General features: G+C 42.0%; 3 protein-coding genes across 3 annotated transcripts in view; 2 read left to right on the top strand and 1 right to left on the bottom strand.

The window, feature by feature from the left end:
* The window catches only part of gjc4b (gap junction protein gamma 4b), a 7740-nt gene extending 2369 nt beyond the window's left edge, over positions 1–5371 (top strand). The window contains exons 2-3 of the mRNA XM_079732014.1: positions 2074–3269; positions 3872–5371. Of these exons, the coding sequence (XP_079588140.1) occupies positions 2111–3269; positions 3872–3885 (1173 nt within the window). The 5' untranslated portion in view covers positions 2074–2110 and the 3' untranslated portion in view covers positions 3886–5371. The remainder of the gene's footprint in view (positions 1–2073; positions 3270–3871) is intronic.
* A 14504-nt stretch (positions 5372–19875) lies between these two features.
* Positions 19876–58864, top strand: pth2ra (parathyroid hormone 2 receptor a; the record flags this gene model as incomplete). Its single annotated transcript, XM_079733831.1, has 12 exons — positions 19876–19989; positions 22085–22195; positions 22683–22804; positions 23574–23671; positions 29544–29727; positions 31767–31920; positions 33858–33918; positions 39726–39792; positions 41372–41466; positions 55446–55584; positions 58169–58210; positions 58436–58864. Exons 1-12 carry the CDS (start codon positions 19920–19922, stop codon positions 58862–58864), a joined length of 1572 nt encoding a protein of 523 aa, XP_079589957.1. The 5' UTR covers positions 19876–19919.
* An 8072-nt stretch (positions 58865–66936) lies between these two features.
* LOC307073870 (polycystin-1-like protein 2) overlaps positions 66937–72089 on the bottom strand; it is a gene marked incomplete at both ends in the record, with an annotated part of 42696 nt that continues 37543 nt past the window's right edge. The window contains 4 exons of the mRNA XM_079733829.1: positions 66937–67024; positions 70026–70168; positions 71714–71845; positions 72046–72089. The exon at positions 72046–72089 is cut by the window's right edge and continues 58 nt beyond it. Of these exons, the coding sequence (XP_079589955.1) occupies positions 66937–67024; positions 70026–70168; positions 71714–71845; positions 72046–72089 (407 nt within the window). The remainder of the gene's footprint in view (positions 67025–70025; positions 70169–71713; positions 71846–72045) is intronic.

The following is a 72089-nucleotide window of genomic DNA, read 5'->3' as shown; positions in this document are numbered from 1 at the left end:
ACGCTGTCTTAAAGTCGTCTACGATGGGACAGGCAACTCTCTGCAATCAGACATTGGTGTTCAGTGTTGTGACAGATTCCGGAGCACTGATACAAAAGGCCCTCATTTCAGCTTCCGCTGGGCTTGTGTAGGCCTAGCACATGGCTGACAAAGTTCAACCCTACTTAGTGAATTAGGCCGTGAATGCATGGGAATCTGTCTTTTTCTTTTTTACCTGCTCCTTCACCAACCCACACCATTATGCACAAAAACGCAGTCTCCTTCGTGCATTTTAATGAAGCTGTGCATTTTACCACGAGGGTGCCTCATGTTTTTGGTCCAAAGCCATTCTGGCCCCCTTCTCTCCTGCATTCCCTATCCCCATTAATCACATTCTGCACAGCTTAGCCTCCATGTGGGTGCTGAGTATCCACCTCGGTAATTAGGAAAGTGATTTTCAATGTGGCGGCAATCACATCGCTGTGAGTGCATTAAAGCTAATTGCTGCGGTTCTCTGATGGGTTTGTTGGATGTGGTTTCTATAGGCGGCATAGAAATGCTCTGTTTTGTCCCCCGGTTGCCTTCAAGAGGGCCCCCCGTCGATTCCTGTAGTATGCTTATTCTCTACCTGGGTGAATCACATCACATTTTATAGCAGGCCTGTGTAGCCTATAGGCCCCTTTGGCCTATAGTGTACCCCCTATATAGGGTAAGGGGTTGGGGGGCTCTAACTTTATAGATGCCAATAAAAGCGTAATAGTAGAGCTATTGGGCGAAAAATTCTCTTATTTTATGTATTATTCTTGAGTTATGTGTAGATATGTTTCAGTCTGGTGTCCAGGAGGCCTAGATGTGATTGAAGGGTGAGGAGTTTGGAAGAGGATTTTCCATGCTAACTGACCAAATTTTGGGGTGCCCCCCTTCAAAAGATAACCGTACCGCAATCTGAAGAGATTTTTGCAATGAGACCTGTCTATTTTCAACTTAAATCATTTGACTCTAGAAAGCAACATTATGGGTTTGGCCTGAAGGCTGCCAAGCCACGGAACAGCCCACTCTTGTTGCCTTTTTTTCACTTTTTTAAATTAAAAAGTCTTTGGAATCAGCCATCAGACTTTTATTATGGAATTGTCTGTGATTTGAGGAAACGTGAGAGTGTGAAGTTTATGCTCGGACCCGTGTATCTGTGCACAAGGTGTCGCACACTGCTTAAACCCTACGCCGTCCACACGTTGGGCTCATTTACAATGAGTTAAAATATACACTTTTCCCACCATTTGTGGGAAAAGATGACATTTAAAAGTAAGGTGTTGGCATATGTTGCAGAATCCTTTTTTTCCCCTCAGGGGTTAGACGCAACATCTGGTTCTTGCAGGAACACTGGTTTATTTACTTCAACACCACATTCACGATGACAGTGCATTACTTAACAGCGTGAAGTAATGCACTGTCTGCTTGTGCGTGTTGAAGCAGGATCTGGTTGAATGTTGTCTGACGAAAATTCTTGTGCGCCTGCCAGCTTGTACTATTCCTGAAGTATACTACACTCAACATGATTGACGCCTGTTTAACTGAAACGTCCCGCTATGGAGAATGAGCCACCTAGTGGACAAGAGTGCACATTACAACAAGGGAGGTTTGAAGATGCCCGTTTTCCTCATGAACACACATTTGATGAAGTGTTTTATCAAATTTCTAGTGTCATTCTGGATACGGAAATGTGTGTATCAATGATAAAGCTGATTATTTTTGGGGTTTAAGCCTTTTTGCAGGATAAACATTGCTGTGTCTGCAGTGGCATATATATTTCCTCTTTTTACTTTTGTTTTCACAGTCCACTTTTAAATGACTTTATTGATTTTCATGTCAACACCTGATATAAAGAAATGAATGAATATTCAGCCCTTTATATTGTATTGGCAGGTTGTGGCATGAATAAACTTGCCCTGCCTTATTTGATGGGTTTCCGGGAACGCGTATCTAAAACACATTGACAGTCGTTGAAGGTGCGGCCCCTCTCTCCATTATCTATGCTTGAATAATTTTTGTTCCATTTGTCACTCATGTCTCTCTCTCCCTCCCGATTGGCCGCAGCTCCTGAGAGGCCCCTCCCCCGCGGCCCGGCGGCACCATGAGCTGGAGCTTCCTGACGCGTCTGCTAGACGAGATCTCCAACCACTCGACGTTCGTGGGCAAGATCTGGCTCACGCTGCTCATCGTGTTCCGCATCGTGCTGACGGCGGTGGGCGGCGAGTCCATCTACTACGACGAGCAGAGCAAGTTTGTGTGCAACACGCAGCAGCCCGGCTGCGAGAACGTCTGCTACGATGCCTTCGCGCCCCTCTCCCACATTCGCTTCTGGGTGTTCCAGGTGATCTTGATCACCACGCCCACCATCCTGTACCTGGGCTTCGCCATGCACAAGATCGCCCGCATGGACGACTCGGAGTACCAGCCGCGACCCCGCAAGCGCATGCCGGTGGTGAGCCGCGGCGCCAACCGCGACTACGAGGAGGCGGAGGACAACGGCGAGGAGGACCCCATGATCCTGGAGGAGATCGAGCTGGAGAAGGACGCCGGCGACAAGGTGCCGGAGAAGCCGTGCCGCAAGCACGACGGGCGCCGGCGCATCAAGCGCGATGGGCTCATGAAGGTGTACGTCTTCCAGCTGATGGCGCGCGCCACCTTCGAGGCGGCCTTCCTGTTCGGCCAGTACGTCCTGTACGGCCTGGAGGTGGCGCCGTCTTACGTGTGCACGCGCTCGCCCTGCCCGCACACGGTGGACTGCTTCGTGTCGCGGCCCACCGAGAAGACCATCTTCCTGCTGATCATGTACGGCGTCAGCGCTCTGTGCCTGCTCTTCACGGCGCTGGAGATCCTGCACCTGGGCGTCAGCGGCGTGCGCGACTGCATGTGCGGCACCCGTCCGCCGCCGGCCACCCCGCGGCACGCGGCCCTCGCCGCCGAGAGGGCCGCGTCGATGTGTCGCCAGCCCTCGGCCCCGCCCCCCGGCTACCACTCGATGCTGAAGAAGGACCCCGTGGGCAAGATCGTGTTCCGAGACAACCTGGCGGACTCGGGCCGCGAGTCGTTCGGCGACGAGGCGTCGTCCCGGGAGCTGGAGCGCCTGCGGCGTCACCTGAAGCTGGCCCAGCAGCACCTGGACCTGGCCTACCAGCACGAGGAGTGCAGCCCGCCGCGGAGCAGCAGCCCCGAGTCCAACGGCACGGCGGTGGAGCAGAACCGCCTCAACTTCGCCCAGGAGAAGGAGGGCAGCGCCTGCGAGAAAGGTGAGCGAACCTTAGGATTTGTTTTGTAGTTATAGGATGCTGCTTTTTCTTGTTGGTTATTGGTCTCGTTGGTTGCTTCTAAGGTCATTAAGTTAAGAAGAATAATGACGTCTTGACTCATGACCACCTGAGTCAAGTTAGTGTAAAAGCACTCGCACATAGATCGGCATTGAAAAGGGATAAAAAGAGAACTTGCTACTTTCTTCTCACAGCCGCCGGTGCTCTGAAGCACATTTCATTGTGCTGCTCTCATACATGTATGATTGTGCAGGCCAGTCATACATCTTTGAATCCCGCCAGGACTCTTTTCACTGTTCAGCTCACCTGCTGTGCCCTAGGTATAAGAACCATAAACGCCCAAATCGAAATAACAAATCGAATTATTTTTTTTTTATGATTCCTCATGTATCACTATACTGCACTCATGGCTACCTCCTCCATGCTTTAGTCTGTTCTTTCTCTACGGTGCAACATGGCCATTGCACACACTGAAATGAATAATAATTACTACAAATAAATATTACTACATAGAAAGAATGGATTGCACCACGATTTGCCTTTCTAATGTTTAAATTATGGTTCTCTCACTCTCTCTTCTCCAGGTTTGCGGGCTTAGATCTCCCATCTCCTCCTGGGCCTGTTGCTCCAGGATACGCACCAGGGAATACGATGGAAACACAAGGGAAAACTGTCTGGAGAAGTTGTGCTTAGGAATCGGGACGCACTCGCAAGGTGACATGGAAAGTCTTGTGCTGTCCCACGACCCCCCATATACCCCCCCTCGTATCCACGGGCGTCCCCGGGTAGGAGGTGGAGACCCCACCCCAACCAGCGATGCTCCCCAACGCACAGACACGGCACCTGGACCCTCCGACGCCCAAGGGAAGACTCGGGGCGCACCATCAACATCTCAGGCTTGCCTTATTCCCACACTGACGTTTACACCTCCCCTCTTTCCTTTTTTTCCTTCTCAAAATGAAGCCAGTTTGACTGAAAGGCATCGATAATGGGGCTGCCAGGTGAGGTGGAGCTGGTGAAATAATAAAACTGGAAGTCTTGTTGACGAGATACCAGCTTGAACCGGTACTGGAAGTTGTTAGTTTTTCTTTTTGTTTTTTAGACCTAAACAAAAGAGAAATCCATGCAAAGCTTTCCTTTTTTGTTGTTGTTTCTCTAGTGCTTTGTAGTTTGGCCTATACGTATTTACTAGTAGTGACTGATGAAAGACATACTTTTATTTTATACCATCTTTTAATGTTTTCGTACGGTACTTTAATTTTGGCACTACACCAGTGTTTTGAAGTTTATCTTGTAAACTGGAAGGTGATTGTGGTGCCTTTGTCCAAAGTAACAAAAAATACCTGGGTAATGCTTGAAATGTGTGTAAAAAAAGAAAGTGTCAGTGTTTTGTACTGTTTGAAAAAAACGAGCCTTCTTTGATACTTTTTGAAGCTATTTTTCTATGTTTTTGTATTCTGACATCTTTCCTGAAGCAACCGTAGCGGATTGTGCCATTGCTTTGGGAACGCCGCTCTTCTTCGGTTCGAAGTCTTAAATGTTTTCCAGAAGCGATCAAAGCTGTTTCCGAAAAGCGTAACATAATGGTTCAGTACAAATATCTCGCCTTGAGGTGACTAAATTGTTTTTTCTTGAGTTCTTTCTACTCTACGTTAGGCCAGTGTTGATGGACTAAAGTTTGTAGTTCATGATAGCATTACATTTCAACAGAAGTCTTTGCCGGTTGGCCGCATTAAAGACCTGTACACCGCAAGACATCCATGTTCTTTTAAGTTATTTAGATTTAAGGGATGGGGCAGAGCAAGGCCCCATGTCAGACGGTTGAGTGACGTGTCCGTTGAGTGTATTCTCCGAACACGGAAGCTGTGGGTTTTGGTTAGAAAGATAAAACTTCCGTTCAGTTCCATGAGAGGCCAAATGCCGCCAAATGCCTTTGTTGGCGACCAAAGCTGCCACCGTTTTTTGTATTCTGAATCAAACGTCATCTCCAGTTATTTTTCAAACTTGCTTTTTTGGTACCCTTTTTTATACCCGTTTGTATTGATAGTATTTTACTGGTTAGTTTTTAAAATAAACTTTTTACACCAAAACTTCTTGCCTCTAGTGTCTTCAATGTTTCTTTTTTGCTCTACATGTTGTGATAGAGCTTGCAGTACATCAACTTAAAGGGGTCATCTTTTCAGCGGTTCTGGTGCTGTGAAAACCTGCACCTGCATTTCTGTCGACTGCATTTAAAATATACTTTTTTAATATGTATTGATTTTCTAGAGTCTCGAGGGCCAGCTATCTAATGAACCACTAGATTGTTATGGTTTACCGTCTATTTTGGGAGACCTCTGTATGCTACAATTGACGTGCACCCTGCAGTCTCTTGGCGTCCCTGGCTTCAGGTGAAATTAGAGGGGCAGCTGGTCCATGGTCAGATCTCCTGTCTCCCACAAGATATCCCCCATCCTGGGCAGACCGGACCCCCAATGGCTGTTCTGCATTAAAGCTCCACTACAGCCAGCTCTTTGCAGTTTTGGAGCCAGACCTATGTCCAGGCCAATGTGTAGATACTAGCCAGAGCAAACCAGCCATACATGTAGATACTAGCCATACCTGCAGCATACTAGCGATATGTGTAGATACTAGCCATACTGCACAAGTAGATACTAGCCATATGTGTAGATACTAGATATAACTGCAGAATACCAGCCATACATATAGATTCTAGCAATATCTGCAGCATACTAGCCCTATGTGCACATCACTCAACTGCTATCCCTAATAATAAAAGCATAAAATGAACTCCCTCTTTAGATTTTGTGATGTTTACATTTTTTGTTTGAAGGCCAAAGTGTTCAAAACATCTTAATTATAGATGTTTTGAATCCCATGTTTTCACTTCAAACAATAGTTTTATGATTCTGAATAGAATAACCATTATGAAAACAATAGCATTTGGAGCCAGCATTGTCCAGACTTAAGTCCCAGATGGACTTACTGACAACAATGAGAACTTTATCCTAAACCGGATGGAGACCATCTGTAAACTCCCTGTTAAACAAGCTGCTGTGAGGAGAGAGAAACCTCACCAAATATTCAATGAAATGCGAAGGAATGTTTAAGAAGATGTTTGAGGCTTTGTAAACACAAACATGGCTTGCTTGAGTTTCAAGTAAACAATTTATCTCATTTTCTGATGTATTTTTGTTTACCCACAAAAATCTAATCTCTGCATAATTCTCCAGATTTTCTCCAGTATTCATTTTATAAATTGTCCTTATTTGGAGCACTGAGCCTTTTACTCTGAACAAACCTTATCAAAACAAGCTTTGTTCCAACTGCTCTTTAAGTGTTTATTCTTTAACAACCTTTTGTCCAGCACATCTTTTAGGAACTAAAAAACAAGCATACTACGATAGAAAGCAGCGGATTGCCAATTTAAACCTGAACTATGTCTGTCTTTTCTACTGCAGCTGTTAATTCCAAAATGTATCTTTAAATCATTTTGTTGTGGTGCACTTGTTGCCTGTCGACTGAAAGGATACTTATAACTCTAGCTACAACTCGAGCCACTTTAAGTGTTTTGATATGAGTCGAAAGGCTGTTTCTTATCAAGTATGCAAATGTATCTCTCCTCTCCTCTCTTTGTCTAACGCAGTAGGAAACCAGCAAAAATAACTTGTGTGTTGTTGAAAGCTGTAGTGCCTGCCTGGGAGTATTGTAAAGATTACTGCCTCTTCAAGCTTTGAAGCACAAGCCACAGCCACTCACATGACTCATAAACCGTTTAACCAACTGAAACGTTTCATTGTTATTATTTAAATTGATTGTGAATATCTTTTATTGTTATAAATAATGAATAACGTTTGTAAATTGTTGTATTATAAATGTACGGCCAATTCGGAGAGCGTTTGAATCTGTGTGCGTTTGTCGCCCCCTAGCGGTCGTACTCTACGGTACAATTTATGGACATCGTGGACATCAGGCGTGAGAAGATTCACACGAGAACCATGTCGTTTATGGATGGATGTAGGTAGGAAGGTTTAGGTTTTGGTGAGTTTGTCCTGTATTGACACAATGCTATCCGTTATTTTTCCTCGAGGCTTGGAACGATGTTTAATTCGGATTTAACTTTAAAACTTTTCTTTGTTTGCCCGTAATGGCTGGTTCAGACTACACGATTCTCAGACATCCCTCCACGATTAAACATGTCACACTTTACGATCACAGAGCCAGGAAATCGGGCCTTGTCTCGTCTTAAGACTGGCCACACTACAAGATTCGAGGGTGCGATGCTCTCTACTTTGTATCATTCACGTTTGCAAGATATTTAGAAAATCTAAGGTTTAGAACTAACATAAATGCTTTTTAAAATTTTGTCATAAAGGTTCCAGTAGTTTTTATATCTGCACAATGCAGCAATTCCTCACAGCAGTTGCGTTGCGCGTGACATGAACGATACAAAGTAGACGCAGCAACAACGTAGCCTAGCAACAGACCTCTGCACAGAAACGGAAATGAAGAATAGATTTTGGACTCGTTCTTGGAGAGCTCGGGATGTCGGTGCTACATACCGAACTGGAGGTAATGTTTTATGAACATAAGAAGTTGAACACTGCGCGTGAGCTCCAGCTGTTCGCGGGGTTCCCTCATGTCAACAATGGATACGTCACGCGATTCCCCCAAAAATTCTGACATGCCAAACTTTTCGTCGTGGGGTTTTCGAACGTCGCAGACGAAAACATCGCAGATCGCAAGCATGTCACATTACAAGACCTCGTCTCGTCGCCGACCTTTCAAAATCGTGTACGATTCGCAAATGTGTCTGCGACGAAAAAATGGGGGCAAAATCGGGCTGAAATCGTGTAGTCTGAACCAGCCATAAGCAAATACTTCTTGAAATTGGTCGGAAGTTCTCAACGTCAGATCAGTCCAACCAGATACCAGTTTAACAGTTTGGGGGAACGTGAAGTTTTACTTTTTACTGTAGATTTTACATTGATGCTCTCGCCAGCCCAATTATTTCCATCTCTGTGGGCTGAAGCCAGCTTTGTGCGAGTTCAGTCCGGCGCATTAGATAAAATGGTAACCATTCGCAGTCGACCCTAGCACCCACCCACCCACGCCGCCACCACCCAATTCCTACAGTCGTGTATTGACTTGAATCTGTGAGTAACGGCGTTTAAGTGCTCGGCTCTGGTTCATTTGAGGAAAGCGTTCAAAAAAGGGTTAGCTGGTGTACTCCAGAGAAGCCCTCCACTGTTGTGGTCTACTGTATGTTTCCAATGGCTTTATTTTCCCACCTAGGAAGTAAAAGAGCCGTCCCCATTTTTTACCTTAGTTTTATAACTATTTGCGATGGATTAGTCTAAAAATGCAAGAGTTGATTTCCGTTAATAAGTAGAAAAGGAAGGAGGAATATATCGACTAATTTGTATATTCAGACAAGTCAGAAATTTGAACGACCGAACACACGCTTGAATGACCAAGTATTCCTCATTAGACAGTTTAACAGCATGGCACTTTTTAACTGGACCCTAAATAAAAAAAAAAAGTAATGTATTGTAGAAAAGGGAAAATACAAGATCATGAAAGTGATAACGGATGAGATATAATCAGAAGAAAGCGGAGAGGCTGTCAGATCGCTATGGGTGCTGTCCGTGGTGCTGAAGTATAGTGCACCGTTTTTGTACGTTGGTAGAACTCTCTCCAAATATAGCTGCGAAAGTAGGCCAATTAGGTTTGCAAACTAAATAAAAAATAATAGTTATGTAATATGATTTTAACACAATTGAAATGAACTGATTTCTGATCTTATCTGAGTCTTCTTGCTTTGTAGCTGCACTCCAATTATGCAGCAACTTTCACGGCTCGCGCAGGGAGGAGAACTGAAATGTGAGATCAGAATCAGCGAAAGGACGCTTTACTTCATGAAAACACGCCGACAGACGATTGTATTAACAAACAAGGAACCGACCAACGGGCATGAAAGGAACAAACCACTATTAACACAGGTGACCCACTAACGAGTCATATACAAAGAAACAGGTGAGAGGGAGTGGGGAAGGATGCTAGCAGTGGCAGCTGGATACAGCCAATGAGGTTGTACTCAAAGGTCACCGTCATTTGTGTGTGTGTGTGTGTGTGTGTGTGTGTGTGTGTGTGTGTGTGTGTGTGTGTGTGTGTCAAAGTGTTTTCCTAAAACCTGAAGGGTAGCCATCAACCTTGCCTTTTTCCTACGAGAGTACTGCTTAGGCGTGTTGTGAGATAATAGCAGCCTGCAACATCAACCCTGTGAAAAAACGAAAAAAATATATTTTCTGAATTGAACTGTCGGTAACCTTTCCTGGATCTAAGAAGTGAATGGAGCAGCATGAAGAGCACTCTATGAGCGGGATGGTCCCTTCTCATCAATAGACAATTACCTCTCCTCCAACCCAGAGGCTATGTCCTTTATGCACATGTGCACACATACACCTATGTGTGAGCATCATTCGTTATTTGTTTTGCTCATACAGTGCTTGAATTATCGAAGTTGTTTGTAACTTTGCTTTGATAGAACTCTCCAAATCTGAGAATAAAACTGCCAAAGCAGAAAGCCAAGACTTAGCCAGTGCACTTCTGAATGGTAGAGCAGGTCCCCGTATTCAGCATCACTTCAGAAAGTTTGAAATTCTCTGTGGTCGAGTCCTCGTGTTCGAATTTTGTTGACCATTTTCATCACATCTCAAGCTGGTCTTAGCACAGAGTGCTTCTTGGTGGATGATGCAGTCCATTCTAACAGCCTCACCTCCACTCTCCCTCACCTTGGGGCACACCATAGAGGCCATTCCTTTGCGCTTTACTGTCATAGCTGGAGCCCCATCCGTCGTAAATCCATACAGTATGTCCCATTCAAGTCCCATCTTGCCTCTTTCAGCCCAGTAGCTCCACCTAGTATTAAAACTAAGAAATGCAATACCGCAAAGCTAAGTTTCATGTGTCGACCATATTCCAGTATTTTTAGAATTCGCTGCAGGCCAATTAAAGAAGGATCACGGGCCGCAATTGCTCCGTGGGCCGTAGTTTCGACACCCCTGAATTAAAGGCTTCTGTGAAGACACAGAATGACATAACTTTATATTCACCTGCAGCCTGAAATCTGTCTGTTTCCATATAGCTCCATATGTCAGCGATATGTAACTTAATAACTAAATAACTTAACTAAATAACAATAATTGAGTGTCTAAGGAACAAAGGTCCTATTTCCTCTCCAGCCCTGAGCTTTAAGCTGTGAGCCCTCTCAGTTCTCAGCTCTGAGCCCTGAGCTCTCCTCTCTGAGCCCTCAGCTCTCAGCTCTGAGCCCTCAGCTCTCAGCTCTGAGCCCTCAGCTCTGAGCCCTCAGCTCTCAGCTCTGAGCCCTCAGCTCTGAGCCCTCAGCTCTGAGCTCTAAGCTCTCAGCTCTGAGCTCTAAGTGATTATGAGTTCTGAGCCATGGTCTTTGAGCTCTGAGTGATCATGAGTTTTGAGCCATAGTCTCCCAGCCCTGAGCTCTGAGCCCTAAGCTTCCTTTTCCAGTATGGATTTGTTGCACAATTGTTGCAACAAACTCCGACTGCATTCCCTCCTTCCCTGAAGGAGAAGCTAATATCTGAATGAAAACACAAAAAATACACCCGTAAAGACTATGTGAAGGACTATTTGCATCGCCACTAAGATAGTCATCCTTAACGACGTACCTCGCTTTCAAGCCACTGCTATTAGGGTTCATTATCTGTCATACATTACCCAGGTTCAAGCCAAGCGAGAGTAATCAAGATGTTATTTGATGCTAAAAGAATGGGGCCAGAAATTTGAGAGCATTACATGCTGACAGACTCACTCAGACAATCACCTGTTGAGACAGAGATTATAGACGTCACTTGGAACATTACATAAACTGTTGCCGAGGCAGTCAACAACAGCAACAGTTAGATGTTGTTTCCCATCAATACATAAGAACTAATATTATCCTTCTGATAATGGAGAGTCATTTTGTACTCATTATGTGCAAATGCACACATTCATTCTATTCCAACTTTTGTTTTGACATTGACTTGCCATTATATGCAAGGGCATCAGTATACACATCAGTACCATGCAACCCATCTTTTAAGTGAATTTCATAAATTTACAACAACATTGATATACACTATTATAATAATATATATATTTTATATATATCAAATCAAACTATGTGCGCTTGTGTGTATGTGTGTCCGTGTGTGTGTGTGTGCGTGTGTGCGTGCGTGTGTGTGTGTGTTTGCGCTTCAACAGGATCTCCTTGAAAGTTTAGTTATGATCATTTTCATTGCTCATTGGCTCCAAGGTCATAGAGGTAATTTAAATAAAACTAGTCCATAAAATATTCCTCTTAAAATAATCTGTTATCCTATCCCAGTATAAGCAAACTACCTTGCTGGAGGGAGAAAAAAAAGGTTAATCTGGTGTTGAGCTTTCTCTGTGACCGTTTACATTTAATTCATTATTACATGTGGGCCTAGAGGAACCGGGGACCGAAAAGTGCACGGCCCAGTTAGTTTCTCCTCATAGTAAAACGAGGGCGTGACGTTTCCTCTGCGTGACGTAGGGCGCCCTCGTAATCGAGAACCCTATAAAGTGGGTTTTTGAGTTGAGACCGTACACCAACAGCAGCACAAGAGCAGGGAATTGGCCATTATCAGGCAATGTGCGGGCGTTTCGGCATGACGACCATCCACAGTCGCTACGGGTCCTCCCCGGGAGACTGGCAACGGGATCTCTTCGCCCAGACGGATTACTCTTGTCGTCATTTTGCGAAACCTTTTTTATACTGACCTTTACTTTTAAGGAGTATCCCAATTCTTGCGTGTGTTTCTTTTTGGACATTGAAATCGTTTTTCTTTCGGTTTTAGTGAGTTGTTTCTGATGTGAGTGGTCTAAGAAGGTGCGTCGATCCATGACTGCGTTTTTTATATGTGAAGTTTGGGATTTGTATCGTTCGGAGATGAAGAACATTGTAGGAGTGAGGAACTCACTCATGTCGATTCTCGCCAGATTATTCTTGTTTTGGACTTTGGTTGAGGCGCAGGTAGGGATTTTAACCGATCAATGTCCACTTTTGGTGTTCAGAAAACTTGGGCTTTGACTCATCTCCACAAAGCAACAAATGCACGCATTGTAAAAGCATTGTATCCGTACTCATTCCTATTGTTTACATTGCATGGTTATTACATATATCTATCATTATTATTAGGCAATCTCCTTTAACAGCAGCTCTAGGGGGCAGCCCTGCATCGAGTAACACAGTCAGGGGATATGAACACGTTAAACCTATTAGAAGTATCCTACGAAGTTCAAACATGTCCATTATTTTCTTGAACCCAATTTAACTTATACAAAATTCATCTCGCTCCAACATACCATTGACAATCGTTGCATACAAATAATGGAATAACAGTTGCATGGAATCACACAATTTTTGTCTAAATGGAAAGCCTATAGCCTAAGTTCTGATAATATGATAAATTCTGAAAATGCCTGCAGGTTACAATCTGTTAATGTAAGAAATTATGATTTAGAGAATTATGCAATCAGCCACGTGCTTTTCACAAATAAGTTATTCAAGGGAACGAATCAATGCAATTAAATAAACACGGTACAAATGATGTTTGATTTTGATTAATGATTAGAAATCCATAACCATGTTCCTGTTCCCATTCATCTTGTGGAATTCATTCCCTTCAGATGTACATTATAACAATAAATAATATATGTATTAGTCATTTGCTATTAAGAGCTCTCTGCATATCTCACACACCAATATGAGTACGATTTGGAAGTCAATGTTCTATGAATAGGGTTAGGGTTAGTCTACTCTATTTTTTATATTTGCATCTATTTGCCTCTGGCACAAATATGTTTGAATGCCTAAGTAAAAATAAATATGTAAGGGATTGTTGAAGAGGTGAGGTCATTCTACTTGAGGCATAAAGAAGAATGCCCAATTTAGCAAAAAAAAAAATGTGTTTGTTGTTACACAACTGCTGAGCGAATAGTCCCTGTCTCTCAAAGTCAGAGCACAGTTGCTGAAAGTGATGCAAGGGTGGCGACATGGTAACGTGCTCGCAGTGACTGGTGCATTATGGCTGCAGGAGACTTCCCGGAAATAACAAATCAGCACAATGACAAAAGTGGTTGTCCGCATCATCCACTTATCCCTACTAAAACACAAAGCACAGAAATAAAATACCCAGAATTCATGGCTGTGACATTTTTCTTTATATACAGAGAACAAACTCTGTATAAGTTTGTTCTCTGTATACTCTATGTATACCTCCCATCTGTTTACCTCCCATCCATTTCCAACTAAACATCAATCATTCCTGTCTATTTTTGTGCATAACAGCTATTCCCGTGACATTCCGCGTCCTGGCCAGAAGCCGTTGTGCAGTAGCTGATTCCCCACATGAAAGTGACACTGAATGGACCCATTAAATCCGTCATGTTTGCGTGTTTCATGCGTCTGTGTGTGTATGTGTTTGTGTTTGTCAGTGATATGGAAATAGGCTTGTGGCATGGATGACGTTGAATGGAGCTATGCGTGGTCACAGACATAAGAACAACAGCAACAAATTATAGAAATAGATGGAATGAATTCCATCTGAACATCAATTGTCTGACTTGTCTAGTAGGATGACTCATACTCCTAGAACCATATTGACCTTGCCCCTTCTAAACACACGTCTCACAAGTTCTTCATAACGGCAGTCAACACATAAGACATTCCCTCTGTGTGTGTGCGTGCGTGTGTGTGAGACAATGGATAAACTCACTTGTGTGTAGAGAGAGTGGATTGCAGTCAACGCTGGAAGTGGTGCTGTTATAGGGGGATATGAGATGAGATATCAGGTTCCAACACTGTTTTGTCTTGTGAGTCATTCGCTGGTGGGCTGGGGAGTCGATCGGCACTGAACTGAGTTAGAAAACACTGTGAGCATTTACACCCATACCGGCTACTTAGAGCTATTCTGCATTCTGTTCAGCTTTCGAAAGTTGCTTGTGCAGCACTTTTGAAGCGATCAAATTCAGATTCTATGCTTTGATTCTACTGTGCCTCACTCGTAACCCACTTGTAGAAAAGCATCTTCAGAATGTCTGAATGAGTATACATATATTTGCATAATTGCCTGTTGTACAGTAGTGTGCATGCAAACACCCACACTCACACACACACACACACACACACACACACACACACACACACCATCCAAAAAGGCTTGTGTATGGGAAGATAATTCGGAGAGGACCCCTCCAGCTAAGTCAATGTCTACACATGCCACTCCACCCACAGAAGCCGCGCGGGAGGCTCACATAAAGAATAAGAGCACATGCCGAACATTAGAATCTATAGAATCAAAACCATATCACTTCCTTTACCATCTGTTTTATAGGGAGAATTAAATATGTTGCTGAACGGACATAAACTTGCGTTGACTATTGGATTTTATTCGGAAGGCAAAACCCCTTTTTTTTTAAACAGATACTTAATCTTATATGTTTACCCATATAATAATGTTTTGTATTGTTGCTCATCTTAAAGAATGAGTACAAACAAGTAAAGTAAAAACAAGCCTCATTCAGCTTAATTATAGAATAATATGATTACTTTGATTGATTAATTTACATTAAAATGAGAACTGATCTTATCAAAGTCAAATTAAATAATTACAATAACACTTTAGCTCTTTGTATTCACTTTAAAGCGTCTGCTGATAACCACAAAGCACACAAACAGGAATTCACATTGGGACCCAGGAAGCTGTGTACAAATTGTGTACACAGCTGTGTACAAATGACAAATATCAGGTAGAGGTGACACTGATCCCTCCAACATAACAAACAATTGTCCCCATTGTGCCCTCGTTCCATCTTTCCTTAGTAAACACTGTATAGCACACTATTTAGGTAACAAATAAGGCAGGGTATTGGAACCCAATTATGTACTGACACTCTATCAGTGTGGCATGTCGTGGTTGCATAAAAAAAGCATTGCAAGTGTAACAGGTCTCCCCTTGAAAGCTAATTAGCAAAGAACCCATTTGTGTCGACAATCTCCTAGGTGATTCCTATGACAATGAAAACGCTATGCATCATGGGATCTAGTGTGGAAATAAGTGGATTTCTTTCTTCAGCATTATCGGAATAAAGTAGTGCAATATAGGACTAAAGGTTTCCAGATACATTCACATTTATAGCACACAACAAACGTTGAAAAATCTCTGAAATGTCCTGTAGATGAAAGGGCATCCAAAAAAAACCTTTAAAAATAATTAGTTGTCAGTGCATGTTGTGTTACCAGGCCCCTTGCGGGAAGGTGCCGTCACGCTCCAGGCAATTCTTAAGAGATGCTAATTTCCCAATTAGCATCTGGGGGGCCTGAGGACTCAGCAATGAAGCAATATATCAACCCTCAAGGATACTGCTTACTGAGGCCGCGTCCTCACAGACCTGAAACGTGCGAAAACGATCCGGTTTCGTTTTATGAGGTTCAGGAATATGTCCGTAAAGACGGAGTCATTGCGAAACTGCATCGAGCTGTAGAAACGCTGTAGTAAATATTCAAGGCGCTGGTTCTCCACAAAAAAAAGTGGAGCGCATACAGCCTGCTCGCTGCATACAAACATTCAGTCACGAAGAGAGCCATCCTTTTAAATTGAGATTTCCTTTTTAATGTACAGTTAGTAATTACATTCGTCAAGGGGCTTTATTTAAAGCTAAAAAAATAAATCAAATAAAATAATAAATAAAAAATTCAATGCAACTCTGAGGTCCCCCAGCTGGTGGGGGGCTAATGACGTCATAATTTGCGTTTCAGGCGTACACACAAATCCTAACACACACACACACACACACACACACACACACACACACACACACACACACACACACACACACACACACACACTGACTATATAAGTTGACTATGAACAATTATTGAAGTTTAACATTTTGTTCAGCAAATTTGACAACTGACAGATGCAATATGGTAGCCAGTGAAAACTGCAACATTCTGACGGGTACATTTATGGGCAGATTAAGGCCCCGTTTACACGAGGACGCTTGCGGGTAAAAACGACAAAATATTTTATTGGAAGTGCCTTTCGTTTAGACGGTGACGGCGTTTTTGGGGCTTAAAAACGCAAAAATCTGAAACCACCCTCCAGAGCGGAAATCTTAAATACGCTCCGCCGTAGCGTTTCCGTCTACACTGCCAAGACGCAAAACTCTGCTCAGATCTGCTCAGCTCGTGTACGTGTTTACGTCACGTACAGCGCCAGTACAGGGAAATAAACAAACATGTTGGGTTGTTTCCATGCGTCGGACCGTCAAGCTGCTCTGGCAGCTCTAATAAACTTACAGTAGTCTTTCCACGAAATGTACAGGACATGTACAGATATTATTACTGAACAGAGAAGGATCTGTAATTATGTTTTGGTTTTCGCGGCGCAGATAAGAGAAGGAAGATTCTACACATGCACTCAGACATGGCGGTGTTGTGTGATAGTGTATCACAGCACCATCTAGCCGCCTGACATGCATACCCAATCGAATTCCACACACTTTTGCGTCACCGTATGCGCGCAGATTTCCTCCCGAAAACGCTTGTCTAAACGCGGAATAAAACGCGTTTAGACAAACGCCACTTTTGCGTCTTTTGTTCAAACCGTCATAACGTAGCCTTAGAATCATTTGTTGCAAAATGTTGCAAATTTGAATCTCTATGCATAGCGCATCACGTCGATATTGCTGCTTAGTGCTGCTCTAGTTTGCGCAGACTCAGGAGACCCGCAGTGGTCCAACCCGGTCCACTTGACATCGGGTAGCTGCATGACAGTGTTTATTTGGCTACAGGCTTTTCTAATATCTCATTTTGGCTGCTGGTGTATGTGGTGCACTTTCCTATCCTTAACACAAACATTAACCTACTCAGTAGGCCTGCCCCGACGTGTTTCAGACATGACGATTGGTCTTTCCTTTACTTCTCAAACTACGCTTACCCCCGAACCACCGTTGTAAAAGGACTCATAGCCCATTCATAGCCCTATCATTATTGGTATGGTATAAAATTCAACACACTTACACCTCCTAATTAATGGTTTAATAATAGCTTTCTGCCCTTTAAAATGAATTACAATAGTTGACGAGTGTGATGTGAAGGATAAAAAGAGGAAAACTAAAGTGCAATCAAATGAAGCCATGTTTGCCAGCTGCTGTGATAAGTGGCCCATCTGATTTAATTTGGGTATTAATGGATAGAAAATATAAAATTAGCTAAATGTGCTCTAAGGGAGATTTTCTTCTTGTATCAGGCTTTATTTTGGGAGATGCATAGGCTACAGGAATAAATTACCATTATATTTTGTACACATCATCCGTCCAGTTAATGATTCATTGAGAAATCGATGAGTTGTTTTAATGAATTACTTTTGAATGTTGGCCACAGCAACGCCAAACTTGGTTTAACTTGTTTGGATGGCTGCAGCAACACACCTGTGAATTAGACTTTGATTGGCGCTTGATTGATTGGGAACTTTACATTAAACTTTTGTACTGGCAAGCTTGTCATCGCTTGATGATCAGCTCCTCTGGCCAAAATAAATTCAAATCTTGAATAAACAAAATGAGCAGACAGAAAAACTGTCGTTCTAGATTGTAGATTTCGGTTTGGTTGTTGTCTATTTAGCACGTGGGTGATATGCCAGTGATCTATACTCCGTCCATATAGCCTAGAGACATGAGTCATAGCGTGTGTGCGCGCAGGCACGCACACTCAAAACTTTATATAACGCCACTGTGTTTGAGTGGATGTGTGGAGCTCCGTCTGGCCAGCCGTTGATTTGGATGTCCGCGTCAGAGAGGGTGAATCTTCTCTCACATTGACGGAGCTCCACACACACGCCTTCGCAATACTTCTTACGCCTGATTTCCACCGGGGACGTAGGCGCCGCGGAACGGCTGCGAACTCTGCCCTGCTTCCATTTCCACCGGGAGCGTAACGGCAGCGTAGCGCTGCCTTGCGAGCCAGCTGTATTCACGCGAGATCACGAGATCACGCGATAATCCTAAACCTAATGTACTCACCTTCCACTCCCAAAACTACTGCAATTAAATGCCAGGCTTTGTCCTTTCTGACATTGTCCTTATAAAAAGGATGATTTATTTCATAAATTATTTTATGTTGCTCCACTTCGACAATCAGTCTCTCGTCGTCCATGTTGTCGACCCTCTGAGACCCTTTGATTGATTGACTGCTGACCTGGTGCCATCGGTCATGACGTAATGTTGATGTGAAGTTGTGATAGGCTACATGAGCTGAGTATTGTGTTTTATTTTGAAAATTGACCGGATGCTCTATGGCTTTTACTTTTTCAATCCCTGCCCGCCTCGATCTGCTCTGTTGAAATTGACGCGGTTCAGCAACGTCTCGCGTCAAAAATAGAAGTGCTGCGGAATGAGACGTTCCGCAGCGCGCCCGGTGAAAATGGTTTCATTAATTAGAGTGGCAGCGATCAGCAGCAGTGACCGCGGCACAGCCGTTCCGCGGCGCTTACGTCCCCGGTGGAAATGAGGCTTTAGTATCCTGCCAAGGTGTGTGGCGTTATACAGAAGTGTGAATATGCAGAAGTGCGTATTCAACGTTAGTCCTCCTTCCTACAAGAAGGGGTGGAAGGAACAAAAATGTCAGATGGGGCAGCTAAAGCTTCACTGTCTGCAGAGGGCAGACATTAACAAGGAATGACAGGGAGAGAGGGATTTTGTTGTATTTCTTTATTGGTACATTAATATTATTAAATGAGACGTGTCCAAATTAAATAAAACTCTGTTGGCGGTAACAAGTTACTGGTACTTTATTATTCCTCTCCCCAGGGAAGGCTGACGCTACCATTGCGAGTTTGTAGTGGTCTTTCAGGGACAATGTACCATTTTGCTGAAGGGGGGGATTGGTGACTACTTAAAATATGCAGAATAACATTTTGAAATCTGAACTTGTTTATTATGGAAACATTGTTGCCATGAGTTTGAGTTGAAACTTGAAGCGTTAAGTATTTAAGGATTTCTGTAATTGTATTTTTCTCGCAGTAGTCGTACTTACAGAAAATGTTGAGTGTAATTTTTGGATTGCCTGATTTGATGTCAAAAGTATACTTCAAGATGTTTTTAACAATACAACACTCTTGCTATTGTGTTAAAATATTTGCAGTGGGTGCCATATATCTTTTTTGTTGGTGCTCCTTACATAACAGTGGGTGCTCCTAACATTTGGCATTCAGGAGCTGCCAAGTATAAAACCGAATACTGAGCCTGCATTCGACATTGTTATGATTCAACTGCCAGTATAATATTCAAATATCAATTAATACTAGACTCAGTGTCTCGTCTTTATTATTGGACGTGCACGTCAGGGTTCTCCAGGCCACCTATAATCTCTTGAGCAGCCACCACACAACAGAGAAACTGGTCAGCCGTCTTGAGAGGGCTCTTCAACTGCTGGAGCTGCAGGAGAAGAAACGTCTTCAACAGATGACTCCTTCTCTCCCCTCTGCCTAGGTGGAGTCTGACGGCGGCCTGTCGGCACAGGAGCAGATGTACATCCTGTACGATGTGAAGCTGCAGTGCCACCTGAATCTCTCCAACCGGGAGCCCACAAACACAGGTACACCCGCTGGACCCCACAAACCAGGCCAGGGCAACATGCACACAGGCAGGCAGGCACACACATGCAGGCAGGCTCGCACGCAAGCACACACGCCCACATGCACTTAAACACACAGTATATCTTGTAAGCAGAATAGGAAATTGTCAAGCTTATGTTTGCACTGATGTCGTTCTATTACTAACAAATTACTAGAGACAAGACCCTCATTTAAATTCAAATCATCTTCTCATGAAAATCCTTATCGACAAAGAAATGACAATGAAAACCAACTTACAAGCACATATTGCAAGTAAGCTTTCCGATGAAAAACTGCAGCTAATTTCTAAAAGGGTTGACAGCAAAGTGTCCAAGGAGAAAATATATGCTGAAAATTGCTATTTCTACGAAAAATGCATGGTCAACTATTTATTTATTATTCCAATGGAAATAGTTATTTGGTGTTGGGGAGGAGAGACTTGATGTATCCTGAACCAGACCATGTCTGCTACACTCCCACATTCTTTGTCTCTCTCCGTCTGTCTTATCGTGTCCCCCGATTGTCTCTCTCCTTCTCATTATCTCCTTCTTTTGAATCCCATGCATATCTCTCTCGCTTTTCCTCTTTTTATATATTTCTCATTTTCTTTATCTTTTTGAATAACCCTCTTTCCATTTCCTTTTTTACAAGTCCCTCTACTCTGCGACCCACTCTCATTAGGTCATGCACTCTCTAAAGTTTGGTTATTTTATGTATCCTTGGATCCACATAACTTGGATTTCTGAGCATGTGCTGCCACCCAAACCCTACAATTATGTTTCTGATGTGCTCTGCAATCTATACAAAATATATTTACTTTTCGAAAAATAAATCTGCATATGCTGGGATTGTTGAAAAATTGATATACAAATTACACCATGTCTGTGCCTTAATTCATATGATAATGTGTAAGGGACATCTGTTTTTTGTATGGAAGATAAGAGCTACTTTTTTTCTCAGCACGATTTCACCATCTGCCACTGTGCATTCATCCCATCCATTCATCACCAATACACTCCATGCATTTCTGACATCAACATGTTGAGCGCTGAAACATGTGTTGTTGATTCATGTATATACATCCGCTGCAATGACCACCTCTATTGCAGCACTGTTTGTTTCAATAAAAAATTCTTTCTTTTGAGAGTCATTGCCCTAGTACATTGATGATCCATATTATTTCATTCACTGAATGCATTTGTTTAAAGTGAGCCAATAAGATGAATAGAGTCGTTCCATAAGGGAGATAGACAGGGGCAGTTATAAAACACAACCATACATATATACCTATCTTGTCTGCGTTTGTAAAGGTTTCAAATGAGCACTGTAGGCCGGCATCTGTAGTGCTACACTTAACGCTACATTAAAATCCTCTTCTGAAAGCTTCACACACTCACGCAAATTTGTTTGCATTGTTAGAATATCTCAATACAGAGAAGGAAACAAGGTGCAACTTGATTTTAATGTAGTAGGACTGCTGAATCCTTGATTAGGTATAGCCTCACTCAGAGAATAAGGGAACTGGAAGGTTGCAGGTTCAATCCCTCTGCTGTTAGGTTGTCCTCGAGGTACATTAAACAAGGTACATTAAACTACATTAAACTCAATTCAGCCAACAGCAATTGTTTTAATGATGTTAGCATTATTTGCTATTATGCAAAGCATAATGATAGAGTAAAATTAAATATTAATATGAGGAGTAATGGAATGGTACAAAATGCCAATAGGTAAAGGATGTGAATTCAGTTTTTCGAGTGGAAAGCATTTGTGTAGCTGTGTCAAGGAATCCTCAGCACTTTAGTGAGGGACAGTATGAAGAATGAACGGCAAGCTATCAGCTGTTGCTTCTCCTTTAAGTCTCAAAGGCTTTGTCTAAAAGAGATAAAAAAACTGGTGAAAGTTATTTTTTTATGCGTCAACAATTATACATTTTTCCAGTCAATACAGAAACGTAAGGCAGCCATTTTCTATCTATCCACTTTGGATCGTTTTACACTGGAGGAAAACATTGGCTTGGACTGGTGTTTACAAAGGACCAAACAGTGGGGGTAAAGACGGTTGTGTTGCTTGTTTCAGATGATTGGTGTCCTCCAGGCTGGGATGGTCTCATCTGTTGGCCCCAGGGCTCTCCAGGGTTAATCACCAGGGTCCCATGCCCCTCCTACATCTATGACTTCAACCATAAAGGTAGGTAGCCTGCTCAGGGTGGGACACAGAGGAAATGCATGGGTCAAGAGATATTGTTCCTGTTCCCTTGGAAAAAGAAAGGATTCCATCAGTCTCTCCCAAACTTGGGTTTGTTAGGGTAAATTATTTCATGAGAAATTATATTGTTGGCAGATAGGGAGATGATAGGGAGATGCATATATATTGAAGAATTCGGGTTGGCAATCGATTTTCCAGGCGTAAAAATAGTCCAAGTAAAGCTGAGAACAACGGATTCAAAACGTTCCCCCATAATTATTTTCAAAAAATGGTGAAACAATAGTTATATTATGTATAGTATTATAATATATATTATATTTATATCATCCAGCTCAATTTACACTGTTCCATACTTTGAAGAGTAGGGAAGAGTTCTCAAAGGAGGCATGCCTGTGAGGGGTCACAGGTATGCCTGCTGTTGAGAGGCCTGAGAGCTAATGGCACCAGCGGCTGTGTTTTATGGGTGCAGGCAGTGCGTACAGAAAGTGTGACGTCAACGGCTCCTGGGTGTTTGTGGAGAGCTTGAACAGAACGTGGGCCAACTACACGGAATGCCTGCACTTCCTGCAGCCGCGCAATGAGAAGGGCAAGGTGAGGGTCCCACGCACACACATCTTTAAAAAAACAGTTTTATGTGTCAACGCTAGAAATATATTGTTGCCCAGTGAAAGCTGAGGTTTTTGTGTGTTTATCCTTTGTGGACAACAGGACAAAAAAAGTGTCATATTTTTCGTATTTCTCTGGCGTTCTCTAGTGTTCAGTTATCTTGTTGTGTTCGGCACTAAGGATGTGATGGAGACAACATTAGGATAAGAATTACTCATGCTGTTTATGCGGAAATTGCTTTAAAAAAACCTATCAATCATACCGGTACAAAATATTGGACTTATAAACTATCTGAGAACTAGATCTTACGATCTAGCCCTATTTCCTGGTCAAATAACATCTAAAAGATATATGAAGTGACTCAACTACCAGCCAAGATGTGATGCATAGTAACACTGCTAATGAGTGAACACGCGCCTAGTCCTTTCAGTATGTCAGCATGACATTAATGGGGATACATTTAGAAACTACCTAGCTTTTTTTTTAGATGCCCTTGTATATATCAAGGTTACATCAATGAGCATGTCCTCGAGTCTAGGAACATCTGTACTCACGGTGTTGGTATAGATGGGTTAGAAAAATATGTGTGTGTGTGTGTGTGTCTATTAATATCTCCTTATCTTCCCAGTAGTATAGATGAGGAGAAGATATTTCTGTGTGTGGGATTTCTATAGGGTCTGGGCACAATATCAGGGGCCTGGAAACCCTTGTGTCCTCTTCTGACTCATAATGCTCAGAACTGTGTGACCCCCAGGAGAACTTCTTCAGGCGGCTGTATGTGATGTACACCGTGGGATACGCCGTCTCCTTCAGCTCCCTGCTGGTCGCCATCTTCATTATCGCATACTTCAGGTCAAGCAACATGCACTGTGTCTTTGCACCAACACATATGTTGTTGTGTTTGTTAGTGTTTCTACAATGCAGAATAAGAAGTTACTGAGGCCGTGGTTAAAAAAAAGTTGGAATTGTATTCTAAACCATATAACCTTTTATGACCATGCCAGTCCAGGGGATTGAACCAATCTGTCTCTTTACATTAGTTGTGAGAGCGTGTGCTTATGCTCCCTGCTCTTCGGCAGAATAGGTGCGACAAAGTCATTCAAATAAATTCTTTAGGTGGAGACAGGGGAGACGGTTCCGACGGTTTGATTACCAAGACCGTCACCCGTGACCATGAACCACAAACAACAAATGTGATTTTTATTTGTTACACCATCTCCTCTCAACTCATCATTTTTCAAATTACACCTGCAGGGAATTCAGATAAAGGATATAAAGGGGTAGTGTGTAGGATTTATTGGCAGCTTTGAGGTTACATATTGTAACCAGCTGAATTAATACATTTAATAGGATCATACACCAATTAAAACGTAATTGTGAATACTATATTACATTTCTGCTAAGCCCGTTCTGCTAGATGCCAGTCAATTTTACACGCTGTAAATTATTTAATTAGTCTGGCGGCATCCACTTGAATAACCTTTTAAACAGTCACATTAAATGAAGCAAAGGCACAAATGGTGCATGTTGGATAAACAACTAACCGTGCTTATAGGACATTGACATTTAATATTTTTTTCCTTTATACAACTCATTTAGAAGTTGTTTGCAATTTGCGTTGGAAGAGGTTGGCTTTGGGAGCAGTGCTGGCCAGGGACAATGACATATTTATATAGCGCATTGCCAGGTACAAAAACATCACAGTAAAAAACATTTAAAAGCAAGCACATAAAATGTGTTTTGGGGGATTTATTAGACCAGTTGAGAGGCCTGGATTGATGTGATCTCTGACAAGGGAAAGCGAGCAGGCAGTGTGTCACATCTCGCCCCCTTCGTTGATTGTTATCACTCCAAGCGTTTCAGCATTTTCCAAGCAATATCCACAGTTCCTGACTACTGATTCCTGCCTGTTGGCTCCCAACTGCGCCTTTGCCTTCTCCCTGCCGGATTGTTTGCCTGATCTACGTCTTATAACCCGTGTACCAACCCATTTGGCCTTTGCCTTCTCCCTGCCGGATTGTTTGCCTGATCTACGTCTTATAACCTGTGTACCAAGTTGGTACACAGGTTATAAGACGTAGATCAGGCAAACAATCCGGCAGGGAGAAGGCAAAGGCCAAATGGGTTGGTACTACCAACCCATTTGGCCTTTGCCTTCTCCCTGCTGGATTGTTTGCCTGATCTACGTCTAATAACCAGTCCCTCCAGAAAAATGCGGCGTTTTTTTGTGATTGTTAAAATCCTTGATTATGCGGCACGTTTTCTTAAAAAATGCGATGAAATATGCGGCATATTTATGCAATTTTATGCGATGAAATTGCGGGAACTTGCAAAAATTGCGGGAACTTGCGAAAAAAATGAGGGAACTTCCGAAAAATGAAGCTTTTCGATGACGTTCACGTCGCGTAATTACGTCACTTCATTACGTTCCCATGGCAACAGGGGGAAATGGCTGCTCTTGTGTGAAGTAAACGCAACATTTTTCAACATTCTGCTAAGATATATGTGACTTTTTTGCAACGAAAATGCGGGGATTATGAAATCATGCAAGCCCCACATATTTTGCCCGGAAATCGGCAATTTATGCGGTGAAAGTGCGGCATATTTGAAAAAAATGCGGCCCCCGCATGAATATGAGGACTTTGGCTGATTATGCGTTGAATTATGCGATCGCATAATCGCGTTTTTCTGGAGGGACTGAATAACCTGTGTACCGACCCATTTGGCCTTTGCCTTCTCCCTGCCGAATTGTTTGCCTGATCTGCTGGTTTCCCGTATACCGAACAATCCTCTAGTAAAGACCATTCTCTATACACAGACTTTTGCCTCCTGAATCGTGCTTTTGAGTCCTTTATCCCCTTCTGCTCACCCAGCCGTTACACAGTGGTGTTCTGGATGTGTTGCAATGTGCTGCAATTTGTTGGATATTCAAAATGGTGGTCCTTTTTTCTCAGGCCACCCCTTTGCTAAATATAGGATCCCCCCACACACAAACCATTGGTAAAACTAATTAAATTTCAGGTTGGTATTCATAGTATAGTCAAGGGTAGAGGTAATGAATACATCGATGAGTGTCTCAGCAGCAGAGGAAGAGTCCTACTTGAAACGTTTTTCAGAAGTGGGGTGGGGGTCTTGCATCCACAGCTTGAGACGTTTTTAGAGGGTTAAGTGGGGTAGTGGCACTAAGGGCATAGGTTTGGTTATAATAAGTAGGGATACATCTTAAATCATGGAGGATGTTGAGGAGACCGGTGTCAGAGGAGTCACGCAGGTCTTGACTTTCAGGAGAGCTGTATCTTTACTGTGTAGCAATCTGCATCCAGATTGAAAGGGTTCAAGAAAGTGGTTTGATGATAGGTAGGTTTTGAGTTATTAACGTTTTAGTTCCAGTATTGTTTTTTAACAGGGAGGTTGGAGATTGGTATTAAGTTATTACCCACATGTCCCCACCTGAGGATCAATTAAGTATTATCTTACCTTATCTCATCTTAACTTACGGGGGGTATCAGGCTTGGGACCAGGTTTTTTTAACTGGGTTGATCAGCCAGTGGATGAGGAGGAGTTGATTACACTGGTGATGAATGGGGTGAGACAGGCATTGACTAGGGTGGAGCATCAGGGGTCCAGTCAATATGCCTGGGAGTATCAGAAAAGGTCAGTGGGGTAGATGGAAGACAACCAGGCTTGGATGTGTACAGAGAGTCCTCTTTTCTTACTGAGGCATTCCAGTTGTCGACCTTGTGCTTTTCATCAGAGTTCTAGGGAGCAGAGGGACTGAAAAGACATGCCTTGGTTTGTACTAAGGGGAGAATGGAGTTGTTAGTGTTGCAGTGCCACACTTTTTTGCCCAAAAATTCCCAACATTTTCTAACATTTTCAAAATGTTCTGAAGTCCCGGGGTCGATAGTCATCAGTGGTGTTTTTTGACACTTGGTAGTTGAAGTTATCTCAAAGAAGGTATGTGATGCTGTTTACATTCACAGTGCAGGTTTAAGTTTGCAATAATTTCTTATATTTATGAACATGTAAGAATAAAGGAAATAGTAATAAGTGCCCCTTTAATTCTGTTGGTTAGAATAATGCTTGTTTAGCGGGTACTTCTTACTTACATGTTGTATTAATGGAAGTTGGTATCAGAGGATGCAATATATATTCGACCACTCACAATTAATTAAATAACAATTTAATCCTGTCAAAAGGCAAATAAAAAATTCTAGTGTGTGAACTTCTGTGATGCAAACCAACGAATGATAAAGGGTGACGTGTGGTGCTCAAAAAACTGTCCTTCGAAGCTGCTTTTTGAATCAAAGAGAAATACTTGGGTTCCTCCACAGCACAATGAAATAGGCAAAGCTGGGGCGCATTCTGAGTTCTCGCTGATGATGTAGTAGAAGCCAGGTGATTCTGTCATCTCCCAGGATAATAAACGTAGGGGTGCCTCAGGTATGCATGAGCTCACCTGTATTGTTCACACTGTTACACGTCAGACTGCACCTCCTTGGTGCCAAACCAGTCTCTGTTAAAATACTCAGATGACTCCACCTTATTGACTATGTTGAAAAATACTGACGATCCCACGCTTTTTCAGAGAAATGTTGATTGGTTTGTGGAATGGTGTGACAAGAACGCCCTTATTAATTCAGGGAAGACAGAGGAAATTATCTTCGGTAAGCCTCCAACCTGCCCACTCCTCAAAGGGAAAATCCACAATGTGGAAAGTAATCAAGTCACTGCATATAAATAAAGTTAAGTGTCATGATAGATGAGAACCTCTCTTGGAACCCTCACATAGATTTTCTTGGTAAAAGGATACAGCAGCGCATTTATTTCCTCTTTAGACTAAAATCGTTTGGGGCCAGTAGCCAAATTCTGCTTCTATTTTTTACTTCTGTAATTCAGAGCATTATGCTTTACTGTAGTAGCACTGCCCGGCAACCTCACAGTGAGAAATAAAAGTAAACTGTATAATCAGATTAAAGTTTGCTCTAAAATCATTGGACGTCCTGTAGCTCAGGCCTTTCAAGAGGCCCATAACAACAGCATGCTGAGGCTGGCCACAAATATTTCCTCTGACTGCATACATGTCTTGAACAATGAATATCAGCTCTTGCCTTCAAATAGGCGTTTCAGAGTCTATCGATTCAACCAGAATAGGCTTAAAAAATTATTTTGTACATCCGTCCATCCTGTTACTGAACAAACTAAGATGACATTCAAGGGCATTTATGATTCCATAGGTATCAGTCTTCGTATTTCTTTGTATGTCTTCGTATGTCTTGTTAAATTGCCTTACCTGCCATTTGTATTTTGTGTGCTCTTTGGGCTGTGCCATGTCATGTGTCATGTGTCTGTACTTGTGTCTTTCCGGTCTTTTGCCTAATCTGTCATCTGGGTTGCTTGTGTATCGCTGTGCTGTCATGCCATGTGCCATTTGTACTTGTTTACCTGTATGTCCTAAATGTTTTGAGGGGCCTTCCCAGGGACGCAAAATGAATTTCAGTGCCCTACTGACAAATAAAGTAGTATCATATCATATCGTATCGTATCGTATCGTGATTGTGTCATTAACCATGGAACCTTGAGCAGCACTTTTGAAGTTAAGGGGGTTTGCTTTCCCTGTTCTATATTCATTCACCCATCCATCCTTCTTTTGGTCAGTCCGCCCACCGAATCATAGGTCGCTCCATGAATTCATCCATCCCTCCCTCGTTCATCGACCCACTCGTCTCTCTTTCCATCATTCCAACTCTTTCAAGCTGTAAATCATCTCAATAGGATGACGATTTCAATGCTTAAGTGTGGTCCAAATGTTAAGTAGTATTTAATTTGTTGAGTATAATCTATTTCTGTAGTATCTAGAATCCACCTTTAGTCTATCCATGTATATGACCATCCGTCTATCCTCTGGTATCCATCTATCCATCCATCCATTGCTATTACCTCTGCCAGATTTTGGCGGTGTAACGGGTGGATAAGCAACGGGAGATAAAGGACTCAAAAGCACGACTCAGGAGGCAGAAGTCTATGTAGAGAGACTGGTCTTTACTAGAGGATGGTTCTTTACATTGGTAATCAGTAGTTGGGAGTCAACAGGCTGGAATCAGAAAACCAGGAACCGTGACTATCTCTAGGAAAACGCTTGGACACTTGACACAGAGAACAAAGAGGAACTGGCACAGAGGGAGGTAAAACCGCTGACTAAATACACTAGGAGGGAAAATAAATTGCAAACAATTAAGGTGAGGGAGGAAAATCAAGGAAACAGAAGGACAGGGAGTGAAAACGGAGGGGGCGGGATGTGACAGGCGGTAGGCGTTTATTCTCTTGCAAACCCGAATGTAGACGAGGTCAGTCAAGTGTGCCACCACCTCAGCTAGAGAGAACTGTAATACAACATCTCACACGTCTTAAAGCTAGAAGGCTGTAAGTAAAACTTTATTGAGCTGTAGATGAAACGGGTGTCTCTTCTCCTTATCGCTCGCTTCCGGAGGCATTTGAATGCCCACGCCACAGCTGTGGTAAATGATAATCTACAGACTGAACTGCTATGCAAACAAGCCTGTCAACTCTGCACTTTTTATTGTAAAGCTTTTGGAAACTGCCCGCTTTTTTCTATGTCTCACTAGTCGCACACAAGCGTGTCAAGTGCTCTAAAGAGACGGATGTCACCAATCACCATGTGTGTTTTGTAACACTCTCTCGCGTACGCCACCACCGTCTGCAGGCGTCTCCACTGCACCAGGAACTACATCCATGTGCACCTCTTCATCTCCTTCATGCTGAGGGCGGTCAGCATCTTTGTGAAGGACAAGGTGGACTACGCCTGGGCCGGCCTGCAGGACTTTGACTCTCTACTCATGGACAGCATCAAGCCTGTCACCATCGCGCCGCTGGATAACTCCCAGTATGTGAGTACTGCTGTGTTTGAGCCTCTTCTCATCCCTCCATCCATGAACTCCACCTCTCAGCCGAAACGTAACCGGGTTCGAGGCCCAATGTCCTCTCCTTAGTGACACAAATCTGGGCTGATTGTAAGTCGCTTCGGATGCCAGTGCCCACTATAAAGAGGGGGTTCCCGATATGGGCCACGACAAAAAATAAAACACACTTGTGCACTCGCTCACTCGCTCAAATTGGCTCATCCGTCTTGGTCATGTATTGTCTTCTTGTTCTCCTAACATTCCTAGAGCCCTTCTTATCGGCCTATCGCATTCTGTGTTGTTCACAAAAACCAAAGTTGGCCACTCTGCAGAAAGCCTGTTGAATCCTCTCTGTAGCGTTAATATACCATACATGATTCATCGCTCGATACAGGCTTGGGATGATGCTAAACAAGCAGGTTATTAGAGGTGCTAAATGTAGGAACATGAAGTTTTAGTGAGAGAAAAAAAACGGTGGAAGAGATCAAATTTTAAAACTAAACCACCAAGAAAAGACCCCTACCTCTCTTTGCCATTTCTATGCTACGTTTCCCTGCCAATAAGAAGTGTTGCATTCAAACTAAGAATTCCCTGAACCAATTAGTGAAGAGATGCCCTGATTGTTCAGAAATTACCCAGGACCGGTCTAAAATGTAAATTGGCTCAGGCAGAGGCATGAACAGTCAAAGAGAGACAGGTCTTCGCAAAGCACATTTTGCTCACTAATAGCTAACAGATGGCTATTTCCTTCCTCATGAATTACAATTTATTCATTCAGGAGGAATGAATCCACGGTATGAGACAAAGTCTTAAAATAAAACCTCCACTACCCTAATTTACCATTTAGTATTGTATTCTTCTAGGCGCTGGTATCCTGGTGTTTCTTACTCTTTCCTACAGTTTAATCAAATGTTTTATGCGTTTATTACTTTGCGTTGCAATGGTATGCCCTAGTGGAATGGGATGTGATGATGTGTGTTTATGTCCGTGTGAGATTGTGTGATTGTGCGAACAGGAGACCAACCTAGTCTCCATCCTGGGGAATAACAAAGTGTGTTTATTTTATTTTTTCTAGTAGACCTACATTACCAAAGTAAACCAATGTTTTTATTGGTACATTTGATTTTTTTACTCTTTGAAAACCATCCAAAGGTGGAACTGTGAATATATATATATGAGAGAGAGAGAGAGAGAGAGAGAGAGAGAGGGAGAGGGTATAGTCTCTTGGTACAATCAGGCAAGCCTGTGAAGACATGGCACAAACAACAACATCTGAATCTGTTTAAACCTTTACCTGTATCTGTGTTCGGGGGCCTCAACCTGTAGAATACAAATAGACTGTGAACATGTGGGATCACTTGAAGAATGACCCTATGGTATGCATACCCTGCGCAACAATATGTACTTTGTATGGGTAGCTGCAGTATGTACCTGAGCAAAAAGAAAAGGTATGCGATTTTAATTGCACAGCCGCCATCTTTCATCCCTTCACCCAATGGCTCCCCTAACAAATGTACCTCGAGTGCTCTTTGATTTGATTTTTCGCATTATTGCCAAAACTTTTGTGTATTTCTTTAAGACCTTGCTGCACTGGGCTCCCCCAGACCAATTACGCAGGAGTGTGATGTTGAAAGATGGTTTATTGTCGAGTTTGAAGAGAATGCTACTGACAGAAGGTGATCCATGTTGAGATCTCCTGAGAGTGTGTCGACATGGCTGGTTTAACCTGCACATTGATTACTCAATGTACAACAGGTCACCTCACCCAGCCCCAGAGTCTGCACACACACACACACACGCACACCACATTTATCTATGTGTTATTTGCTTTGTATGGTATAGTACCACTCGGACTACTTTTGTAAAACAAACAACTCCTGGGGGACTTTCGAGTTTTGAATTTTAATCATTGAATCCTAGATTCTTGCAGAGAAGAAGAAGGACCGACCAACTTGTTCCTTTGCCCCCGCCTGGGTTTCAGCGCAGCAGGGGTCCTCACTGGGTTTGTGTGATGGTTTTCCTCTCAGATTGGATGTAAGATCACCGTGCTGCTCTTCATCTACTTCCTGGCCACCAACTACTACTGGATCCTGGTGGAGGGCCTGTACCTCCACAGCCTCATCTTCATGGCCTTCCTGTCCGACTCCAAGTACCTGTGGAGGCTGACGCTCATCGGATGGGGTACGAAACCCACCATGACAATGTGATTCGATACTCGATACTATGAAATAACGGATCATATGCTAACACCCGATGATAACTTTCATTCATACGCCATTCACAAGCAGACAGTCAATTATTAATAATTATTTCAAAATAGTATAATTATTTTCTTTACAAAAATTATGAATAAATACACGTAATACAATAGTGAATAACACCATTCTCTATATGATCCAAAACAACCTAAAGGTACCCATACTTGCTCCTTGTTTAGGGCATCTTGCTCTTGAATGCCCACAGGTTATGCACCTTTAAGGCTGCGAGTAAACTCTGCGACTCAACCACATAATGCATAGGAAATACTTTGTTGTGTTTCCTGGAGTTGAATTGTTCACCATGTCCCCAGTGGCAAGGTGGGCTGCTGTGTTTAGGACATGATTAACCAGATCCCACTGTTTCTGAACTGTTTTGGCCTTTGAAGCTATTGCTTCAAAGGTCTTGGATTCAACCACTCCCTTTCCCAGCGCTCATAGCACATTGCTCTGATGAAAGCCCTTCCAGGGAGTCGGAGCTAATTTAAATCAAGCAAAAAATATGAGGCTCACGGTGACAATTCTGGATTATTATTAAAGGTGACATATTATACCACCAGGTATGAATGTGATTAGCTGCTACAAGCCGTTTTAAAAATCTGCCTCTTCTGACATCACAAGTGGGCGTGTCCACCTAGATGTGTGCTGGATAGATCAGTCTATTAGCCTACCCAGTGGACTGTAGCAAAGGTTGCTATCTATCCGTCATATATTTAGGTGGACACGCCCACTTGTGATGGGAGTGTATAATTTAATATTTCAGCTTTAAAACAGGGTGAGATTACTTCAAATCCCCAGACGAAGGGCTTGCTCCTTCCAATGTTTGTTATTGTGTCTTTAACATGCATGCACAAAGGGGGGGGGCAATCTCACATGTTAGTACATGGCCCGCATGCAGAGGAGAGAGCAGCTGCTGCCCTGCTTGAAAGCTCTGCTCAAATGGGGTGGAATTAGATTTGCCCGCAACGCCGGTTTATTCGTGTGACAATACAAGTGTGTGCACATACAAGTGTAGAACGGGTCGCTGCTTCCGGAGGTAAGTCAAGTTTATGTATCTTATGCACAGGGTCAAACTTAAGTCACATCAAGTGACCATGATATGCTTGTATTGAGGCATTCTCAGTTTTGAGACATGACAGTAACAATACAATGACATGATTATGATTTATAAAGAGGCAGAGGATGTGAGTTGAAGTGAGGCTGATAATGGATCCTTTGCTATATTTTCATTGGGGGCTAAAATTGTTTTTCAGTTGTTTTTTGCTTTTGACAAACAAAACAATTAAGTTTTTTGTTATAATGCAAGCATGAAGTCAAAACATGCTGACATGATGGCTCTAAACACACACTCACACTCACACTCACAACCCTTTCCCCACCGAGTCAGCAAGCAGTTAGAAGACTGGACCAATTGCATTTGCTGCCCAACTCCCTGGTTAAGCATATAATTATGCCACACAGTGAAAAGCCTTTTTTTACTCTCTTTAAGAGATCAGTCCTGTACCTCTGCTTTTTAAGTAATAGCTAGTTGCATGGCTTTTCTGACAGGGAGAAAATGACACAGCTGTAATTTGAAAAATAATTATGAATTGTGTTTACACAATTCTTGCATATTTACTGACAAGTAATACGCTTTTATTCAGAGACATCCACAGTGGGACCGATTTCAGACAATTCATATTATATTCTACATCCTGTTCAAGCTGCTAGATTATTCATACTACTTGATACCAAATGTTTCCATTTTATAATAAACACAATAACCATAGAGCGGAAATACATCCAAACTAATGATGTTATAAAGACTCCCCTGAGAAGAAATACATTTAGGGAACTCAATGTTGGCTTGTTGTGTGTTCCCAGGTGTTCCAGCTGTGTTTGTGGCAGCATGGGCGGTCGTCAGAGCAACGCTGGCCGACACCAGGTGAGCTGTAGCGACACTTTGTTTCCATGGTAGAGCGGGCCATCACCGGCTGGTATCTTTACTACATTGTCAAGTCCTCAGTCCAGCTGTCATCTAACTTTGGACTGAGTCCAAGTCTTGATTAACGCAATCATTTGGATTACGATAATCAACGGAATCCATTGCTCCACTACGTCGTATAGCGCCGGAAATATAACTCTCTGAAACGGTAGGCAACGCATAATCTGCTTTGGTAGATTTTCTGTCTCCAATGAGGCCTTGGCTTCTGAAACACAGGGCTGTGATAGATTTTTATTATAAGCCGAGCAACTTTGTTTTGACAGCGACATTTTTGTTTTCACAGTAATTGTGTTTTTATTTGTGGGTAAAATGTCAACATTCGTTTACACTGGGGGTAAAAGTGATGGATTACAGCCGTAAACAGGTGAGATTAAAGTGGTTAAAATTTTAAACCAGAATCCCATGGACTGCAATCATCACACATGCAAATTACTTGATATGTTGTTGTGTTTTATTTCCTTTCATATGACCTGACACATATGCACCAAATACATACATACACAAGTGTTTCCAGGAAGGTGCATTGCATACACTTGAAGAACGAAGAGAGTCTCTATGTGAAAGTCTCACACCGAGCCATGCTTTGTGTGACCCCGGTTCGCCAACGTGCAGTTGCGTGTCCTTTGGGAAGGACGCGCAATTGCACGTATTTGTGACTCCAATGTCTGGTTCAGTTAGGGGAGAGTGGCGTCAGCTGGCTTGTTGACACCGCAGGGTACACTACAAAGCTTTTTTTCTGATTTTGAAGTAGCTGAAATGTTTACAAAGTTACCAAAGTTCAACTACATCTTTTGTGAACCACTTTTTCTGTTCTGTATCTAAGCGATTATTTTTCGATGCCAGTGCTTACAGGGACTAGTTCAAGGGATTGCTGGCTTTGCTCCCCCTGCATCGTGACATAGCGGTTCATTAGATAATTGTGATATGGGATCAGTCCTGTACTGTTTTTTAAGTAATCGGTAGTTGCATATCCATTCTGACAGGTAGCAAATTACACAGCTGTCATCCGAAAAAACTTAGGAAAAAATGTTTATACTAAATTCTGGATAATTACCGGCAGGCAAGTAGTATGCTTGTATTCAGAGACATCCAGAGTGGGACTTCAAAAATTCATATTCGACATCCTATTCTAGCTGCTAGTTTATTCATACAACTTTATACCAACTGTTTCACTTTTATACAGACATAATAACATTTGTTTACCTGTATCCACATTCCACTGTGGTTATTGCCATTTTCACTATGGGGGTGATTCAGGTAGAGGTAGCTGGCTTGTCTACATGCAGTGTACACCACAGTGTCCACCAAAGTGTACACTCTGAGATGCTTTTTGTCTGATTTCAACGACCAAAGTTTAACTATATCTTTTGTTTGATTGGTTCGAGGGATAGCTGGCTTTGCTCTCCCTGCATCGTGACAGAGCAGTTTCAAAAGAACTCATTGAAATCAAACAATTTTCAGACAACATACTTTTATCCTCTCCTAAGCGGCTCACATGCAATGTTGTTCTTCAGTGTGATAGGGAAACGGAGGAGATCGATAACACATTACCAGCTGGCCGTGTATTTGACCTCCTCACGGGCTTCCCCTGAGTCTATGGTATTATCATGGGTCCCTAGACCGGTGTTTCTCTTTAACCTTCCCAAAATCAGAGCACGGGTACGTGCGATTCCCACGGTGCTCATCTGCTTTGCTTCCTGGTGCTCTGGTTTGCTCCCACTCCCCTAAACATGCAGGTTAAAACTCCTGGCCTGCCCACTCTAGGCCTGCCCATAACCAAAGCCAGGACACTGAATCTGGAGTTGGTTCCCGGGCACTGGGACCTCACCACTGCTGGCTCGTAGCTAGGATGGGTTAAATGCAGAGAATGAATTTCGCCATGGGAGTAATAAAGTATATAATGTTTATCAAAACACCAAACAAGACTATTTGGCATCCAGCCTTGTTATTGATATTGGAGTGGTCTGACTATGAACTACCATTATACTATTGGCATTCAGCCTTGTTATTGATATTGAAGTGGTCTATGAACTATCATTATATTATTGGCATTTAGCCTTGTTATTGATATTGTGGTCTATGAACTAATATTATAATTTTGTAATTCAATATCATGAATATGGAAGAAGCGGAGGCGTACTTTTATTTCTGGACGTAACTTTATTCAACAGCACCAATCAACATATTTATAATTTAACAAATCCAATGGATGAATGGAAATATTAGGGGAGGAGTAAATTATTTATGTTTGTAACCCTTTAACTTATTAGCTGAATAATTGCATACTAACATTCTTTTTGCATCAAACTTTAAATTAAAGCTTAAAAGCCATCTGCATCAAGTTCCCCAAATATTCCCCAAATATTCCTCTCAAACATTTGGCAGGTTCATGAACTTTTGGAGTAGATTAAGAAGCAGTTCTCTACCTTGGAGCTGTTGACATGGAGGATTTGCTCCCTTGAGGTTTGCCAATTCTTTTGATTAATTCAGAAATGGCACTGTTGTCACAAACAGCCATTAATGAAGCAGAAGCCCACGTACGTGATGACCAAGAGAGAATTTGCTTTGTTTTTTGTCTGATACACCAGCATATTAAACCATATCTCAAATGCCATTAGCAGAACGACTCACAGTGAAGACTGACGGGCCATTAAGGAACAGGTAGGGGTAAGACAGTTTATACAGAGATTGGGTAATTAAGGGGCAGGTAGGTGTTAGACAGTAAAAACACAGATAGATTATTAAGGAGTAGGTAGGTGTTAGACAGTAAAAACACAGACAGGTTATTAAGGAGTAGGTAGGTGTTAGACAGTAAAAACACAGACAGATTATTAAGGAGTAGGTAGGTGTTAGACAGTAAAAACACAGACAGGTTATTAAGGAGTAGGTAGGTGTTAGACAGTGAAAACACAGACAGGTTATTAAGGAGTAGGTAGGTGTTAGACAGTGAAAACACAGACAGGTTATTAAGGAGTAGGTGGGGGTTAAAGTAGTGAATGCGGAGACAGTTCATCTACTTTGTGCTCTCCTTTGGACTCTCTGTCCTGTCGCCTATCAGCAGGACTGCTGATTAGTACTTACGAAAAAAGATTGATGATATACGCTCCTCATTCCCCCCACTCTGCTGACACCAGCGTTCCTATAGCCTCCTCCTGCCACTCTCATTTCCTTCCCACCGCCTTCTCCCAATGAGGTGCTATCCATGGTCACCTCCCACCACCCAACCACCTTCCCTCTCAGCCCTATCCCCTCTGACCTCCTTCAGTGTACTCGATCGTACACATATCGCATCTTTAATTGTATATTATTGCAATCTCCAAATGAACACACACACACAGGCACCCACTCACGCACGCACACACAATCTCTTGCATTAAAATGCTTAAGCTTGATATTTCACTTCAGCAATCATCTAGTTTAACTCGTAGCACCGTTAAGCTATTCTTCACAGCTTGTCTCGCCGTCAGATGCTGCTCCCAGGGAATGCTGATTTCCAGTTATGTGCCAATTCTAGTGAAGGGAAGAGCAAGATTGAGCTTTCAGCGACCTGCATGGTAAGCATACAGGCTGGGAGAGCAACCTCAAAATCAATCATTTTAGGGTTACAAATGATCTGAGTGTGTGAAATATACAATATAATTCTTTGGCTATATAGAGCAGTATTGCTATTATAACTGTTTTCCTGCGAAGTTGCAGGGTTAGTGCCATTCACAAGGCAATAAGTTATTTACTGGAATGTTAGATATACAAAATAAATTATACAGCTTGACATGATGCTTAACGAAATAAAGACACCCTTGACCACAGAGAGCTCTCGTTCTCGCTCTCTCACTCTATCTGCCATTTTAAACCCCTATAGAAATGTATCTACCCACTCTCGTTGATGCGATCACCTCTGTGTTGACAGAGGTAAAGCAGACGTGCAGAAGAGGAGTGTATTCGAGGCCAAGCCTGATGCTGTTCTCCTACGAGAGGTAGCCTTACAGGGGAAAATGAGTTTGCTATAGGAACCTTCTATAGGGAAGGGAATTGTCTTGACCCAGCTGTCCCTTCTGGAGGGACAAAGCCACTAATGGTCATACTTACTTCTTCAAAGCGTAAAAAAATAAAAAAAATGAATTCTAGACTTACAATTTCAGGAAATAGTTTGATACCATTATTAGTTATGTTGTTGACGGCTATCGTAAACATCATTCTGGGTTACCCGAAACGATGGGATGTCAGAATATTATTAATAGGATAAAGAGACCTTTTTCTTTTGTAGGCTGGTTTTTAAGCTTCCCTATCTTTCTATCTCTATTTTGGGATATTTTGACTACAGATTTTTGTTGCCAAGATGCTTCACAATAAAAAATATTATCTATTATTATTATTATCTTTTGTCCTGAATTTATTAAATGATTTCAAACCGTATTTCATAAAATTATCGTAATTATTTCCCGTCTTTCTATGTAATTATCAGTCTTCTCTGAAATAGAAGTGGGCGTGAATAACATGGTGCCGGATAACAAGATGACCATTCACCTTTTTATACTGGCCAGATAACCCCAACCAGTTCACTTAAACTGGCTGATTAGCCCCAACCAGTTCCCCCCATACTGGCCCAATTACCCCAGCTAGTTCACCTAATACTGGCCTAATAACCCCAACCAGTACCCCCATACTGGCCAGATATACCCAACCAGTTCAACTTATACTGGCTGAATAACCCCAACCAGTTCCCCCCATACTGGCCCAATAACCCAGATTAGTTAATTTATACTGCCCCAATAACCACAGCTAGTTCACCTTATACTGGCCCACTAACCTCAACTAGTTCTCCTTTTTATATCGGCCAGTAACCCCAACCAGTTCACCTTATACTGGCCCCAATTACCCCAACCAGGACACCTCATCATACTGTCAACTATTAACATTGTGTCTTAGTATTGTGTCTCCATCAGCCAAAATACTAACTCTGTGGATGCAGCAAGGCAGCCCCCACAATAACGTAGGAGTGTGGCCTGATGGCTGGTGACTAGAGGAGGGCAGCTCCAACACATTCCCTCATGTTATCCACAGTCTTGATCGAGTGATTTGGGGACAGCAGGGAACCCAGTACCTTTCGGCTGGCACTGGCTCTCAAAAAGCCCTAACGACCACACACTACTCTGCCCCCACTGTTATTTATACGTCTCATAATAACATCGTACATATCCTGTAACACATATAGAGAGCAGTTACGTAAGCAAAGACTCATTCGGACAAACATGAGCGGTTTGCCGCCACAAACGGGTGGCGCCAGATTCCTTCTCAGCGGCAGCGGTACCGGTCACGAAGCGTGGTGGCTTTTCCTGCGCCACCACAGCAGGTTCTCTGGCCGTCATAAAGTCGCTGGGTCCATCCCCGGTTTCCTTGTAGCTAGGTGTCGAGCTGGGCCAGACCCCTGATCCCTAATGGATCCTGATGAGATGGCTGGCGGTTGCCTTGTATGGTTGACACTGCTGTTGGTTGTATGAATTTGCATACTCATGGGTGAATATGAGGCAGTAATTGTAGAGCGCGATGATTGTGCACTGGTCTGAAGTGCTGTATAAATTGAGTGAGTCCATTTACCCTCACAGTTCAGCCACTTTGAGGTCCGCATATTAATCCTATACTTTAAAAGGGCACCACTTGCTGTTGAATGGGATGGCAGAGCAGTTCTGCTGGTGGGGTAGACAATTATTCTGTAATAATACACTTTTCCCTCCCCTTTATCTCTGCAGGTGCTGGGAACAGAGTGCTGGCAACATTAAATGGATATATGAGGTCCCCATCTTGACAGCTATTGGGGTAAAATATTCACTTTGATAAGTTTTTTTTTGTGTGCGGGGGGGGGGGGGGGGGGGTAAGGCGATCATAACAAACTATGCTTGTTGTTTTTGAATGGTTATTATTTCTCCTTGTTTAGGATGTGGATGATTGTGCAGGATATTTCCTGCTTTCATCCACTGCAGATGGAACCTGTTATTTCAGATCCTCTCATCTTCTTCGTTAGCCCAAGGGCGGGCACACCTTAACTAGTGATATTCATATTTTGTAGGCTGTGGGTGTGTGTGTGTGTGTTCAGTGTGTGTGTGTGTGCGTGTGTGTGTGTGTGTGTGTGTGTGTGTTTGTACTAGTTCCTTGTTTTGTGAAAGATCATTAAAATGTAGGTGCAAGTATTATTTTTCCATGGGCGGTCACCATTGGAACCGTAAGCATCACAGGTGTTTAAAGCCTCCAAGAAAACCCATTGGACCGGTGTCATGTGACTAATTGGCAGCCTCTTTCCTCCATGGTTGGCGAACAGGTTTTGATGAAAGCCATAGAAATTTAAGAAAAACAAGACTTTATCACAAAAGCACATTGAAAATAAGACATGATGTACTTTCTTTATCCCAAATGGGAGGGGGTGCCTTTGTAAAGCAGTCTTAGTGATCTTTGATAGGTGCTCTATATAAACACCTGCCCTGCCTTACCTTTTGATCTAGGTTGTGAACAAATTATATCTCTATCTAAGAGGAAAGGTGATTCTTCTGTGGCCCTTTTGAGAAGAATAAGACGTGTACCTTGCTAAGACGTGTGCTCTTAATATTAGTAATTAATTAGTAATTTTTGAACACTTTTGTCCAATTGTACTTTTATGTAATTGAATGGATGGTCAAACTAAAGGTTTGAGCGTCTTGCTCAAGGACCCCTACATGTAGGTAGGCTGTGGGCACCACACTTTGCTGCTCCCTTTAAAGGTGTCTTCGAATATACATCGAATATATTTGTTTTTCTGACATTTTGGTGAATGGATCTTTGGAGGGCGGCATATCGATTCTTTCTCCGTGGCAGCGTTGTAGTTTGTGTGTGAGGGCACTTCCAACCGTGTGGTCGATATCAGTTGGACTAGACCAACTGAAACGGAAAATACATTTAACAGGCAGTTTTCAGTTAAAGCAGCTTGTCTTAAGTTGTTAACGTTTTGCGCATAATTGGAGTGGCAGAAAAAGGAGCGAGGCATTTTAAGTGTCCTAATCTATTTTCAATTATATGTGCAAAGCAAAAGCTCCCCACTTTGATTTAGCACAGTGTTTGTGTTGTTTGGTTTCTTTGCCATGGAGTATTTGAAGATGCACAATATATAGTTGCAGTTTAATCTCAATTGGCCGGCTTTTGCAATTATTAATAATTGTATGAATGAATACGAATATAATGTATTATACAATTATTATACAGCAATCAGGTGACGGCCTATAGAAATAATACGATGCGTGGGGTAGAGTTGGTGTGGGGAACCAGTAATTGGACCACCCCCCTGTGAACAGGGACGTGGTTCTTCCTTGTGCTTTGGGTCGGCACCATCGTGGAACCCTCCACCCAACTGCCCTCTGTTGTCTTCCAGCTGAACTTCCTGCTGTTTGTGAACATTGTGCGCGTGCTGGCCACCAAGATCCGGGAAACCAACGCTGGAAGATATGACACCAGGAAACAGTACAGGTAAGCTACACAATCACAGGTAAGGTAATTGTGTAGCATCTCCAGTAGCTGCTATCATTGCTTTACACGGGGAATGGGTTAGCCTAGCGATTGTAATACTTGCACTTGGTTCTATGAACATCTTTACTGTACCGACAGCGATATATTGTTTAACTTCTTATGACAAATGTACTTATTGTAACAAATGCACTTATTGTAAGTTGCTTTGGATAAAAGCGTCTGCTAAATGCCCTAAATGTAAATGTAGGTAAGCAGGACTTACTCGTTCAGGTCTACTCGCATCAGGCCTGTGTATCATTTGAAACTAGCCCTTTGGTTGATTTATTAGTACATAAAGAAGCTGAATTCATTTTCCCCTCAAAAAAAGAGCTGTTTCTGAGCAGGGATGAGCGCCAAGTCAGTTTCCACTGGTAGGTGAGGGCTGTGTGCCTCTGTGATCGTCACAGACACTGACCGAAAAATAAATAATATGCATATTCGTAATTGCTAGTCAGCAAAATGTCTCTCTTTGTAAATGTAACGAACATGTGGACATTACATAGGACATTTAGCAGACGCTTTTAACCAAAGGTACTCAAAATAAGTTCATTTTTCAGAGAAACAACCATATATATTGCTGTCGGTGCAGTGAGGATGTTCATAGAACAAGTGCCAAGCACCTCAAATTGCTAGGATAACCTATTCACCATATTTAACAAAGATAGGTATGATAACATGCCACACGATGCTAAGCACAATTTTTAAGCGCCAGCACAAACAAACATACAATACGTACGTAAGAGAAGGTTTTCCGGAGATTAAGGGAGGAGGGGGGTAAGAGATTGCGGAGTCCTGGTGAACTGGTATATGACAAAACCTATTTATTTTCTGTCCAAAGGGAGTATAATTGGAGGCACTTTATCACAAAACACTCAAGACTTTCTGCCAATTTCCTGTTGGGTTGGATGCCAGGACAGAAAAAGATAAGGAGCCTAACTGCTAACTATTAGCGGAGGCGAGCAATAATGTTTGAGTCATATTCCAAACAAGAGAGGAAAACTATAGCCTCCCTAAGGCCAGGATAGCTTTTTGCTCCAGAGAAGCAACATTTTAGATACAAGACTCAATTTCCTGCACTGGTGAATTTTTCTGCATGTGAATCACAAAATAATGACCAAACCTCAGAGCCAACAACTGCCTATTAAAATGTGCCACCGCTTTTTACAACAGGGGCCGTAATGGAAATGAGTGCTGTGACTGTTTTCTGATCACTCATTATTTCTCACTGCTACTGTGGTACTAGCAATCCTGCCTCATTCACATTCAAAAAGATAAAAGCAAGAGTACACAATAGTTTTCAATACACAGTGATCCACTCTCTCCACCTATTCGAAGAATAGAGCCAGAGCACAAGACTCGATATGGTAACTGATATACTACACATAAAAAGTTAAAATGCCCAAAAACAAACACATTAAATAACATGGACTTTCAACAATATTGTGATTACAGTAGCAATAATGTCAAACCTATTTCACCAAATCACAAAGAAGACTAAATTATTTATATTGTGAATGGTGAAAAACACTAGAAGTACCTGAAAGGTTATGCCGGTAATTTACAGAGAAATAGTAAATAGAAAGTTGGACATTTCAAGCAGAGGGGGCACTTTGTTATTTCAGATTCAATACTTAAAGGTGCTGTACCTTTTATTTGAGTGTAACCCGTTTGAACACCACGGCCGTCTCCATCTTCGGAGAATCCATCTTGCCTGTCAATCCCATTAGTGCACACGATGCTTGATCCCTGGCAGTATTACAGATGTAATCATGGGGAGGAGGCGGACCAAGAGCGAAGGGAGTTTTTGTCGGTTGTTAATAGGGGTCTAACGACTTTGATTGTAATTCAGAAATCAATCAAAAATGATCAGGTGGGATCATGCCCGTAGCCAGACAGGGTTTTTCAATCCCTGGCCACAGCCCTGGGAGCGATATGAACTGCAGAATTATAAAGGAGTTCTTGACTTTGCACGTCATTGATGGTGGCCAGCTGTTGCCACCTCCACCACACCCATGCTTCTACATATCGTCTACAGTTGAATCTAGAGCATTATGTAATGCTGCTTAATTCTTCTGAAGGCACGATCAATACTCAAACACAAGGAATTACATGGAATTGTGCACTCATGCTTGACCTTGGGGGTACAGCACTGATTCAATCTTCCTTGGCGAACCTTTTCCAAAGAGATGTGAGCCCCCACTCCGTTCAGCATTTAACGTGGCTGTCACTCCATTCTGTGACTGATTCTTCACATGAATATAATATAATTGCCCAGTCTTATTTTTCTGTCGTAAAGGCAGCGTAAACATCTCTGCTATATACCTCTGAAGAATAAGTCCCGCATCCGAGGCTACGGATCTATCGGTCAAATGTCAATGGGAAATAACATGGGGTTTTTGAATGCTCGTACATAACAAACTCTGCAGGTGGCGAAGAAGCAAAAGTTCAAAACGTGAGCAGCTTTTACTTCTTCGCCACCTACAGAGTTTGTTATGTATGATCATTCAAAAGAAAAAACATGTTATTTCCAAGCCCCAACCACAGCGAGATATACCAGCATCCAATGCGGAAGTGACAAACATTGCAGTAGCACCGGGTGGCCACTACGAGGTGGTACCAAAAGGGAGCAATTCTTCGTTGACTCACATGTTAAACAGGCCGTTTTCAGTCTTATTAAACAGCCTGGTCCAAAAAAACATTCTAGTCAGTATGTTTAGTTCATATCTCCATGACAACACTGAGGGGGGTGAATTTTTTTTTAGGAGGCTAGATTTTATTTTATTGGAGGTTAAAATGTATGAATAATTAGGGGCGCGGCCTCTTGAGTGACAGCTAGCCGCTGACTCTCACTCTCTGTATGTCACCTAGATGGGCGTATCTCCCGCCCCCCATTGATGGGGGGGGCGGGAGATACGCCCCCCCATCAGGGCGGGAGATCAATGCCCTTTTTTGGTTAAAGGAAATGAGGCGGAGTCAAACTATGACAAGTCAAACTAAGATGGAGACGCGCATAAACCAAGAGAATAGGGGTTATGCGGAGCGCCCAGCGTTTGAACCGGAAAACAGGTGTAAACGGGTCTAATCATTTCCGCTTTTCACTTCCGTACACTGGTTGACTGCAGCGGTAGGTGATCTCCTGGTAACTTCTAAGTTTCGCTTTAGTGTATTCTATTTAGTATTTAGTTTTCTATTTCGTGTTATTAAAATTTAATTTTAACATTTGTGAAATTAAAATTTCACAAATGTTAAAATGTTAAAATACCAGAAACGGCAACATAACACAACACAACACAATAAACATATATTGCTCAGTACTGGAATGCCTGCCACTACAGGGTGTCAATAGTTGCAAGTAGTAGCAATTGCAAAAGGGGAGGAAACCCATATATATAGCTTTCGAATGTAATGTCATGGCAAGTGTCCTAATGATGTTATCGGTATAGTGTGTGTGTGTTTAGTATACAAAAATTGTTAACCATACGAGTAGAGGTATACCAAATATGTGTCGATAGAAATATTTACTGTCAATCAACTTTGCACAAATTACCTTCTTTCACTAACAGGTAGACTATAGCCATTTATCAAGTGTCTCAGAAGAATGTGTTGTATTTGTGAATGGTGTTTACATAGTTGAGAACATGCTGGTGGCCAAATGAAAGCAGTTGCAGTGTAAATATATTCATTCTGAGAGGCTTGATGAACGCATTCTGTACAGTCATTGAACTGAAACAGACAATTTAACAAACCCATCCCTGAACATAGCCTACGCTCAAGCTGTGTGGTTTTTCATTCTTCTGCATGGACCTGTGACAAGCTGCTCTGACAGTGACAGTACCTCTCAACCTGTCTTTGTTTGAAACTGGTGGAAAAGAAGATACAGCATCATTTCATTCATTCATTCATCACAGTTGTCTTTATACAAATCAATGTTTTAGAAATCTGAAACACCTGCCAGAACGGTAGCAGCTAGTCGACATTAAACCTAGCAGCTATCCTAGTAGAGTCTACTAGGATAGTAATGTCTGGTCTTATGCGTCTACTAGACACATACGACCAGCGTACCACGTCGACAAAGACCAGCTTAAACACACAGGACATCGTAGTAATTATACTGTTGGTAGTATAAACCCATCGCTAAAATGCAGTCTTCATCTGATTGTCTTAATTGTCTGTGAGCAAAAATACTGCTAAACTAACTGATAGCATACAAGTACACAACTAGGCTACTTACAGTTAACTAACGCTAACGAGCGCTATTAGCAAAAGCTACAAATGTAAATACCTTCATAATTATGAATAAATGAGGAGGCGTAAAACTTAAATCCCTTGTCTAACAGACAGTGGCGGTTCTAGACAAATTTTACTAGGGGGGCCAAAGAGGGGCCGGTGTTCAACCAGAGGGGCACAAAAAAAAAGGCACAAAATGATATTTAAAGATTTATTTATTTTATTTTCAAATCAGTAAAATACAAAGAAAACTTCCCTGTATGGCCCAATAAAACAAACCAGCTCAACTGTACTGCATGGCTTTTTAACTTAACCACTCAATTTATGGAGCTCATGCCCTAAATCCTGAAGCTAAAGGAGGTAGGGCCGTAGAAAAATGAAAAATACAGTACAGGGTACAAATACAGTGTTTCAATTCAATGTGAACAAACCTCCAGGGTACAACAAAGGGTATAAAAATGTGACATTACCTATTAATGTAAACACTACAACAACAGGATACGGCGGTTGTGCTGTCTGGCAAAACGGTCCACAAATGCATCCAGATCCAGAGCCTTGGCCCTTCTGGACTCTATGCTCAGGACACCAAGATCACTGAGGCTCATGTCAGTAGTGGTGGACCGCAGGAAGGTTTTGATCAGTTTCAGTGTGGAGAAACTGCGTTCGCAAGAGGCTGAGCTTACAGGAAGGGTTACGGCAATCTTGCACAGTCTAAAGAGTTCAAAGAAAACTTCCCTGTATGGCTCAATAAAACAAACCAGCTCAACTGTATTGCATGGCTTTGTAATTTCACCACTCTGTATTTTTCTGTCCAAAACTCTCTTAAATTGATGGAGCTCATGCCCTAAATCATCAATGTCTGCATTGTACAAACGGCCAAATGAAAAAACATTTGTCTCCTTTAAAAAGGCATCACTCTGGGGGTTGAGAGACTGTATGCTTGTCATGAGCTCACAGTTGGTATTGGAGAAACGTCTGTTCAACTCCTTGAGCATGCTGTCAATTACAGGATAGAAAAATGATGTGCAAAACATAGCTTTGTCACGTTCTACCTCCCTCTGACCAACAGTGCTTAGTGTGCAGTAGCCACTGAGCCTAGTGCTCAGCATTGTCTGACGTTTTGCCACTGATGGTGCAGAATCACAGTGCTCACAAATAGTCAATGCTTCATCCCACAACTTATCAAAGAAAGACTCCTGCCTGTGGTCTTTCAATGTCTGGACTAAAGCATTTACCAAGTCAACAGCTCTAGCCAGATCAACAGTTTGTGACTGTAACATGTCAGACAGTAGTTATGTCTCCCCAAACAACTTACTAAGAGTGACAAGGTGCACAACAAATTGTAGGTCAATTTGAGGCAGAAGACCTCGGGCCTCAACAGTTCTTTCACCGTGGCGTTCTTGAGCAATCTGTTGCAGTAGTCGTTTAAGGGCAGGTAGAGTGTCAATTATGTTGCGCAGTGCTAGAAATCGGCATGCCCAACGTGTGTCGCTTAAACGTTGCAACTCTCTTGTTTTGCCATACGTTTCTTTTTGGAGAGACAGCCATTTTGGGTGCACATATGAGCCAGAGGTAAAAATATAAAGGCTCTGTAACAAAGAAAAAAACTCCTGTTTCTGGGACATTTTTGACTACATCAACTAACACTAAATTGAGACAGTGTGCACTACAATGAATGTAGAAGGCAAATTTAGCCTGTTCTTTGATCCTTGCCTGAACCCCTGAATGTTTACCGCTCATAACGGCAGCGCCATCGTATGCTTGGCCTACAAGGTTATTTTTGTAGTTCAGGCCGTAACTTTCCAGTAAGTTCACTATTTTTCCAGTTAGGCTTGCTGCATCTAACCTCTCTGCAGATTCAAAATGGAGAAAACTCTCCTTAATGGCCCCATTGTAATAGTACCTGAGTGTGAAAGAAATCTGTTCACTTTTTGAAACATCCTTTGTTTCATCTGCCATGATGCTGAAAACCTCACTGTTCTTCACTTCTTCTATGATTTCAGAACGAACCATTTCTGCCAAACAACCCAAAACCTCATTCTGGATGATCTTGCTTGTGTACTTTGCATTGTTAATAGAAGTTAATCTTCTCTTAACAAGTGGGTCGTGGTTAGCAACTGTGCTAAGAATTTCCCTAAAGTTTCCTTTGTTATTGGACTCTTCAGATTCATCATGCCCTCTTTGTGCTATGTTTTGTGTAGCTGTAAGTAACAGCACTTCCCCAATTGTTTTAATGTATGCCCGATTTTCTTGTACTTGTTTAGTGTGTTCTTTGTTAAGGATATCTGCTAGTGTTGCATCATTTTTAACAGCACTTTGATAATCCCGCCATGCTATCATCGCACACTTGTGTCGCTCAGACTTTGCATGAACTGAAAACCCTGCCTTTCTCATAGTTGCATTTTTCCAGTTTCTAAACCCAGGGGTTGAAACAAAAACAGTGTCAGGGGCCTTTGGTGTGCTAAAATGTCTACATGCATAGCAATATGTAGAGTCCATTATGACAGAATACTCAAGCCATGGATGAAGAGTATACCAGTTTTGCCTGAAGCACCGTCTTCTGTCCCCCATCAAAGTGGTTGGGAATATATTCAAGTTCGGCTGTACTGGTGCATCATTCTTGGACTTGCTGATATCTGTAGAAAGATGTACAGTAAACATAGAGCACAACTAAAACATTTATTTACTTACGCATGTATATCTGCATGTAGTTCAAGTTTGTGCTATATTGGCACAAATTGAATTTACAGCAGAAAGCATAATTTTAAGGATACACAGTAGACCTACAATGAAATTGTAATTGCACTACTTTGCAAACAGAAATAACCTTCTTCATCACAAACCTGCAGTACTTGATCCACATGGATTTACTTGCTGTACCTCTGGCTGTTTCTCTCTCTGTCTCTGTATGTTTTCTTCCTCCTCACCCTCTTCTTCATCCTTCTCACTCTCTGAAATTTCCCTCTCTGTGTCAGAGCCCTCACGTTCATCACATGCCCTCTCTCCAACCTCCTCCGACTCTCCCTCTTCCTGCTCCTCAGCTCTCTCAATACCTTGACTTGTTTCTCTCACTGCTGTTTCTTTCACTTTTTTGTTTACTGGGGCAAAAAAGGATGCTATATTCTTTCCTCGTTTCATGATAGCTGCTATTAGAAGAAAAAATCGTAGGGGCATGCATTACACTTCGTTGCATAACCATCTCTCCCTACTTAACACGGGAAGATCAACAAGAACAACAAGTCACATAAAAGATTAAATCGTTTTGCTTACCTTCGACTTTTGCAACAGGAGAAATCGTAGCTCCTTTCTTTCTCCAGGAGTATTTGCTGAGCTCGCATTCACCGAGCAGCAGCAACACAGTGTTTGGGTGCGCCGTTTGGGTGCGCCGCTCTAATTTACCCGTGTAGAACGTGCAGCAACAATGTTTGGGTGCGCCGTTTGGGTGCGCCGCTCTAATTTACCCGTGTAGAACGTTGCGTCGCATTAGTTCCGCTTTTGGCACTCGCGTGTAAAATCATAATCAATTCATAATTGTTTTATTTGGTCAGCACGGTGGGGCCACAGGGGGGGCCAGGGACATGTCCACAGGGGCACGGGCCCCCGTGGGCCCCCGTATAGAACCGCCATTGCTAACAGAGTCCCCGGGGCTCTGGACGTCCGTTTGGCAATACTGTGCACATCGCTAATAGTTGTTCGGGGTAGCTCCTGTAAACACCGGCTGTAGAAGGTCGCCATAATAAACTCAGCTTATTGAGCAGCGGACGACCGGAAGCCAAGACCACTGTTTTGTAGAACCCGGAAGAATGTTGCGCATAAGGCCTATTGGATGCATTTGGAATAACTGAGGTCTGCCCGGATGCTACATCCATTTTATATACTATCTATGGTTATTTCCCATAGACATTTGACCGATGGAACCAGGAGCCTCGAAGGCGGGACTTATTCTTCAGAGGTCTATTAATGTTACATAGTCGACCCTTTGTCAATCACAGTTGTAGAAGAAACATTTAAGCTTGCCTTTTTAAACATAAACAATTCACAGACCATTTTGGCAGGGTAAATTCGATTTCTGAATTGTTATTGTGTCTTTCTGTTGTTTTGAACCACTTGCATGCAAAATGAATAATTGGACGATAATGGTGAATCACAGAACAGTTTTTGCAGCATTGAGTGATGACAGCTCGGGTTAAGGAATTAATTTTTTTAATTGTGTATGTACATTTATGTTGCAACCGCGTCATTATCCTATAAAGTTAAAGGTCAAATAAACTAACTAATTGAAACAAAATAAGACCTAGGTTGCTCTGAACAAAGCACAAGGACGAACCACGTCCCTTGCTCTGAACATTCACTCTGAACCAAGGGCGTAGGAACCGGGGGGGACGGAGGGGACGTGTCCCCCCCAATATTGGAGACAGGCGCATCTGTCCCACCTAAAAATTATACCGGGGGAGAAAAATATTTTATTTTATTTTGAAAGCGCAACGTCTTGCCACCGCTTCTTATTCTAAAAAACTGGATGATTGAGCGTGCAATTAAAGAATTGATTTGCTATTTATCAGTTCATTACTGCCATTCAAAATGTGTTTTCCTTTACATTTACAAATGTATCTTTTTAGTAGAATAAAATATATTTGTGAATTTTTTCAGTGTAGTTCATTTATGACATATTTCTGTTCAAACCATTAACGGATCTGTCAGGTTTCCGATATGTGTCCCCCCCAATGTTAAACTCATTCCTACGCCCCTGCTCTGAACGATTCACTCTGTGAACGACTCGCTCTGTGAACGACTCACTCTGAGAATGATTCTTCAAATTAATCGAATCCATTCTAACACAAGCTATCAGCTGCTTTGGCACCTCTGCTACCAATGTCACTTAGTTGAATCCCATCCTTTGTCACGCTTCTAGAAAAATACACCTACAAGCAATTAGTCTTGCTGGGCCTGAGTCCACCAAAAGCTTTTGGTGTCTTTCCACTGATGTGTTCTATTGATATACTGTCAATTGATCTTCAGAAAGACTTTTGTTGATGTGTGGAAGGATTTAAACTATCCAGTCTTCTAGTCTAGTCAATTAGATCCAAGCCAATATTAAGAACAGCTCTAAAGCTTAAAATGTGATTGTTTTAAATAGTGGAAATGTATTAAACAAATGTTCTAGCAAGGGCCAACGGTTCTCTTATAATATTGTGTTGAATAACATTTTATAACAGAGAGGATATTACTTATTTGTGATTGATTGTTTCCGTTAATGAGCTGACCCAGCTGGTCTTGGAGAAAGAAAAAGGGAGTTTTCTGCTGTTGTCACTTTGTGTTTGCCTCTATTCTAAGTTCCCTGGCATTTTACTATTCACACAAAAATAAAGCCGTTAATCACAGTTACAGTCTCCAAGGGCTTCACCCACATACACACAAACACATGCAGACCTACACACAGACACATGCAGACATACACACCTGCATACACATGCGTGGACATACACAAACACACACACACATGCACGCCCACACGCACAGGTGTTTCATGGCCTGTCTCTCCCTCGCTGTTTAATCTAAAAGAGGATTGGCTGTGATCATGATGCTTTACAATGACCCGCTGCCGCTCGGAAAAAAACACAACAGCGGGTTGGCGGTCGGTGTCTAACTTGATTTATCTTATTCAACCGTTATTTAACTTTTGGTAAATTTGTTGAAATTCTCATAACACACACACATTTGGTGTATGCGGCTGTCAGAGGCCTGTAATAAGTCTGCCCAATCGTTTCATTTGGCCCAAAGGACATGATTGGACAGCCTACCTGTCTGTCTCCCTGCCGGCTGCCTGTGTGCACTCTGCCTGTTCCTTCATTGCGTATTAGAGTGTTTCACAGGTTAGGCTGACCTAGTGCTAAAGAGGAAGTCACTCTATTTTGGGGCAGTGCCTATGGAGGGAGGCCTTTAGGGTGGATGGGAATTTTTCGTTTGGATACTTTCAAAATCAAGCTATCCTCGGCTGGTTTCTCCAAATTGCCTTCCCTACTTTAAATATGTCCCCGTTACACCCCACTGATCTGTAGACAGTATACCACTCAGGCGCTTGGTGACAGGTGGCAGCCTAGACGTAGCCAACCCATTTAGGTATAAGGTTTGCCATTTTATTCAAAATAAACAGCCATTAGGTGTATTTTATTGAAGAAATGGGTGAAGGCAATTTCTGCACAACATGGTTTCGGCAATTTTGAATACTAGTTGAGCTGTGTGTGAGGCAAGCGTTCGACGCTCTTGTAGGTGTATTTTTCTGCTCCGCACATGAAAGCAGCCTCAGGGGACCCTGAGATTGAGGAGGCAGAAGTAGAGATGAAGGCTGGTGAGCCACAGGTCATGGCAGAGCCAGTGAAGAGACAATGAAACACAAAATAGCCTCCAGTTACATTTACATATTGATAGTTTATTTCACCTGTAGACATGTGGCATTAAGCTTCAATGACCAGGGGCGAGTTGGTACTCTACGCTTCAACTGATGCATTCAAATAGGCCAAGTTTGACTTTTATTTTTATTGTTTTTTTACGTAAGCCGTAAGGTACAGACATGTTTATTAAAAGAGATGGTGTCTGTGAAATAATGGTGAATCTGTAATATTGTTTGCAGAGCAATGAATGGGGGACATTTGTTATTGTTATGAAGGCAAATCTACAAGCTACGTTGGATGGTAAATAATGTTGTCCTGGATCCTCTGATTCTAGCAGCCTGCCTCAAAAGTAGAATTCTTTTTTAGATTCCTTCAGAAATGATGTGTCTCGCGCATTTCCTGCCCTCGGATCGATCCTATCAGAGACCTAACCTTAAGCCCTTTGTCAAGTTACCTCCTGCGATATTTACAAGCTAAAGGCATTTTTTGTACACTTTATTGACATTTCCAATAGTACAAATGGCATCTATTAGGAATAGGAAATAATAAAAAAGTTTCAGCCGGGACTGAAACACCCAACAAAAACACTGACCATCATTGCCCCTGATCTGATGTTATGAATGTTTTTATTTAATATGTGATTAAAAATGCATTGGGTTTTTAAAAGTGAAATTTGAGATTAGATGAGCCAAGAGAGTTATGAGAGATATCAGAAATGTGTGAACTGTGAAAATGAGAAAAAACATTCATTCTGAGATCATGTCAAGCCAGCAAAAAGGGTTTAAGTTAATTATTCATAGTTGATATTAAGAAATAATCCTGCCTGGGTGTAGTATTTTGATGCTTTGTTAACACATACAAATTACATTGGAAGTGGAAAAGTCAGTTGCAATTAGATAATGAGTCTTGAGCCCTGTGTGAGACGGAGTGTCGGAGAGGAATGTGTGCTAATATTCCTGGAAGGAGCAGGAGAGTGTGTAAACCTCCCCATATTACTCTGTAATTTCATCTTTCTGTCCTGCCAATAGCTCAACGGGGATACATCACTGACCAATTCATTAGTCCACAAAAGCATCTGCTTATTATCCAGCATAATCTATTCTTGATTGATCATTTATTTATTCATGATTATGTTTTTGTGTGTGTGTGTGTGCGTGATGAAATAGTAAATGAACTGCATATATATAGCGCTTTACTAATCAGTGTCCAATCAAAGCCCTTTACAATTAAGGGCTAACATTCACCCATCCATGGTGTCAGCCCTGCAAGGCAACAGCCAGCTCGTCGGGAGCAGTTAGGTTTTGGTGTCTTGCTCAGGGACACCTCCAAACCTTTTTCAGAAGGGGCTCGAACTAGCCAGTCCAGCCGCTTACCTCCTGAGCCACTGCTGCCCTGTCTGTGTGTAGCACACATTTTATTCAAATGTTTTCCGAGGTGCCCATCTAACCGTTTTATTCATGATTGGAAGACATTCAAAAGTGAGATGAAAGCTTCTCTCATAGCGACGTGTGTTGGGACCGTGGGACATTGGGAATTCTTTACCCATGTGGAAAGGCTACGCTGAGTGTTTGCCAAATACAGACACAGCGCCTATAAAGTTACATAGTTGGAAAAAAAAAACTTAAGGTAGAAAAAAAGCATACTGTAGTTTTGCAGTTAGCAAATTAATAAGCTGTTAGCGTGTCATTATCTTATATATTTTATTGGTATGCGTTTATATACAAAAATAATAGCATGTCAGTAGGCTATGTAGTTCTAGCATATGGCATACCTTCTGTGTCGATGACTCAAAGACACTCATTGGGGAAATGGGATAGAACAATAGTAAGACCAAAAGAATATTTCAGATGATATGATCTGGCCCTGCTGCAATCACACACAATAATACTTGTGCTGTCCACTGCCAAATATTCTCTGGAGGAATGGGAGTTTGGTGGTGTTCCAACAGATCCTTCAGCTAGAAAGTAACCTGTGTAACAATGGCAGCACTCAGTCTGCAAAGTAAAGCACAAAGCCTTTGTACTGCGGAAACCACAACATTAGCATCACTTTGTATGCTTTACACACTGTCATGTCGAAAAACAATGATTGCGAGCAAGATCATCAGTTTGTTGTAAAAGCCTGATGTCGACTGGCTATGCGTGAATAAAGAATATAAACAACGATTTTTCTGGAAAATACGGCATTTGTCCCAATAGGCATGCCCTAGAAAATAATAATTGCAGGTTAAGTTTGGCGGTGCTTACATTATTTTTTTTCGACTGCATAATCAATTTCACAGTATTTGTCTCCAATTTCTGAGCTTGGATTTACTTTTGCATTTGTTGTTTTATTCATGAAGATACAGAGAGTTAGACATGCAGCAAATTCGGCAGGAATCAAACCCGAGTCACTGCAGTGCCGTAAGGACTGATCTTTAAAGCTACGACCCACTGGGGTGCCCTGAGATGGGTTTTCAAACAGACACAATTAAAGTTTCTTAGGCAGACAATTATGGCTGGGTGAAAGGGCAGTGATTATGTAATGTTATTGCGTTGCTCTGCTGTGTTTAACCTTCTGCATGCATCGAAAGGAATAGTCAGATGATAACAGTGAATCATACAACAAGCAGAAAGTTGTTGTGACGACTTGTGGATTAGTGGGCTCTGCAGCGATCAATCTTAATTAATTCCTTTTATGTTGGAACCCAGACAGGGTGCTGAACTATCATAATTTATAATGCATTAGTTGATCTAAGACGCTGTCAGCGGTGTCATCGTTTTGTTGAACTTCCTGTCGGGTTTTTGGTATTTGTTTTTGCTTGGCGTGTTTGGTTGTGTAAGTGCTCCTGGGAGCGATGGAATTGTTAGCTTCTCCTGATTGGCTAAAGTGTGAAGGTAATACCAGAAGACTGTGTTTACTGCCTGGGAGACCCATGTTACTGAACAAATACTCTGTCAGTGATGGCTGTCAGACTATAGGGCTATTCAAAACTTGTTCAAACAAATAAATGTTGCTTCGAACACCTTTTAATGATGGTGTGTCTTGTGTGTATCGTGTGTGTCGGTGTGTATGTGCCTTGTGTATGTATCTGCAGGTGCAGGTGTGTTTTTGTCTGGGTGTTTGTCTTGTTGAAAGGGTGTCATATGGTGTTTGTGTGTGTGTCTTGTTTTTTTATGTGTTTTTTTGTCTTGTTGGGCGTTTGTCTTGTTGGTTTGTGTGTGTGTGTGTGTGTCTTGTTGGTTTGTGTGCGTGTATTTGGGTCTGTGTTTATGTATCTAATGTGTCTTGTTGTGCGTGTGTCTTGTTGGTGTGTGTGTGTGTGTGTGTGTGTGTCCACAGGAAACTGGCCAAGTCCACCCTAGTGCTGGTGCTGGTGTTCGGGGTCCACTACATCATCTTCGTGGGTTTACCGCAGACGACTAAAGGGCCGAGCTGGGAGGTCCGCATGTACTTCGAGCTGTTCTTCAACTCCTTCCAGGTAGACTCACACTACAGGCCATAGGAAAGGTCCATTAACCATTTACTTTTACCATAACAAAGGTATTCTTGCAGTACTTAAGGCCCTTGAACACATGCATCCCCTTAATAATCAGGTTAACCTGGCAGGGCTGTCGTGTAGTGAAGGGTGTGTGTCATGTACTGAAGTGTGTGTGTCGTGTAGTGAAGGGGGTGTTTCATGTACTAAAGTGCGTATGGCGTGTACTAAAGTGTGTGTATCGTGCAGTGTCATGTGGCCTGTGAGTCCTCAGATAGACCCTTGTTGAAAGTTGGTTCCTACTGCGTGCAACGGTAAGGTATGTGGTAATAAGTACAAAATCGAGCCACACTTGGTGTAGGTCAGGTGCCTATTTCCCACCCTGGTTAGGATACCTCATTACATTCAAGCCGGACAGCATGCTCGGCTTTCCAGTGCTCAAATTAAATTGTACAGGGAATAGCATACATAATGATTTTAATGTGATGGGATCAAGTCCACTTAATATAACACACAAACCGGTACGTACACACACACACACACACACACACACACACACACACACACACACACACACACACACACACACACACACACACACACACACACAAACACACACCCCCCCGATGGCAGCCATGGGTTATCTCTGAGTATAATTGAAATGTCCAATTGCAGGTGCAGTGAGGAGTGCTGGGGACTGATCACGATAAATTAAGCTCTGCCTTTGTCTCCTATAGTCTAGCCCTGGAGGGGAGATCTCTCCTCCAGACCGATCATTAAGGAGCTTCTTCAAAATGTATTGAGAGTGAATTTAGAGTGGTGTGGGTGAAGGTTATCATCGATAATGAAAACAAACAAAGCTGGACCGCCGACCCAAGAGACTTCCCCTTTTGGGCAGGTCATGGGGGGCATGTCATTTCTCCTAGGCCTCTGACAGGGGTCTTTTTTCTCCAGACACACACACACACACAGACACACACACACACACACACACACACACACACAGGCAAACTCACGCAGACAGAGACACACACACACACACACACACACACACACACACACACACACACACACATAGATACACACACTCACACACACACAACCACACAAACCCAGACACACACGGAATAATATGTTAGCAAAATTCCTAAACTTTTTACCAGTCCACCGCTGAGATATGGGCTTTTGATTGTTTGTTTCTATGAATCAATACTTAGAATCTCGCCCCTGACAAATACCCAATATTACAAAAAATACAAAAATGAGCAGTGAAACTAATACAAATTACATTAAAACTAAGCATTTTCAAAATAAAGAAAATAACTCAACTAGTAAACCAGCTTTAAAAACTAATTCCAACAAAACTGTATCAAACAAAACAAATGCCAGACCGTGAAAAACAACCATGTCTGTGTACGCGCATGTAATAATTATAAATGTTTTTCCCTAATGATTAATTGCATAGACTAGCTTTGTTTTCTCATCTGTCATTCCTCCGCTCAACAGATGAGCAGAGGAATGCTAAGAAGGCCGTCCAGTGAGTGAGCACTAGGAGTTGGATGGTAGAATAACCCCTACTCCGTTCAATATAGCGCCACCATCTGCTGCTCGCCCGGCGGGGCCTCCAGCCATCAGCCAGGGCCCCACCTGGGGGCCAGATCAAACATACCTGGTCAGTGGAGCAGGGGGCCCCGTCGGCCCATAGCCCGCATTAGAGATACGCCATTAAAGAGTGCCCAGTCACAAACCAAAAGACATTTGTGAAATTGAAGGTAAGCTTTTTGTGACGACCGCCTAGTGAATGTTCAAACACACTAGCATCGACAGAGGTGGACGTGGCATTAAAACATTTTGAAAATACTTACAATTCTGGAGCTTAAAAACAGGCTACTTTCACAAAACCCGGATGAAAAGAATGACCCAGCTCTTGGTTAAACTCCGAACCATCAAGGTACTTTTCCTGTAGAAAGACACTTCAGTAGAGGGACGCTAACAGAATTTGAAAATAAATCCTCAAACCTGTAATGGCCTGATTATTATGGACTGCCTTGGGCCTGGAACCACACAGACGAGGATACAATTTATTGATAGCAGTGGAATGCGATTCGTTCGGGCTGCTTTAATGACTGAGACATGATTTTTTCCTTCTTCCTTCTTCCCTCTAGCACATATACCCACTAGAAATCAATACATTAACACATCAAAAGAACAGTACCTAAACTTTCAGGGATGTATCTGACTGGCGCACGTTCTCTCCTTCTATCTCACACTCCGGCACACTCAACCTTAGTCAACTCTCAGCCTGTGGAGAGCCATTCACTCGCACTGCTTTCATCTTCCCATTCATTTGTGCAGATAGAAAAGTCAGACGCGTTATCTCGTGCCCCCCCCCCACACCTACTGTAGTCAGAGTGAGCAGGAAGAATGGCTTCACCATGGGGACCTAAATCAAAATATTTCCCTATATACAATAACACAATGCTATCATCATATGCTTTTCAATTGGCAAAGCTCCTTTTCACAACATATTCCTACGTGAAGGTTGTTCAGTAAAGTTGGTTCCGTTTTTCTGTTTGTTTTCTCCCAGGGTTTTTTTGTATCCATAATATACTGCTACTGCAACGGAGAGGTAAGTGCAGAGTCTACGTATGAAATATAAAGTGTGATTCAAGGTTAACGTTTCACATTAAACCCTACAAACCTCGACTTGTCAATGTTCACCGCCGATCCCGCTTCTGTTCAAATGTATTCATTGGCTCGCCGTTTTTCTTTAGTCGCCCACATTTTGAAGATTGTGAATGAAAGTGATGGCTGCAGTTATAAAGTTGCCAAACACCCCCCCCCCTGCCGGCAGGTGCAGACGGAGGTGCGGAAGACGTGGACGCGCTGGAACCTGGCGCTGGACTGGAAGGTGCCGGTGGCGTGCGGACCCTGCCGCTACGGCTCGGTGCTGACGGGCCTCAACAACAACAACCACAGCACCAGCAGCCAGTCGCACCTGGCTCTGGGCCACGCCGCCACGCGCTCCACCACGCTGGTGTCCAGCCGCGTGTACCGCGGCGCGGCGCGGCCCGCCCTCGGCGCGCACGCCGCGCTGCCCGGCTACGTGGCGAGCGGCTCGGACGCCGACAGCCTCCAGCCGTCGGTGCGCGACGACGCGGAGGCGGAGGCGGGCGACGGAGACAGCGGGCCCAAGCGGCTGGAGGACATCTCGCTGAAGGAGGCGCTGCCCGTGCTGGACCGCAGCGCCACTGCCGAGGACGAGGAGGAGGAGACCCTGTGAGGGAGACCGCCTGGGGGGGGGGGGGCGTTGGGGACAGGCGGGAGGAGGGCTCAGGTCTCCACTCGCCACTCTTTGTCAACAGGGTGCTCCGCAGGAGGTCCGCTCACAAAGCGTTTCCCGGCTTTGTACATCCGAACAATACATGGGCAAGGATTGATTGCATCGTTTATGAGGGAGAGTGGTGAGTCCCCCCGAGGGCTGCAGCTCTGCAGGGCGGTTGTTTCTTTTCAAGAGCCTGGACGGAGGCACAGGCCGCGCGGCCACAGCAGTGGAGCACCTTCAAGGGCGCACTTCAGGCGGCGTTTACCAGCCCCGACGCGAACGGGACGCCGACGGAGCCTTTGTACGAAACGCTCGATGGCTCCGCTGGAATTAACAAAGGCCGACAGGAAGGTGATGTCAAGGGTGATTTGTGAAACGCACCTAGTCCCAATTCCGGTGTCATAGGGCTTCACTGTCCCACACTCATGAAACCCAAGGTGTTGGAGTACGGACGGCGTTTCTCGGTCATGTCAACGGTCATTTCAAAGGCCAGTTAGTCGCCGGATAAGACTAGAATGTTCAGGAAAAGATGCAAAGAAATAGGAACTGCCTCATCCATGTGTCCACTCATTTATTGAATCACTGTGATATAGGTGTATATTTGTATATATGTATATAATGCATGTGAGCTCCTTGTCCTGTCTTGCTGTATGCTTGGTGATGTGTTCGGTGCTGATTGTGTGCACCTGGTACACACATCATTCTTTTAATAATTTAAAAAAATGGATCTTTGATTGTTTTTTCAATTGTTATTATATTGACAAATTATGCTTTCCTCACTTGATGTATGTTGTTTACATCGGCAGTATTTGTTGCTCTATGTGTTGAAAAAAATAGCTATTTTTGTATGATGATATGTTTACAATGCAGCAACTGGAAACTGTGAAAAATGTATATAAACGGCGCTTCAAAACATGTACTGTGAGGTTTAAAGCACACACAAACACCACACACACACACACACACACACACACACACACACACACACACACACACACACACACACACACACACACACACACACACACACACACACACACACACACACACCCAAACACCACACACCCCAAACACCACACACCACACACCCCAAACACCACACACACACACACACACACACATGCACACACACACCCCAAACACACACACACACACACACACACACCCCAAACACACACACACTAACACACGCACGCGCACACAAACACACACACACACACACACCCCAAACACACACACACACTAAACCAGAATGGAAGAGTGTACACAAACCAACATACTTCGATGTTATCGCTTGTACCATTTTTGACAATCACTGATTGACCCGATGTCTTTAATCCACAGGGCTTAGGCCCGGTATCTCAGTTCGGGCTGGGTGGGCATGTTCACCAGGGGGTCCAGATGCACAACGCAGCTCACCGAATAAAGGGGTTTACAAGATATCCAACTCTTTGTGTCACGTCAGCTTTTTCTACAGGTTATCGGCTTGATCGAGAGATCGAGACAATTATTTTGTTCCTGAATCGTCATCCATCACCCTCTTCTTAGCTCTAAAATATTGATCCCTCTTCATCACACTTAGTGTCACTCTCTCTTCATTTATATTGATTTGATTCTACTAAATAAAGACATCTGCTGTCACCCTCACTTTCAACTTGTTTCCCCCTTTGCTCAATTATCTGTTCCTCTCTCTCTCAAATAATAAGAAGTTGAAACCCAAAGCCTTTAACACAGTCTCCCTCTGTCTGTCTCTCTTATTAACAAATCCACACACGTGCACGCAAACAAGCCGTCAGACTAGCATGCACAAACACATACACACATACCCACACAAACATGAACTCTCTCTCTCTCTCTGTCTCTGTCTCTCTCTCTCTCTCTCTCTCTCTCTCTCTCTCTCTCTCTCTTACGCTCTCTCTCTCTTTACTCTCTCTAGCTGTCGCTTTCACTCTCTCTCGCTCAGACAACAAGTTGAGGATTTCACATTGCTGAATGTATAATAAAACTTATGTATCTACAAAATGTTCAATGCTGTACATAAAACTAACCGCCACATATGACCTACAGGCCCTTCAGCCTCTGCTCTTGCTCTGAAGAGGCTGATTCTCTCTTTGCAAGGAAAAGGACATATGTGTGTGTATATATATATATATATATGTATATATATATATGTATATATATATATGTATATATATATATATATATATATACATATATATATATATATATATATATATATATATATATATATATATATATATATATTTATATAAACATATCTATGTGGATATATATATTTATATAAACATATCTATGTGGATCTGTGGGAGATATTTTAAGAAGCCTAAAGGATATCATCATGATGTCGGAAAAGTATTTCTTTGTTATCAATAATTTATAGCTGAATGTTTGATGTATCGTTGCCATGGTGCGTGGCCCGGCGTTGTCAACGGTAACCGGTCGGGGCGTACGTCAATGAAGACCCCTCATACCACTGACTTTCTCACACTTGTTTTTCTTGTTTGCAAATAAAAACAAACTAAACCATAATTTAGGTCCTGTATTTGTTTTGTGCTCAAATATTTTGAATAATGAATAATGATTTTAGTCAATACTCCCACATGTGGCTGAAAGCATGAAGTGACCAATGCTACTGATGTATTTTTGGTTTAATACAAAACATTTTGCATGGTATTATCTCTACATAGGTACAAAGCACTTAAAGGCTAATGGAAGGCTAATATTTGCATCCATCCTCCCTCCTGCATGCCCACCCATCCATTTACCCATATCACTGTGTGTCTCCCCCCCCCCCCCCCCCCCCCCCTCTCTTTTCTCTCTCTCTCTCTCTCTCTCTCTCTCTCTCTCCATACAACGCCTCACCAAACCTGCTGGAACTTAGCCCAGGGTACCATCTCGGCCCACTGTGTAGCATGGTCATGAACCTCTTCCTCCAGAAGTAGGGGTTTTAACAGCTGGAAAGAGGCCACTTTTGGTTGTTTTGAGCTTGGTTAATGAATAATGTTGGCAGAGGATAACTGGTGGCACAGTTCCCCGTCACTCTACCCAGGATGTCATTAGTTAAAGCTCCACTATGTTCCTTTCAGTTTCAGCCTTTAATCAAAATGTAGGGGAATTACTAAATGTCAGGAGAATTAAAGCAATTCATCCCCGTCTCATCACCCCACGGATTCAAGCTCTCTCATTGCCAACCGCTGGTGGGAAATAACAGAGAGAAGACGTGGTATCTAAAAAAAATACCTTCAAATTATTTAGTGAAGTGCAAAACAAATTGTGTTTATTAGTAACAATGGTAACACTTTACAATTAGAATAAATTTACTTACCTTTTATTACCATAGAAGGCATTCAAAGTTAATTAATAGCTAACTAATAATCTAGTACTGCTTTACTCATTCTTGTTTCCAAACTGTGTTTAAGTGAACTAAGGTAATCATGTTCATGTGATCTAATGTATTCATTTATACATACTATTATGTGAACACTATCCCTAACCAAACCCCTATGCTAATGCTATACAATTATACTTAATACTGAATTAACCTGTGTTAATTAATGGTTAATAAATGTTAACCATTTATTAATGAATAGACACTGCTCTGCCCGAGTCTCTTTGAGACTTAACTCAGGTAGCAGTTTGTGTTTGTATGCTTTTCCCCAGTTGGAGAAGGTGCTTAAGATGTTTACTTGCTGTCAGTCTAGATTGGGTACAAATTGTATTACTGTTGAACCTTGTTTGTGCCGGGAAAGTTTGCGAATCAAAACACACATCTAAGTTGAAGATAGAATAGTGGTTATTTTTTTCTATTCATAGGCGCTACCTGTGAATAGAAATATACCACTCACACCTGGTGGTATATTATGTCACTTTTAAATAACATTCTATTTCGAATTTCATAGAATCTCTTTCAAATTTCAACAGAAAATGGTTCAGTTCGTTTATGCAAATGAAAAATCGAAAACTGGAAAATTTAAAATACTTTTTCTCAATCAATGATATTATTATTATTCATGTGCTATTGCCATTTCTGGACGTGCTAATGAGGCTCTATTTGCCCTCAACCTCTCTAATAATACCTCTACCTCTCTTCTAATAAATGCGGTTTGGCAGGAAAATATAATTGATTGTTAAAAAATATTTTCAGAAGATGATTCTGGTATTTTAGTTGGTTGATTTACACAGTATTTGTTTTTAAACACACACAGCAATGCACACACACACACGCACACGTACGCACGCACGCACGCACGCACGCACACACACACACACACACACACACACACACACACACACACACACACAAATAAAAATGAAAGATAATAATAATAATAGTATATAGTTATATGCTATTTGTTGAGAACTTCTACTTTTAGAGACAATAACTGTGGTATTTCAGCATCACTGCATGGTCAAATAACAGGCTACATTTTAGATATCTGAAAGCGGAATTCTATCCAATGGTTAAACAACATGCCGGCACGGCTTCTAATACAGCATCACGGTGATCAGTAGGCTTGCTTTACCTCAAGCATGGCTGGGGAAAAAATGGCTGACAACACAGCCCTGAAAGTTAACCCTCTCTTCATGTACACGGTGGGAGATTCATGTGAAGGTTTCCATGTAAAAGTTGAGACTGCGATTCAACTAATTATTCGCCAGAGATTGCAACAGCAACTGTCAAAGCTTGATTTTGCCCTGAGGTTTGTGTTGTTAGTTCTAGTATTGTGAAGATGATGGTGTGCGTGTTAAAGGAAATCATCTTGAATTGGATTGGTAGAAACAAATGCAACCTTGGCTTTCAAATCTCAAAAAGCACGTTCAAACAACATGAAGGGAAGATAATTCCCTTCGTGTTGGACACGTCAAAGATGATGTTACAATTGTGTGTGGTTGCTGCATCTAAAGACAAGAGAGTCTGTATTGATGCCGGGACTTTTTGGGTAATTGGGTATTTGTCAGCAACAGAGAATTGATAGCTAAATAGATGACAATGTAACAGCGGAGGAGTTTGTAGTGGCAGGCAAAAACACACACACACACACACACACACACACACACACACACACACACACACACACACACACACACACACACACACACACACACACATACCCCACACATAGCCCATACCAATTAGATCCTCTCTGTACACATCGCCGTTAGAGGCTGAGTGCTAATGAAAATATATTGATTTTTATATTAATTCAAGACTATGTTTAGCGAGGCTTAGCGGAGGAATCATGAGGAAAACAAGTTTCTTTTAATTAACCCCCATTTTTGCAGACGCATCTTTTAATAGGACGAAAAAACTTAAACACACACGGTAGGTTAACTGCCGAAACACAAACCAGTATATTAGAATACTTAAGATGGATTCAACCGTATTTGATGGTGTTCTCAGCAAACAAGACAACTGAGAAATGAAGGAATAAAGCTGGATTCACAGCTTGTGTCATGTTTTACCTTGGGTATTTCAGAGAGCAACATCAGAAAGTGGTCATGAAATTCAATCGCAGAACACCTGACCATTCCTCACCATCCTCTGTTTGACCTTGTTTCATTGTTTGGTTGTGACAGCCATCCATGTTTTTTCAGTTACAATCCAGACAATGAATAGGCTACCGGAGTACCGAAGATGGTACGCATCTAAAGTCAGAGATAGCTAAAATAAATAAGCTATCTAAGGCTTTGTTCATTTGAATATTCCTGTTATCATTATGAATAACCACACACACCTCACACTATGATGTGTGAGTTACGTAACTAAAATAAATAAAACATTGAAAAATTAAATTTTTTATTCATTCTTTCATCGCTTCATGTTTTTACTTTGTCAAACTCACATCTACTCTTGTTTCAGATATGTCACTTCCTGTCCTCTTTTCCAACCTCTGTGATTGTCCACTCTTGCCCTGATTGGTTTCACCTGTCCCTCTTCATGATCCCCTTCCTAATGTATTTCGTAGGCTAGTCCATAGACATCCTATATCATAGACGGAGCATCAACGCCAACATCATTTTATTAATGGCATTTAATTCATCATACCTCACTGAATACCACAGATTTTCACGCGTTTTTTGTCATACGTGTAGCTATGATAAAGGACACATGGTTTGGCGTGTTTTATTATTCATAGTTGGCTTAACAGTAATAGAATATTCTTATATGCTATAAGTGACCAGACCAAAACTGGGAACATAATCCCCAGGAAGGGGGAAAAAAACGGTCAGCTATTTTTAAATTGAAGAAACAATATATGATTAGGCTATATATACATATATATCCTACATAAACAATGTATAAATACATTAAATATTTATATAACTTACCTTATAGACTGTATCTCTGACTGTTGCTGCAACAGCAGTTTATTCTGTCTTGACACTTTGGATTGATATTTTGTATTTACTTTTATTAACAACATTCTTTCCTTAAATTATTAGAATGTTTACAGTGATTGTTTTATATGTATTTTTTTATGTATGTCGCTTGGAATAAAGCGTCTGCCAAATACTTCAACAACATATATAAACACCTGAAAGTTTTTATATCAGCTAAAACCACCAATCTGTTTCACTGGATTCAGAATAAAACCAAATTCTGTCTTACCCAACAATGATAGTATTTGAATATTGCTACTTGAATGACTCCATTTATATCATGGTTACAATTATACTGTTAAGAAAGTATTGTCTTATACTTTGCCTAAAGTGAGAATGCATCATGATACAAATCTGCTGATGGAATGTTTATTTGTGGATGGATGGATGGAATGAACTGGAGTTTGCAGGTGGGAATTGATACAGGAAAATGATCAGACCAGAATGAGTGAATTTCAAAATACAATAAAAAGCAGCCAGGGTAAATGCAGACTGACCATTTACAGTGCTTCAAAATTAAGAGAATAAATTACAAAAGAATTATCATGGAAAATAAATCTATCGCATTAGGCCTGATTATCATGAATTAGGAGTGAAATTCAAAATACAATAAAAAGTCAGGTTAAATGCAGACTGACGAATGTAGTGTATGCAAGACAATGTGAATGTAAAAAATATCAATATCTGTGTTGGATTAAAACCCTAAAAGAGGACTGTTTTGCATAGCTTCTTTCTCGTGCTTACTTTCTGAAGTTCAAGAGAGGCGAGTTTGGCAATGTGGTGCAGCCTTATCTTATGATATACAGACACAACCAATGATAACAAGTCTGAATGGTGGTTGTCGATGCCAAACTGTGTTGTTCCAATCTCCCCTCGGACTTTATGCTGCTCCCTGGCTCCCCATCCACACTTCAAGATGGCGGCCGCATTTCTCGTGTCCCAGCAGCCAATGCTGCATCTATGTATAGGATGTCTATGGGCTAGTCGGCCTCTGGTTAGCTTTCAATCAGCTCTGCTTATTGAGACGGTTGAGTTCAGGATTCAGGATTCTTCAGAACCGGTTTCCACCGGTTCTGAGTGGAACCATTTTAATCAAGGACAAGTCATCAACAAAGGGCATTGCACAATGCACACTGAAACTAACCGGCATAAGCGCCCTCTTATTTATTTTTCCCCATCCTCTCTTTCCAAGCTGTAGAATATATTTTGGTTACAGTTGGGGAACCAACTTCTGGCTCCGAAGCAAATATTTGATTGAAACGCACCGTGCCATTCAAAATAAGGTGAGCAAACTGGGCAGAAACCAGTAACGTTTTGGTGGACGAGGGCTATGAGCAGAATCCTCCCTGTATAACATTTGGCTGGACATTTAAGCAACAAAAACAAATCAATCCACACAACAACAAAATACATTAAGCTGCACTTTGTAGCTTCCTGGAGCCGTATATCTCATTAAAACATATCTAAACCAGCCAGTTTCTCTTAAGGATGTGTGGTCGATGGCCGGTCCAATCAGCCTGACCGGGGCCAGGTGAGGCTGCTGAGCCGTCAATCAAACACACCTGCCCATCAATGAGGCAATCTATCCCAGGAAGGCTTCCCTATGAATTGTTTTATTCAGCTCCGCTTTAGAGATTCTCTGAGGACCGGGGGGTCCGGAGCTTCACCATGGGGTCCAAAAGGGTCTTCTTCCATGCAATCAGAACTGATGATGGGCTGAGGAAGGGGGAAAGATTAAGAAAAAGAAAAGATGATTAAAAAAGATGAAGGAATAAATCAAAAAGCTTTTTGTATGAGAGCACACAGGTCTATATGCGACCTTGTGCGACCAGGATTTAAAAGCATTGGCCGGCTTCTTCTGGCTTCGCTGGTTGATCGCAGTTCAGCACTGTCTTTGTTCTTGTAATCATGTCCTGCACACACACACACACACACACACACACACACACACACACACACACACACACACACACACTCTGTGTCTCTCTCTGTCGGTCTGTCTCGCCCACTCTTGCTGTGCATGTTTGTACGTGTTTGTGTGTTCTCTCTCTCTCTCTTTCACATGTTCTCTTTCTCTCGTTCTACCTTTATCTTGTCACTCAAAGGTACTTTGCACTTCTCTCTCTTTTCCATTCAATTCAAAGGTCTTCATGTGTATGGGTACAGTTAATTGACAATGTCAAAGCACTTTCCCTCTGTCTCTCCTACACACACAGGCTCAATGTGTATGTTTTTAAAAGTTACAACAAATCATATGCAGAACAGCTGGATCAGGGATGATCAGTGAGCTATTTTTGTAGTCCATAGGATATAGAATATATGTTTTCTTTGTTCTCATTCAAATGAAAATCATGTAGGCCTTGTCCTCATGAACACTGGTGTGTTCATGGAGAAATAAATATCATCACTGTAGTGCATGATAGGATGTCGGCAGTGCCCAACAGCCCCTAACAGGGATTGACAGGCCAGATGCAGCACGAGAATTGATAAAATACCCGAAAATAGACAATAGTCTTGTTAGCACAATTGGTGTCAGAACCACATAGAGCTGGTGCAACTCTGAATATGCTTCTCAGCGCTTTTTCAAATGAACACTTATTCTTCTTCTGATTGCAACTTTCTCACTGCTGTGAAGGGCTGCCGATAAAGTGAACCTTACAGCAGGTAGTAACAAAGAGTGTGAGAGGGATTTGAGATTGTGAAATGAGTTCTTTCACAATCACTCCCATCATCTTAATGAGAAGATGGGAGAATCGGTGGTCCTCTGAACATCATTCCTGAGAACAGGCATGGGGAATGCAATCCGAAAAAACTATTCATGCATAGTTGCTGGAGAAAAACATGAGAAGAAAGCAAAAGAACCAGCATCATTTGGTGCATTGGTTCAAGAGACCTTCAACCGTCAGCATAAACTCGAGGATAGGGTGTGTGTCCCAGCCTAAAGGTTCTCGGTTCAAAACATGATAGTCTACCTGTGTGCCACTTTGAGTGAAATACCATACCTGCTCATGAATCACATGTAGCATATCAAAACATTCTAATTATAATCGTAGTATAGAGATTAAGATTCAATTCAAGGTCTGAGTCCTTTCATCCAAACAGGCCATAGAGTAAGGACGTAATATTCATTCCTTTGTTTTGATATACAATAGTTTAAACACTTCAAATCATCACCTGTTTGAGGCTATACTATACAAAAAGGTGCAACCCCCAATTTTTCTATTTGGTTACCGTTATTTGAAGAAGCAAATCATTTACCGCCCGCCCTCTAATTGGTTGAACATCAAGTGATACCTGGGTGAGAAAGGCACTCAGACCTGTTCATCTGAGGTGTGTCTATTGTTTATCTGGAAGAAAGGCCACATTGCCAACCCCTAAATTGCTTCCAGAGATGACTCTGTGTGTCCAGTTGATTCCTAGAGCTACTGTGTGTGTGTGTGTGTGTGTGTTCAATTAATTCATAGAGCTAGTGTGTGTGTGTGTGTGTGTGTTTGTGTGTGTGTGTGTGTGTGTGTGTGTGTGTGTGTGTGTGTGTGTGTGTGTGTGTGTGTGTGTGTGTGTGTGTGTGTGTGTGTGTGTGTGTGTCCAGTTGATTCCTAGAAACCGGACGCAGCCTCTCGGTCAACAAGGGGTCGCAGGAAGCTGTGTTCTTTACTTTAATTTCATTTGGCATTCTGAGAACTTTTTTGCTCTCAGAATAAATGCAGCCATCATCCTGAGGATTGGGTTCAAGCATGAAGACTCCACAAGCAAAGGAACTGCTTTGAGTTGCTTGGATGTGATGACCTCCGGAAATGTTTTCATATGTCAATATATATATAACTCATGTCCAGTAACAAAAGTTTCCCTCAAGTGTTCAGAATAACAGAATCACACACACACACACACACACACACACACGCACACACACACACACACACACACACACACACACACACACACACACACACACACACACACACACACACACAATCCTCCATTATGTACTTCCCTTTACCTCTCCTCATTTATCAGCTAAGTTGTTCAGCCAAGCTTCCGCATAACAATGTGTCCACCCCACCTGGGTTCAAAGAGGTTACCTTCAGTTTGTGCTAAATGCCACAGATGGACAATATGGCCACCGGAACTTTGAGGGAGGAGGAAGTCTGCATTCAGACTGATAAGGTCATAACCGTGTTTGCCATTGATGGTTCAGAACGCCTCACTGGTTGTTGTCTTTTGTCGTTCTCTTTAAACATGTTACGGTATTTCAAGCTTGAACATCAATTGTTTTGTTCCTTGTTATTGTCAAGCCTCCCACGTGGTCGTCAGACAAACAAGAGTCTTGTTTAATTGCTATAGTTGAAACAGTGCGTTTAATGTACTTAACTCAAAAAAATATTGCTAAAATATCTATAATTTTGTTCACTACCTATTATGTTCATATTTTTTAGTACAAACCAGTCACTTGAAAATATTGCCTCAATGCTGTTTCATCTAGAAGTGAAGCAAAACGCTAATAAAATAACATTGTTTTCCCCTAGGTCCAACCAAATATTTTTGGGCTAAAGTAGAAAAATAATCCATAAAAGGATTTATGGGATAATTTGTCACACATAGTTTGTTTCTCATTTATATTATTAAATGTAAAATGAATATATGAATACATATGAATACATTTCTATCTCTGTCTCGGATGAGCTAACTGAGGCACTGGTCTTTGGCGATGTTTTGTCACTTGTTGAGTTGAGAGTCGGGGGCTGTGTTGGCCCCACTGGGGGGTCCTGTGGTGTCCCCACTGGGGGGTCCTGAAGATCTGATACCCAGCAGACTGAATAGCTTTAGCACCATCAGGTCCACAATCTCCTCCTCCTCGGATGGCTGGGGAGAAAGCGAGAGTGAGGGCGAGAGAGGGCGAGAGAGAGTTGTTAGAGATTACACGCTCAATATGGAAATATATGTTCAGTAAACATACATGGCTCATTGATAATACATTTTAATTTCCTTTCCGATACTGATATAAAAGGTAAACGATAGTATTCACTACCACTATCGAGGCAAGTAGTATAATTCCTCTAATCGAGTCTGACATTATTCCTCAATGAAAATGTACTTGAAAATAAGAGTTACCATTGTTTCACTAACCAATACGCCACTACTATTACAGTTTTTCTCGATTGTATACACAAACAAAATGGAACTATGCACACAATTCTGAAAACTTGAAGCTCATGTGTCAACTACAAGACTCCAGACTGCTAAACTCTAAGCACAATTCCACTGTTTTCACATTTTTGCTAAACTCTAAGCACAAATCTCCTCATTTAGCACACTTGGTTCACCTGGATCACACTGGCCTTCAAAAAGCAACAACTAATTACCAATAAGTCTAACTCACTTCTCACCTGTTCAAACTCAACTGGCAAAACAATTCAATCATGTGTCAGAGCATTAAAGAGGACTCGTGAGCTCTACTGTGTTGTAGATATGGTCCTTTGGCCTGATCAGGATTGGAGGTGGGATACATACTGATTTACATGTAGATCTGTTTCACCTCATTTATATTCTTATTTTTATTTTTTGTTGGCCTACGAAAAGCTTTTTATGCAGTCAGTTCAGCTGAACATTTTACTGTATTACAGTAAAAAAAGAAAAAATATTTGCTTTGTTACCTTTTTGTACTTGTACTTGCACTGATTTCATCATTACATCCCCCGAAAGACAGTCTAAACATTTTCTTACTGTAGTGTTTTTCATTTTACTTATCAGTGCAATTACTGTACTGTAATTTACCAAAATAGGTAACATTGGTGTATTGTCAGAACAATGTTGCAGCATCAACTATAGGTGTACAGTATGACTCTGGGAAGCTGGGATTGTGAGTTTAGCCCATTGGAGCTCATTGGATAGACAAATATGCATTGTATCCTATTCAGATACGATTGTGTCAATGCAATATTTATATGATATATTCACAGTATTGTATTACAATATGCAACAGTCTTTATACTATATGTACCATCTAATTGCAACTTTAAAAAAGAAAGCTATTTCTAAACAATTTTATACATTGGAATATGTACCATGGCCTCATAAAGCCAAAACATATGTAAATAGTATTTTGATGGAAGTGTTTTGAATTGATCACACCAGTGTTTAATTGATGCTCTATAAGATACATTAGTTTGATAGCTGTTTACTGTTTGGTGGAAAATAATCAGTTTTGAGAAGAATTTGTGTAGTTTTGACAAAACGATTAACTCTTCTCAGGTTTGTGTTTAGATTTTTGAGAAATTGAGCTATAGTTTCAGAAAACATGTTTAAACAATTGAGAAAAACTGTTATCTTGTTTTTTTGTATCTCCCCACTTAGTAATTATAAGGATTTATTTTCTACGAAGGGCTTCTGAGGGCCTGAGTAGGCCACCTTGTGGTGCTCTCTCTCGTAGCTGAAGGCCATCAGGATGACTGAGATGAAGAGGTTCAGGACCAAGTAGGTCATGAACACGGTAGAGGTCCCGACGAACAGAGAGCCCAGACAAAGACTGTGGTCCAACACCTTGGAGAAAAGCACAGCACACAGTTACACCAAAATCATCTACAATCCATTCTATTAATAACACACTTGTTGACAAATGCGTTTGTATTTTGTGTTAATAATAAATTATCAACAATAAAGCCTACTGGACATTAGATATAAAATTATACTAGCAGTAGTACTAATGTAGGAAAATATCAATAAGATGTAAACAAACCAACCTCATTGTAGTTAAAGATGCCCAGCTGCAAACTGATCAAGGTTG

This window comes from Pollachius pollachius (assembly GCF_949987615.1).
Source record: "Pollachius pollachius genome assembly, chromosome: 3".
Classification (NCBI taxonomy): Eukaryota; Metazoa; Chordata; class Actinopteri; order Gadiformes; family Gadidae; genus Pollachius; species Pollachius pollachius.
Note: the sequence above shows the minus strand (reverse complement) of the source record. Positions and strands in the feature narration are given on the sequence as shown.